The sequence below is a fragment of the Vanessa atalanta genome, chromosome 23 (assembly GCF_905147765.1).
Source record: "Vanessa atalanta chromosome 23, ilVanAtal1.2, whole genome shotgun sequence".
NCBI classification, from domain to species: Eukaryota; Metazoa; Arthropoda; class Insecta; order Lepidoptera; family Nymphalidae; genus Vanessa; species Vanessa atalanta.
The window spans coordinates 3,458,294-3,530,382 of NC_061893.1; the positions used below are offsets into that span (position 1 = coordinate 3,458,294).

Genomic DNA, 72,089 nt, shown 5'->3' on the forward strand with positions numbered 1-72,089 from the left:
CACGATTTTTAATAACAAAATATTGTTAGACAATACAATACGCGACTTATAGAAGAATGAACACGCAGAAATCATCAAATACGGAAAAGGCGTTATTCTGGCGACCTTCCCATCTCATTCTCTTTCTCTCTATCTCTTTCTTTTTATTGTTTTAATTCATCCGGGATTTTTAATAACAATTTTATTTATTTATATTTAATTAATAACGTTAATGCTGTTTATTTATTTAATTGTGTCATTTTCGTTCATACATTTGTTTAAACGATTTACTTTTAAGCTTTTGCAAAAAGTGCTTCATAAAATGAGTGCATTAGTAATAGGACATTTTCGTTAGTAAAAAATAAATTATGAAATTTAATAAAAGTTAAAAATATATGTAGAAATATACTTAAGTCTTTTGATTTGGAGTCATAAAAGCTATTATTTTAATATTAAAAGTCGTCATTTTTAGTCTGTATATCACGTGATCTAAAACACGAGCCGCGATGGTGTGACGTCAGATAGGCAAAAACTGTCATTTCAATATCATTTGACATTTTGATAAGCAACTTTTCTGGAGTTTTAATGCGAGTATTTGTACATTACACACTGACGATAGTAATTGCAATTCATTATTTTCCCAAAAAACACCAAATATTAATAGCTGTTAACGTTGAATGTGTTTCAATCGTGCATACACGACTGTTGTTTTTATCAAATTGACATCACCAAAATGACTGACAGCGTTTTTGCGGGAATGAAAAGATTAAAAAATTATTTTTTAACAAGAAAACTTGTTTATCTTGCCGAAATATATGTATTTGTGGATTTTTATTATGAAATTCTTCACAAATAGTAGAATACCCAAACCCATTGATAGAATATTACATCAATATTCAGTAATTCAACACTAAGATAATTGACTGATTACCGGTGGCTAGGTGATCAACCTATTAAATGGACATATGATCTATAGTTTATTTACATACTAGTATATCTCTTTATGTTACTGCTAGTTAAGATTTCAATTTTGAATCGATCGAATACTCTCTTGATTTCAAAGCACAAATACAAGACGACGTTTAATTCATTGATATAGTTTTAACAAACCTACTTTTTTGACTTCGAGAATTAGAAAAATTAAAATAAGCAGATATACGGGGAAACGAGCCATGATGATAAAAAAAACGTGGAGTTAATGCTTGTTGACTTCCAGGCAGGATACATAACATACATATATAATTGTATTTAACTAACATGACTGTATTTTTAGATATTGAAAAAGAGTATCTACTGAGTTTCTTCCTGGTTCTTCTCGGTAGAATCTACATTCCGAACCAGTGGTAGCTTTACTTTAAATAGTTTGTTAAATGACGATTCAAAGGTGCTTGTAAAAGCCTACTTAAAAGTAAAGTACATTTTGATTTGATTTGATTTAATTTGATTTGTCAGAATAAGTACTCATTATCACCTACGGTATACGGAGATATTCTATTTATTGGTAATTTAATATTACTTTATATCAACGTTCTACCAGTATAGGGAACTATTCGTAACGTTACTAACAGTATTTAAAACGGGATATTTACCATGTTTTTTATTTTTATTTGTTGGAGCTCGATATTTCGACATTATCTACGAATGTGAATTCTCGTGAACAAGACATTCGTAGATAATGTCGAAATATCGAGCTCCAACAAATAAAAATAAAAACCATGGTAAATATCCCGTTTTAAATACTGTTAGTAATAAAAATAACCATGTTCATTTAAAATCTTATATTCGTAACATGTTATGTACAGTGAGTCTGTAACCTGGCTCGTTCATACTTCAAACCGAAACACAACGTGATGAATTAAAGGTACCTACTTAGAAAGGCTTGCACTAAACCCTACCACCGAGTAAAGAAAAGATAAAGAGCTTTTGTAAACCTTCAAATAAAGATTCTGTGTCACTTTCACTTCTCTTTGTCAGCAAAGTTTTAAATAGAAAATAATTATCTATTTTCTTGAAAGAAACGAATCTAAAAAACGATTTGGGTAGAAATAATGCTTTGTAAAAAATAACATTTCAAACGTATAATATTTTTTAATTAACGTTACGTTTGACGCAAATGTCAAGTTAAATTATTTTAAATAAATCTATCTAATATTTCATAGTACTTAATAACACCGTCGTTACGATCGAGTAAACAAAAAAAAATCGTATGTCGTGTCTATAAATATCGTACGTCGTATCGTAACAAGTAAATATCTTTTAACGGTCTTACTATGATAGCTTTTTTATGTATTAATCTGTCTCTCTCTAACATATGTTACGAACATAATAAATTAAGCCGTAACGTATAAATGGACCGGGAAATTGCTTGAATTATGAATCGCTTTCACATATCTATATCTATATATTATATAAAAGTTGAAGCTGATTGAGTTATTTAGCCTAAGCTGTTATAATACTATACGTATACATACAAACACTTATAGACACACTTTTTTTTTAATATTAATAGGCGAATGGCTAAATAAGTCACCTGATGACGTAGTCAACACCCGCAGACATTGGCGCTGTATGAAATATTAAACATTGTACTTGTAGTTAGATAAGGTCACTGAACCTTACACCTGGAACACAACAATAGTATTTATTGCTGTTTAGCGGTCGATCTGATCAGTGGCTGGTATATACCCGGGCTTACACAAAGGCCTAGCACCAAAGAAAACGCTTTACATTGTATGAACATAGAATAATGCAGTTAGTAAGACTATTTAATCTATTTGGGATGAAGGGGTTTGTACACACACATATGTTCACTATATGACTGTTTGTAATATTGAAATATCCGCTTTTTGCTAAATGCATATGTATACACGGTACAAATACCAAAAGAACATTTTTTACAATTTCTTGTCCGTCTGTCTGTCTGTTCCGGCTAATCTCTAGAACGGCTAATCTCTAGAATTTTATTACATGCATAGATAGATAAATTAATCAACCTGACAATGTTGAGAAATATTCTAGATCGCGATTAAGTTAAGATATTTAAAAGACAATTGTAATTTAATATTATATAGAATATAATTTAGACATATATACATATAATTATATTTTTTAATTAAACTATCTATATCATCATATATCTATAAAGAGCTCAACGAGTTTATGTTTAAAGTTTTACAGTAATTGGTTTGCAATTACCTTTTCAAAATTGAACTTAACCTTAAATTTATCGAGTGCTTATGAAATCGAAATTTAAATGGATAAGGTTCTATTATAAACTGGTATACATGCGAGTTACAACTTTTTCCATTTGAAAATACGACCATGGCAATATTAAAGAAAACAAATCGAATTATGACTAATAGCCTTACCATTAATACGTGATCGTAGAGACCAGCAGAAAATGATTCTAACTTTCCATATCATTACATACAATACTCAATCGAGTTTTATAGACTCAATGATTATACGTTATTATATTTCAAGCTGTGTTTTTTATTTTTATAAAAAAAAATATTTAAAAAAAGAATATTTTTTATCTATCATTATGTATTCATATCTTCAAACGCACACATGTATATTGTATTTTCAATGCTATACATGTGTGTAAAATTTACCAATCGGTTAGGTAAAGTAAACGCCTGTTAATGTCCCACGTGGGCCTGGGCCTTTTCTCCTTCTTTAATGTCGACTGGTGTCTACTGGATACATATTTTTTTTCTGTCGACACATGCTCGTTAAACAATTCAAGCACATGAAAATTCAGTCGTGCTTATATATTGCATTAAACACATAACATGTATTAAATAAATGGACCAGTGGATATAAAATGTGAATTTTAATAAAATATTGCGGGTTCAAATGGAAACCACCACTACGTTTTCATCTGCTTAATTTTTGTATATACGAGTCCCATGCTTGGTGGTGAAGAAATCGGCAATTCATCTGTCAGATAAAAAAACTGTATCACATAACTGTATGTGAATCCACCAACCCTCATTGGAGATGTGTGTTGGAACCAGTTGGACATTTAAAGGTTGTTAATTTAACTTCAAATAAAAACGTATAATATAACGTGATAGCACATATACTTGACTTAACATATTTAGAACTATATGTGAACAAATATTTACATAATATGTAGTTACTAATAATTTACATATGCATTCGTTTGTTTGTTAAAACGAAACAATTGAATTTGTTAATTTATTTAAACTATTGTTTGTGATTATTGTTTATGTTAATTAATTAAAACATTTGTTTACAGCATAAATATAATTTTAGAGTTTTTTATAAATAAAGGAATTTTTATTTAGAAAATTTAAATGTATGTGTCTGTTTTTTAATGTTTATTACTTGTAGGGAAGGAGGGGACATGTGTCTTTGCTTGTTTGTGTCAAGTTTTAGTTACCCTATGTACTTTTTAGTAAGTTAAGATGTGAAAGCGTAACAAAAAGCTTATTTACGAAAGCTTTCATAATATTATTTAGAATACTCCGCTCTGGTGGGTTGAAGTGCAGATTTATGTAACATTCTTGAATAAACGAAATAATTTACGTTAATAAATCAATTATTAGAATTTGATCACTTTCTAAGATAAGCGTTCGACTCAAACTCTTCCCTTTTAAAAGTCTCCAGCTTTATAATATCATAATAAAATATATATATTATTGTTTCTCATTCAATACATACATACAAATACAAGATGTTGTTTAACAAATTATAAATATTTTTAATACAAGATGACTAATATAAACACTCGATTATGTTTTATAGAATGAAACTGCCGCCGTTTCGGAATGTACCGAGAAGAACCGGCAAGAAACTCATTAGATAACGAACTGTATTATGTTTGCGTGCTATGCGTCAGTATTTTAAAATAGTATATAGCAACTAACTCATTTGCCCGTATTTCTTCCTGCTATAAATAATAAAAAAAAAGTATAATTGCCAATTACACCTCATTGTTTTTAAGCATTACTGTGCGTAGTTTGAGTTGTACATAAGTATTTCTAATGCGTTTTATAGTTGTCAGTTTATTTGATACTCGCGATCCACCGCGGCTTCGAAGGAGTGCAATTTGTAAAAATAAATATGATGATAAACATGAAAATTATAAATGGATATAATAAATATAGTGATATTTTTGCTTAAAGGAAGTTGTTGAAAAAAATATTCAGCCAAATATTTCAGAGATTAAAATATATTTTTAAGATTTATAATTTAGATCTTTTTCAAATCGTATCGATATCAGATTACGTAGATTCGTAACTTATTAAAAAAAAAAAAAAACCATGTGACAGGTTAAAAAAGCTATTCAGCCTAGTTTCATTGACCGGTTATTCTGCGGTCGGTGATATTTTTTTCGAATAGTTCAGCAGACATTAATGAATACGAAAGTGGAATGTTTTAATAATGAATGAAGAATATAATTCAAATTTTCTTACTATATATTTTAGTAATTCTTTTTTTAAATATTTCATTGTGTACACAGTGTAAATATAAATTGCGTATTTAAAAAAAAAAGAAACAATCTTATCATCGACTTTGTTCTAGTCTGTAAATTTTGATCATTTTTGTTATACCACTGCATCCGTTGATCTGTACTGTAATCTTAGTGAATTAATTAGTAAGTAATACATGTTTGATATTATTTCAATAGCCTGTTGATTATACACGCCAGAGTAAACTTGAACTTTCTCGTAACTGAGTGCTTTGCCCTATAGATATTAATAGCAAGTTATACAATCAATACCGCCGCTTTATGTGAAAGTGTTTTCTAATATAATTTATTATCTCAAACTAGACTGAGTTAATTTATTATAATTACACTGAATATGTATTAAGTTGAAAAATATTTGCTAAATATTGCCTTTTTTTTTGGAATGTTTTCTTGTGTTCTAGTTTCTAATTCTATTTTTTTTTTTTAAAGTTTCGTATTATTTATTTTTTTTATTTTTTATTAAAATTCACTTTTACGATGATATGACTTTCGTATTAAATCGTAAATTTATATCTGTGCTTTTAGAAAATTTATTTCGGTAATCGCAATTAATATATCAAAAATTTATCAATTTTTGTTTTTATTATACCTTAGCTAAGTTATTATAAAATAAATTAAAAAAATAAGGTTTCGATAAATTTAATGACTGTGCTTCTTATTCCATTTTTAAAGACCCTTTTATTTGTTATAACATAATAATAAAAAAATGGAAATTTTCGACGTATTTATTTACTTTAAATTAAAAACTATCGAACACGTAGGAATGTTATTTGGAAAACTTTTAACCGAAAATAAATAATTCTCAACTTAAATAATTCTCAACTTTCTATTATTTACAAATGACATAATATTATCGTTAATGTCTAAGAAAACGTTTTTAAAAATCGTCAAATATGTACAAAGTAATCTCATTTGCATAAACATTAGGGACCGAACTGAATCCGATATCTTCTTAACCTAGATGAAAGATTCGTATAGAGTCAGTCAGATAACCAAGGAGAGGGAGGGGTATGATAAAACTCTAATGCAGCGGTCGGACCACGCCAAACCCAGCTTGACATCACTCGATGTCAGAAAATTAAACCGGCTCGCGTTAGAAAATTAATATCGACAAAAAATGAAGTTCACGCTGATCGTACTCCTAGCCCTCGGCGCTTTTGCCAGCGGCGACGACAGTGACAACACAATGGAAACGGCCATCAACTTCATCAAGGACTGCAGAGGAGACTACATTCTTTGTGTTAAGGTCCATAATTTTATTATTAAAGTGAAAGTGTTCAGTGAGAACGGAACGTGCTAGTGTCCGGTCAAGTTTCACGCGGGTGTAGACGGGGGATAATTTCATATAATTTCTCTCGGCAGGTGGATTTAAATTACCGTCGGGATGGAAATGTTATCGTTCAACCACTTAACTTTTTAAACCCTTTGGTTTATCATTCCTTGATATTATTGATTATTCACTAGTAGACTCGTTAAATAATGTTGAACATTTTGTTTTACAGGAGAAGTTGTTGAAGATCGTGGAAAATTTAAGAACAGCTAGGAGCATTGCAATTGCTGAAGGTGTTGTTCTAAAAGGCGAGCCGGATGTCAGAACTGGAAAGAAGTTGGATACTCTTCCTGTCGACCCAACAGCCAGAGATGCTGAAGTTAATTACAGATTAATGGATGGAGTTGTCAGTCTATTTGAAACTCATGCTCTTGAGGTTAAAATGAACCAAGCTGATAAGGAAGAGATGCAACGTTCTTTAGATGAAGGTAAAACATTATTCTGAAATAATTACTTTTTTAACAATTTTAATTACTATTAAATAAAATATGATTCGAATAAAGAATTAAAATAGTATACCAGACAAATATATTGGCCCTGACACGTCAATTAAAAATAATGTTTTTTTTTTCTAAATCTTGTATATAATTTTATTGTTTAATTTGAAGGGCGTGGTAAGAAAAAAGGTGGAAGCGGTATTGGAGGAATAATTGGACTGCTCGGAGCCAAGGTCCTTCTCGGGAAACTGTTCATCGTCAAGCTCATCGCCCTCAAGGCATTAGCAACAGCCAAGATCGCTTTAGTTCTCGCAGTCGTTCTATTCGTTGCCTGGTGCTTGAAACAGGATCACACCAAAACTACATACGAAGTGGTGCCCCACCCTCACCACCACGAAACTCACCACCCAGTTCATGTAGAACATGTTTCCCATGATATCGGCCACGGTCACGGCTATTCAGGTTACGGATCCGGTTCCGACTGGAACAAGAACATTGACGATGCCCAAAACTTGGCCTACAGCGCTTACTCACCTCATAAATAATTTAGACATAAATAGTTGGTTTCATATACCAACATTATAAGCATTGTACAAAGACTTATATATTATTTATTTATTTAACTTATTGTTATTAACTTATTGCTCAATAAAATATTGTTTTAAAAAACTTTTTTTTTTTCTTTTCAACAAAATCCATGTACGAAGATGACAATGCATTATTTAGCAAATTTTTCCAATTTCACAATGATACAGCATTCCGTTTAGAGTACCGAATACAGAGACTATTTAATACGACAAGTTCAACATAGATACTTAACCGACTAATTCGTTAAATGTTGACTAAAAAAACCAGTTTAGAAATTTGGTACGAACGGAAATCGAAACTGCTTATAATGTTTAAGAAAATGACATACTACGTTATTCCCGATAGTAAGACTGTAAACACGATTTTACTTTCAAGCGAGAGCAGATACAGTTTACAACATCCGCCATATTATTAAATCGAGTCTTGGAAACAAATCAATCATTTAAAATAAAATCGGTAACAGTCGAACATGGCATGCTACTCAGTAATTTATTTGTAGGAACAAGCGTGTTCTTTTTGCATCGAATTAAAAAAAGATGATTTATTGTCTTTCTAGCAAAGAAATTATGTACGAATTGATTTCGTGCATGTATTGATTGCTTTATAAAATTTACGAATTGTCCTTAAACAGTGTAATGATTAATCCGAAGTCAACTTAATTTCAAATATTTTTTATTTTATCTGTACTAATGTGTTTTATTTGTACTATATGAAGGCGTTTCCTTTAATTCTGGTGTTCTGTAATACAGGCACTCTCATGCTTAACCAGGACACACACACACACGCGCACGCAAACATTCTAGACTATGATATTAATGTGCAATGTGTAAATAAATATCACTTTTTAATTATGTAAGATCTGCTTTTGTGTAGAGAATGAATATAATAATATTTTATTATTCGTTTCAAATGTTATTAGAGAAAGGAACGACAACTAGATGACAACGAAAACAGTTGGGCACGAACCACCTATTTAGAAGAAGGATCTAAACCCATAACGGTCCAATGGTTGTGGGCACATGAAAATTCATTGGAGTTTTCACGGGTTAGCACCTGCAATTTTCTTTAAGAATTTTGTGACCTAACGTTATGACAAGTTCTACGATGTTATTGATCGATGTAAATTTTATATTTTATCAAAATTTTAATGACCTCGAATATATAATTATAATACTTATATCCACTCTCTCTGTTATTTATGTATGTTCCAAATTTTTATATTAGACAATTAATACGCGGACTAGAAATATACGCCAGCCGTCCTCTAATACTACTCATAGTAAAATATTTATAAACTTTTTTATTTACAAACTCCGACCGTAAAAAAACTGGCTTGTCAAGTCTGTACGTACATAAAACATTTTCGCTTTCTTTTTGATAATTTCGAGTTAGTTAAAATAGTCGAAACTCATATATTAAATTTATGAAATGTTTTTATTATACTATGAACAGAGTTTATATTAAAAATATATATATTGAGTTGATACCGTTACATTTGGAATTAGAATTTATTAAAGTACAGGTTGAAAATTAAATCAAATTCGTTTCTTCAATTTAGAAGCATTACACTTACTTATTATTATTTATTTTTTTAATAGTTGAAATAGAAAAGGCGTTTGTCTTCCATCTCACTTGATGAAAAGTGTAGATTAAGACGAAGGTGGTACACGCCCATCCAAAAGAAACCTGTTCCCTCTACTCTATAAGGCTCCAGAGTTCAACTTATCAGGAAAAATGGGTCTATTTTTCCTGACAAGATAAGACAGGTCGTTCCAAATCTTGGCGACTCTCACCAAAAACGAGCTGTCAAACCGTTTAGCTCGAATTTTTGGTATGTCAACATTGTATGGAAAAATAAATACCCGGAACCGAGAAGACCCGAAAGAAACTCAGCGGCTTTATTTTTTTTAAAACATTCGATATGAATTTGGACTAAAACCTTATTTCACATGATAATAATACCAATGAATTGTATTATTCTTTTTGTTTAAATTCTAAAAACACGGTTAAGAAATAAGGAAAAATTAAAAAAAAAAAACTAGTTTCTACACGCTTAAATGCGTACAGGTTTAATGTAGACATTCATTAAAGGCTCGGCTTTCTACTGGTTTCACGTTATTTTATCCCGTTTCATCTCAATCGAGATGAAAATATAATCGTAGGGTATGTGAACCATGACATTGAATGAAATTATCGTTCTCTCATTCGTTCGATTGCGTTTTACGTGCTTTGAGGATACACGCATAAATTATTGTGTATGTGGAATTATGTGTGCATGTTTTATTTTCAAATATTTTTATTATAAATAAATTTTATTTTTGTGTCGATTATTTGGTACATGTGTCAGGATTTCTTCCGATACGTGTAGGTTTCTTTACAGTGTTTCATCAGCACGAAATGAGAAAAACTGAATCATGCGACAGACGACCTCCGTGGTCGAGTAGTGTGTACACCGGTTTTCATGGGTACGCCACTCTGAGGTCCCGGGTTCGATTCCCGGCCGAGTCGATGTAGAAAAAGTTCATTAGTTTTCTATATTGTCTTGGGTCTGGGTGTTTGTGGTACCGTCGTTACTTCTGATTTCCATAACACAAGTGCTTTAGCTACTTACATTGGGATCAGAGTAATGTATGTGATGTCCAATATTTATTATTTATTATTATTTATTATTATTATTATTATTTATGCTTCCTTAACTTAAATCCACAATCATCGGGTAAGATTCATGTGTGCTAGCCTCTTGGATATCTGGTTTATCCTTATCCTGTAGTCCAATGGGATGGCTTTCCGACACGGGCTAAGGGAGACCAAGCACAAGCCCCTCATTTTTATATGTGGTGATGATATTCCCTATAGACTAGTCAGCTATCTGCATATATTATAGTTTACAAATACGTGTGCGTTAACAAAGGTGCACTATCAATTCCCTCATTCTCGTAATCCGTTGGGACGGCAATTTCGACACGACCGTAGACTGTAAATTTCCCACTGCTGAGCTAAGGCCTCCTCTCCTTTTCAGAAGAAGGTTTGGACCATATTCCGCCACACTTTTCCAATTCGGGTTGGTGGATACACCTGTGCCTGAATTTCGTTGAAATTAGACATGCAGGTTTCCTCACGATGTTTTCCTTCATTGCCGAGCACGAAAAGAATTATAAAGACAAATTAAGCATATGAAAGTTCAGTGGTGCTTGCCTGGGCTTGAACCAGCAATCATCGGTTACGATGCACGCGTTCTAACCGGGCCATCTCGGCTCTCTATGATATGATATGTTAATTTCCAGACTCCCAGAGAGACTTCTGCTTCTGAGAATTTCTCAATAAATAACTTAAAAAAGATGCTGATATTCTGACCCAAATTTTTAACCCAGGTCCTCGGGATTTGTAGCCTTATAGCTAGCGACTAGACCAAAGAGGTTTTACATTACATTATACGTATATTCATAAGTATTATAATAGTGATTATACTGAGAATAATAAGTCTTGAGACTATCAAAGTGTAAAATTATTACACGTCGGCTTTCTCTCAGGATATTTAAAATTATCTTCAAAGCAACGTGTTTATTATGAATTAAGATATATGTACCGAGATGAGTTCGAAAGAGTGAATTGAATATATACTGAATTTCTTTCCGGTTTTTCTCGTTAGAATCCACATTCCAACTGATGATAGCTTCACGTGCCACTGAATGACTTTTTACGAATAAAAATAGCTTGAATGAAATTTTATTCATATTATAAATAGAACATTTATTTGTTCGTTTTTATAACTGTAATGAGAATGTTTAATTTATTTTGAATAAAATCCAACGTCAATCATCTTGTCTTTTAAAAATAAATAATCAACAATAACATTAATTACTTTAAATGAATAATATAAATAACAATAATCAACTAATACGACAATTTTTTTATGAGTCAGGAAAAGTATATCCGAAGCACTTTGCGCCAAAAAGTAATCCTGTGTGCCAGGCGAACGCGTGCTCTTTTTTTTTAATGTATTACGACACAAGGTATTGATGCATTCGTTTATTAAAATATTAAGACTTCGACTAGCATAGTAAATATAAAAATTGACAGCAATTAGGTCACCTAAAGTGCATTGTATATTTGATGTGTGGTCAAGTAAGGAACATTCGTTACCACACCAATGAGTAGTAACCTTGACAAAGACAAAGATGTTAGGTCCCTTGTAGTTATATTGGCAACGGTATTGTTGTTTGCCATGAATAAGACCTACCCGTACGGGCTTACACAAAGCACCACCACCAAGTAAGCTTTGTGTTGAGGACTATAAGTAACTCACATTTCATATTTATTTCCCTAAAAGAAAAGTATGCATAAATTCGCATTTATTTTTTTATAACTATTGTCATAAATAATATTCATTTTTTTACATGGGGAATGTATAATGTCCCTTGTATGTATTTACACTGGCCTACTCATCCTTCGAACCCAACAACACTGAGTGCTGCTGTTTCGAATAGACAGACTACACAGACGGGCTCACACAAAGCCCTACCATCAAAAATATTGCACTATTTATTAATGTAATATATATATTGAATACTTGACATTTTGAAGGTTTTCATATAACTATTTAAATTCCTAACCGGTGTTAACTTAAGTTACATTTAATTTATTCTTGTAAAAGGAAGAATTTAATGTTTTTTCAAGTTAACAATTTTTTTTTCCATTTTTAAATCAGCTTATAAATCAGGAAAGTTTAGGTATATTAATATTTTTAATTCATCAAGCTTCCTCACGATGTTTTCTTTCACCGCAGAGATGAATTATAAACGCATAAAAAGTCATTAGTTCTTGAAACCCCGATCATCAGTTAAGAAGCAAGCGTTCTAACCACTGGGCTACCTCGGCTCATCTATATACATATATAAAATCGAAATATCACTCACTGATTAATAGTGAAATCTCAGAAACAATAACACTTACAAACTTGAAATTTGGCAGGTTCCTTATAAAGTGTAGATATCCGCTAAGAATTTCGTGAAACTCCACCTCTATGGGGGTAAAACAGGGCCTGGTTCGCGCAGTTAGAGTCGCAGGTTCAGCTAGTATAAGATATATAATTATTCGCTAATATCTATTTCACTAACATCCCGCTACGTTCAAAACTACTCATATTGCTTGTGAGTTCAGCCATGCATTTATTATGAAACTTTTACAAAATTTCACTTTATTATATTTACAAGTAAAGCAGATTTGGAAACCGAAAGTACTTTCAAAAACTTGCAAAAAATATAACGAATAGATAAAATCATACATCTATAACCTCGTTAACTTTGCGATTAGATAATCAGGCTGCCTATCTCTTCCGGACGCTGGAAGTTCTGGAATATAACTTCGGAACGGGTAATTACAAAGTAATTGAGATTTTCCGTCATAATTTTTTTAGTGACCGTCTGAAGTGTATATGTTTGCAATGTTAACACACTCATGTGTCGGGAAGAACGTTAGTCAGTTGGTCCATACTGAACTCGCGAGCGGTTGTGTACGATCGTTCCAAAGGATTCCTTGATTGGGCTATCAAATCCGACTATAACACATAAAAAAATTCTATATTTTTATCATATTTGAATACATTGGTAAAAACCTTCAGTCCTCAACTCTGCTACTAAATCTTGGAGTTTTCAGTGTAACAATCCCGTGCCTAACACATAAACACGCACGTAATGACTCTTCTATTTAGTCGGATATAACGATGCGATAACAAATACTGCATGTGTTTGCGTAGGCACGCTCTAATATTACACGCGCAGACTATTTATCTGTGGGAGTAAGGGCCGCGGCTGAAATTCAATCAAGACTATATTATAATAATTACATAATTGCTTTTACTACGTCTGGTATTCTCTACATTTAAAGACAGACAAACTTAAAATCGTTCAATATTATTAACGGGACAATTCTAAACTTAATAAGATAGGTAATATTGTCGTGGTAACGTTAAAAGATATTTGATTAGGGCAACGTTATTATAAACTATATTATCTGTAACAAAAAAAGTAATAATTATAATTGAAAAAAATAAAAGAATAAGAACGAAAACGCGTTAGCGTTTATTCAGGCGAATTGTTTTAGATTTATAACTTATTTTTTAAACGAAAAGAAAAAAACGGCAACAAATTAGTAGATAATCTTAATTTTTTATAAATTTCTATAGACGACAATTATTATGATTACAGTACTTTAGTGATATATTTACGTTTTAAGTTATTTTTATGTAGCTATATTATCTACCGTTACATTCTATATTCCGAATCAGTTAAAGTTTGGGTTTCGAATAAAACGAGACGCTAGTTAGAGCAAACAAATTCAAACAAAAGGCTGTTTAATAATCCCGGGTAAGGAGCACTAAACTTTCACGCACTTAATTTGTGCTACTAATCTCGCGCTTGGTAGTGAACCTTCAATTTTTTTTTTCAGATTATTTTACCTTATTTTTCTCATCATAATATCATAATATGCTATGACGCCTATACGAGAACATCTAATATTATATTCATTTACATTTGAATTTAATTCTACGCCTGTTTGAAATTGATATCATCGTCACGTGTTCAACAAAAGCTTAACAATTAACGTAGGCGTCGGAGAAAGGTGAAAGTCTTTCTTTCACATTGACGTAAAATTGCTCGTATATTTATTCAGGCGTTATGTATTTTTTTTTATTACGAATAATATAACTTTTGCATTCATAATAAACATTTTGTAAATATTTGATGCAGTTTTATTACTATAAGCTTTAGTACTAAAAAGAGTAGGCATTTAATATATATTATAATTTTCGTTTATCACTGTGATTTTACAAGGTTCATATATTTTAAAAACAGTTGAATTATTTTTACGTGTTTTAATTATTAAGGACTCAGTCAATTTAATGTAAAGTATATTATTAATAATTTATTTAATGACTCATTATGATACTGAATAGGTTAGCCACCCACTGTTTCAAAAACCAATGCAACCCACTCATCGAAATTTAAATAATTATTTAATGTCGTGATTTAATATGAAGATATTACAAAGGAGATTTGATCAAGGAATATCAGATCATCATAACTATACGAAGAGGGTATGAAAGAGTTGATAGAAGTCATCAGAACAAAAGCTAGAACATGATGATTAATACAGAACAGGTCGAAACTAAATAAAAATATGAATAAAATTAAATATAAAGATCCATAAATTTCCATACAAGGACATTTTCTTTGCAAAAATGAAAGTTAATGGAACACCTCCGATTGCGAATCAAATATTCAAACATAGTTATGAAGTTTGATCAAGAGGAAAATGATGGAGAAATTAAGACGTGAATGTTATAAAGTATTGGAGACAGTTCCCGATGTACAACGGTAGATTTACTCAGGAAATTCCTATGAACCATCCATATCCCTATATCGTAGGTAGACCCAATACAAGGATGCAATTTTAGACTAAAGACCGCGTAGTCACCTGTATAAAATAAATACTTCATACTCGGGCAATAAAAAAAAAAAAAATTCAATGAAAAATGTAGTAATTCCGTACACTCAGCCATTAAGTAATATGATCTCAAAACGACGATAGTTCTTATAGGGATGTATTTTAAAAGCTGCGATACACGGAGAAGCATCACTAAGAGTAAGAGAAACAAAAAAATGAAACACAGTAATTTCCTTAACGTATTAAGTTATTTAGTAATAAGTATAGGCATACAGCTCAGATTAAAAATATATAAGAAACGTGGAGTGCACAGAACCTTACACGTATTTTAGTAAATACGTTCAAAATGCTCTTTAATTATGAATGATTATAACCTATTGACAAATTGATCATTACGAAAACGCTACCGAAAATTTGCATTAATTTTGATTTTGTATTCGCTTTTATCGATTCATTATATATTATTGTATTCCGATATTTATGATTCCGCTTTTATGATCAGACTCGATAAAAATATTAAACGTAACAAAATAAAAAGTTTTATTTTAATCTCGTACATATTCACGTACTGTTTGGCGCATATCCGTGTTTTGAACAGGCACGCCTAATTGAATTATTAATAATACTTTATTAATAATAGTTTTCATATAGCGGTACACTTTAATGCACATCACACAAATTGGTCCAATAAAACGCCTGGCAGAGATAAAACAATTTATGGTACTATATTAGAAATGGGTTACATACGAGTAGTAGCAGTGATTTTACTAGAGTTAAATGTTGTATCCGGTAATAACTGGTATAATATTGTACTTGGTTTTAAATTAATGAAAGTCTGGAATATAGAAGTCAATAATTGTAACCTTTACAAGTGAAGATGCTTTCGCTAAACTGCCTAGGGGGTTGTTAAGTAACATTAATATCTCATCTATACATATAATAAAATTGGAGTGTCTGTTTGTAATATTAAAATAACCCATCTTTACATATGTTTGTATACACGGTACATATACCAAAATAACATTTTTTACAATTATTGTCTCTCTGTCTGTCTGTTTGTTCCGGCTAATCTTTGGAACGGCTGAACCAATTTCGACGGGAAATTCACTGGCAGATAGCGGATGTAATAAGGAGTAACTTATGAGTAACTTTACTTTTATTTTAGAATTATATATAGAATAAAAATAAAATCACGCTACAATATCCAAATAGCTTAAACAACGCGCACGAAGTCACGGGCACAGCTAGTTTATAAATAAAACGGAATGTTTATTTAGAAATTGACTTATTTTGTCGGAACCAACATGTTTTTATTGACAATTATCTGTTTTCAAGTCTTAAAAATATAAGCCTACAATTAATGATGGAAATTTTTTTTGACATAAATTATACGATTAACGTATTTATGCTTGAAGCATTGAATCCGATTGGCATTAACGAAATTCACTAGCAATTTTGACATTAATAAAATATATTACGATTTGGTCCAATGCTCTATAATAGTACTGATTATAATATCACTACATACATATTACTATAAAGATGTGACATACAACTTAAAAGTCTATTAGTAATATAGCATATAATCGGATATACTTATACATATAAACATATGTATGTGTATATTTGTATATAAGAGTTTGAGTGAATATTAATTAATTTTAAAACACCTTCGAAATTAATCTAGTAGAGGTTGTGTCAATCGATTTCAATAAATGAATACTATTCGTTCTTAATTAAATCAAGAAGCATATATATGAACGGATCAATTCATAGACTAAACTAACTTTTAAAATTCGAATGTCAATATAAAAATAAAAGTACCTTTTATTTTTTAATGCAGTTTTATTATGACTATGACTAAAAATTGAATTTAAATACAAGCACACTTTTAAATAATGAACATTCAAATCGTGATACACGATACTCACGAAAACAAAAATATATATAATATTGAGAGATCAATAAAGGTAACATAAAAGTATCATAATAATATATAACATAATAGTATCAATCATGTAATAACAATGAAATAGAATGTATAAAAAAATATATAAATGATACACTAAAATATTATCACATATAAATAAAATTATATACATACATATGTTATAATGAATATATTTTTACTTTGAGCCTCGATCACTTGAATACTACTCAACATATCGGTATGATATACATTGTGCATAGATGTTACATATATAGGCTAGTATAGAATATAGTGAAATATATAGACATATTATATATAACAGATAATAATAATCGTACATATACATAGTATAAATGTAATATTAATAATATAATAAATAAATGTTATTAAAAAATATACGAAAGGAAATTTAAAAAAAAACAGTGAAATAATGGCGCATCACACATTCACACACATACACGCGTAATAAATTAAGATTCTTAAATAAGACCCGTCTACTTATTGTTAACTTTACTGTTGGTACGCAGAATAAGCCAAGCTATTCGCTTCGTTCCTGGAGCGTGACCAGCCACCCTCGTAGCCACCGTGACCAGAGTGACCGTGCTCCTCATGAGGAGCTGCCCAGACATGTTCTTCTTGAGCATGTTTCTTAGCGAGGAGCGCCTTGATGATAGCAATGACCTTGGCGATGAATGCGATCTTGGCGAGGACTGCAATCTTGAAGACTGATGCAGCAATGACTAAGAGGGCTATGACCACAAGGGCGACTGCCTTAGCTTTAGCCAAAATGGCAAGAGGGATGAGGAGCTTGAGTTTCTTCTTCAGCTGCTTCTTCTTCTTACCACGACCTTCATCAACTATTAAAAAAAAATTACACTGTTAATATCATTAACTTAAGTTGAAAAAACTTAAACATGATTCACATATATAATAATTTAATTCTTTATTAATAAATTATTTAACGAAATGCATTAATCAAACGTCACTGAGATTTTTGGTCAGAGATATCTTATTTTAGCTTGCACGTGACATTGGCGAAGTAATCAAACTTAAAAAAAAAAAAAAAATTAAAAATATCAGAGTTAAAATAATTCTTACATCGTCATCGTAGTTGACAATATTTATCTTAAACAAATTTAAGTAAATAAATAAAACAGATTTATTCATATCAGATACAATCTGTGAGGAATATAAAAATTTGTAAATTGGTTCTGAATACGAAATGAGCAGTTGTGTCGGAACGAGAATATAAAATGTTAATTGACTGGAGACTTTAAGATAAAAAAAAAATGGAGAGATTTTTATATTCGAAACCAGTATATTTGGCACACTTAAAAGTCATTTCTCGACGCATTTCACTCTTACGCAATTAATTCAACATATATGTACGACAAAAGACGAATCTTCGTTTAAACTTCGTTTAAAACTATCTGACATTTTGAAATTGAGATAAAATATTAAAAAAAATAACGAATATTTACAATGTATTCGTTCAATTTAATATCAAGCGCTTTACTTATATATAATTGTTTATCTACTTGGGATGTCATTAAAAACAAAAGAGAATCGGCATTATCGAATAAAAAGATTTTGAAAAAATCGATTAAAACAAAAGTTGATTTAATCAATTGCAAATCGTCTTTTTGAACTCTCTCTTTTATTTTTTACATCGATTAATTAATTACGTAATCAGTAAAAGTATTTTGGTATTTAATTCAAATAAATTAAATTTTCTTGTTATTTAATAATATATGTTCATTAAATCTAATTTGAATCAAAATTTTGATAAAAAAAATATCTTATTGGTTAATTTGTTCTTTCTATAATAAAAAGTTTTTTTGGATATATTTTACATACCGTCTCCAATAGCTCTGGATCCTTCTTCTTCTTCATCATCATTACCAGCCAAGCTGAGTTCTAAATCGCTTTTTTGCAGCAAATCTGTAGTACTTTCCCAGAGTCTCTCATTGATCTGTTTGTTCCTGATTTCAGGTTCAGCAGATAGAGCTTCGTAACTCCTGGCTTCCTTTGGACCGTTATTGTATACTGTTACTCCATCGATTATGTTCAATTTACGAACAGTACCAAGTCTCTCGGTTGCTTTGAGTGCGTGTTCCTGTCAAGAAAGAAATCGTTATTTAATAAACGTATCTTTTACCCATTTTTTTTTATGTATAATCGTTCCAAATTTAAAAAATCCATAATGTAGTAGTGTTTTTTTAAAGACTAAATATAACATATTGTTCATTATTTTTACTGTATGTTTTTTTATGTGCGATTTAATAATTCTGACTGATTCCAAAATTAAAATAATACACTGATCATTCCATCATTAAATATTATAAACAAATAATCGTAACCAAAGATTGAAGACTTAAATTTATACTAATACTTTACACTATTCAATATTTTAAGTTTGACACACGTTACTACAAATAAAATCTATTTAATGTTCAAACTTAATTTTATCATCAGAAATATTATAATAATCAACACTGATATAGATACTGTCTCTGGAAACACTTATTAACGAAACACTTAATTACCTTCAAGCACAAAGTTAAGTCACTATGCATGCAATTCACAAAATTTCCAACAACCAATTTAAACACTGAATCTTCTTGGGCTATTGGACTGGACCAAGTCACCGCCACTACACTCAAAAATATCACGAAGAACTTCATGACTTTTTTTTTTTTCGTTCTGGACCACGTACTCAAGCGAAACGAATTCGACTGTGTTGATCGCTTGATTGGTAACAGTTTTTTATCTAAATTGTCCCCACTCTTGAGTTTCCGCGTATTAACATTTTAAAGTAATCGATGCCTTAAACAGCCGCAGATGATATTATGCCATAGTGAGTGACATAGTTATTCTTTCATTAATATTAATTTTTTTAGGATAGCGCACGGAATCGTCATTCTTTAGTCAACGTTATGCAAAAGATGTCAAGTTAGGTGAATTAAAATATTATTTAATATATATAAAATTATTCTGTTATCATTACTTTAGTGAAATAAATTAATAGTGCGATTGAGATTAATAATAATTTATCTTATGTTGCTTTGTTTTAATAATTAATTTTAAGTAATTTATAAAAGTAAATTTAATTATTTTACTTTACATATGAAAATAATAAGAGGATAGTAAATTAAATAATTTTTTATAAAGATTTAAATTATTTTATTTGACATAAATTAAAATAAATTAGACTGAGGTACTTATATGGCAATACAGACATACCGAAATAAATATTTCACACAAACACACACACGCTCAACCTAAATTTTTGTAAAACGAAATTAATTTAATTGACCTGCGTAGGCCATACTTTGGGCGTCGTTGACTTTTCTACTCCAACCTTGGGCTGGTTCGTATGAGTAGCCTGGGTGCTCTTCAGCTCCTCCGTGATGAGGCGAATAGCTGATTGCACCTCCAGATGATCCAGAGTTATTCTTAGACAGAAGTTTTCTGATGAGGCTAAACGCGCTCATAGCAAATGCAATCTTTCCTAAGAATACTGCCTTGATGGCTACAAAAGCGATGATGCCGAGGAACAGAGGAATTAATGCGGCAAGTTTCAGCTTCAAGAGAAGGAGAAGGGGCAGGATCTTCTTGATCTTCTTCTTCTTCTTACCGCGACCTATGGAAAATATTATATAATAATATAAAGAGAACGTAAAGGTTTTAAAAGAAAATGCAGTTTAAATTTGTTGGACAGTTTTCAACAAAAGACCCTTCAGGTAATAGGTAATGTAGTTGCACCGTGCAAATGGGCTGAGGAGAAAGCACGCATTGTTTAACATACGTTAGGTTTTAAAACTATTTATTTAGGAATATTCTCACCACGAACTACAACATCTTACGATTGTTGTTTTCTAACGTTTCACTTATAAAATATTATAAGTCTCTATTTACTTAAGTCGAATATAAACATGGGTATTGAAAAGTACTGATTCTTACCTTCTTCGTCTAAGCCTCTGGATTCATCAGAATCTTGAGAAAGGCGTAATTGCAGTACGTGGTCATCCAAGAAGTCTCCAATGTTGTTGGCAATTCTTTCATCAATTTGCACTTCCCTTGCCTTCGGATCTTCAGACAACTGTTCGTAGCTACGGGCTGATCGTGCTGATCCAGTATTAATCAGCGTCATACCCTCGAATAGGTTTATATCTTTTGTAACGGCAAGTCTTTCCGTGTATTTTAAAGCTTTTTCCTAGAAAATAGATAAGGCGGGTTTTATTAACTATATTTTAAACAGATAATTTTGTTTGAGTGTTAACTAGTAGTCTATGTTTGTAATCAATGTCAATTACTATTACTTTGAAAAAGATTTAATGAAATCACTTGACGAATTACTATCCAAGCTCATATTTACAACTTATGTTAAAAAACGTAAAATGTTTTATTTGTATGAATGAAGCAAGCCCGATAGATCGATTTGTTTTTATTGATTGATGAAAATCAATCAAATCTAACGATAACGATTTGAAAGTATATTTTTTATTGAAATACACAACACTTGGACACTTTATCACTAATCACCTTTAAACATAGCGATGTATCTTTATCGAAGCACTCCGAAACTGCACCGACCAAATTCTCTTCTATGCCACGTTCCACTGGGTTACAATGCACCGATGCCAGTAAGGCAAGAACACCGATTTTCTTCCACATTTTTAAATATATTCTTATCACCAAGGCTGATACTGCGACTACCGACGCTTGGTTCGTTATGGTATCTTCCAAAAAATGTGATGGAATATATCCTTTGACCCCCACTACGGCATTGAGACTAAATGACGTAAAATATGTATGCACCGTTTGACGACATACGCTAACTGGTGGCGTCGTAAGCGTCGTACATAAGGATAAGTAGAAAAATAAATATTGAATGTTAGAAAGCGAAGTTTGTTCGTACCAAAAGTTCTACGCACTCTTATGCTATGCCGGTGTAAATTAAATGAAAGAAAAAGTGCGATTGTTTGAATTTTCGTATACACATACTAAACACCATAAATGGTCTTCATACGAAATTATCTCGTAAACATCAAACAAGAGAGACTTGAATGGCTTGCGTAACACGATCGAAGCACATAACGCACTTGGCATCGCTTACGCTGGACCACTTGACATTAGGAGCATTGTGCTCAATTTTATTACGCTGTTGTAACATTTGTTGTAATACAATACGGTGTATTTTTCTGTAGACAGCTGCTTCGATTTTCAATTTTAAGAAGCAGTTCTTTATTCAAATTAAAATTCAAATACGAATTTTAGAATAAAAAAATAATATACAGATTAAAAAGTGAAATTTTATTGTTCACTCTTGTATTGTATCTTCCTAATTTTATATGCTAGTTATTTTTTAATACGTCTGATTTGAGGTCACGATAGTCTATGAGACAAAACCGGTAAGGATAGTAGCGGTTAACGAAAACTTTCTGTCCATCTGTCGCTTCTTAATAATATTCGGAGTCATAATAAAAACCTTTATAAAACCTTCGATCGATATCATAGTTTTTATTTGAAAACGAATTAACAAAGCGAAAAACACACTCAATACGTCTGTATATTTTTTACTAAGGCGGTCATATTTATTAATAATATTCAACACATATTATTAAGGTTACATTCTAGCAAATCTTAAAGCCAGTTACAATATATTTTAAATCAATTTATGATACAATTATTACAATTAAACGTAAACGATGTGGTCATTTTGTTAGTTTTAGTTGATTTACTTATTTGTATTTAAAGGTTATATATAGGTTGTGTTCCGGTTTAAAGGTTGAGTGAACCTGTGTAACTACAGGCACAAGGGACAGAACATCTTAGTTCTCAATCTTAATGGAACATGTTGTTATGTCTATGAGCGGTGGTCACCATTTACCATCAGCTGGTCTACTTGAGCGTTCGCCTACATCAAATCATAAAAAAATATCTGTTATAAGCAGATCTTTTGATAGGACGTTTATTAGGATTGGTTAAAACATAAATTAATCGTACTATTGTAATTATTATTATAATAAAAAAAATAAAATTCATTAAAAATCATTTTAGCTTCGTCAATAGAACTCTATAAACTATAGACAAAAAAAAAACAATAAAAGCATGATAAACAATACAATTCGCTAGACTAACAGTAGTCCTAAAAGAAAAAAGAAAATAAACAATTACTTTTTTTTTTTTTCATTACACAAGTAATGAAAAGCTTAACATTTACCAATATAAGACTCATAAATAATATAATGGCAGGGATATAATAGGACTTTATTTAGACATACTTTCCTCTGCACTTACGTTATTATTCTAAGTTAAATTATCAGCTAAAATAAATCATTCATTTATTACTTATAGTAATTTATAGACTTTGTATAATTTTTTTTACGCATGATAACTTAGTGGATGAGAATATTATAAAATCCGTGTATAGAATTGCATTGTGATGAGGATTTCATTAATCATAAGGTGATCTGCAATATCTGGGTTCGTTCGTAAAAAAAATACATTTTTTTTATTATTAGCATTAGCAGCCCGTAAATGTCCCACTGCTGGGATAAAGGCCTCCTCTCCCTTTGAGGAGAAGGTTTGGAGCGTATTCCACCACGCTGCTCCAATGCGAGTTGGCGGAGTACACATGTGGCAGAATTTCGTTGAAATTAGACACATGCAGGTTTCCTCACGATGTTTTCCTTCACCGCCGAGCACGAGATGAATTATAAACACAAATGAAGCACATGAAAATTCAGTGGTGCCTGCCTGGGTTTGAACCCGAAATCATCGGTTAAGATGCACGCGTTCTAACCACTGGGCCATCTCGGCTCTTACACAAAAAAAATACACCGTACCTAAAGCTGATTATGTCCGTTCCTTATGGTAACCTTGAACTTATTTCCGTAAATACTATAATTTAAGATAGGAATTAGTTCTGTAGGCAATGTGACGTAGTTCTTTTATAATATTAAAATAAATTTGGTGCGTTCTAACTGTTTATGTTACGCGTCGTTATTATAATCAAATTGCAATTTTGTTCAGCTGCTTATAAAATTATTGTTCTGCGTCTAGACTTTCGGTATTACCAATTAACACAGTACTTATACAAACAAAAATCTTATTATAAATTAAATAAAATACAGTTATTTTTGGATAATAAGTTAAAATTACTAATTTGAAGTTAAATAAAACAATTTGAGTGCTATGATTATGATATTTTTATACAAAATAGATAACAGATATTTTTATGCAACATGGCCCTTATCTATTATTAATAATATATTATAATATTAATAATTAAAAATGGCCAATTTAAAAAATTAATCCTTCTTGCAAATTTTTACCCACATCTCACATATACTACGCAAGTAAAGTTATTCTATTTATTCGTGTTTAGTGTGCGTGTCTCTGTAAAATGCTTAATGAGATTCTTGACATTTTTACTTGTTAGAATCTTCATTTCTAAGCGGTGGCATTTTGTTTTAATTTGAAAGAGCTTTCAATTAGCGCTTTACAAGCGCTTTTGGCTACCTATGACACATTTCTAAACAGTAATACCTTGTATTGTTTTGTGAGCCAGTAAAACCAAAAGTACAAGACATAACTAAGGTGTACGGTGGTAAGGCAACGTAAGGGATTGTTAGCACTTCTTAAAGTGTCAATGTCATGTTGATTTTACTATTATAAACTTACTATCTTAACCTTAAGTATGTAATAGAGTGGAATACAGTAAATAATTAAACATTATTTATAAATGTACATACATATTACATTAGCACCCTGTAAATTCCCCATTGAGGAGAAGGCTTGGAGCAAATTCCACCATGCTTCTCCAATGCGGATTGGTGGAATACACATGTGGCAGAATTTCGTTGAAATTAGACACATGCAAGTTTCCTTACGATGTTTTCCTTCACCGCCGAGCACGAGATGAATTATATACACAAATTAAGCACATGAAAATTCAGTGGTGCCTACCAAGGTTTGAACCCGAAATCCACTGGGCCATCTCGGCTCATATAAATACTATAATCTTGAAATGTCTATAGTGAAATGAGTAAAACTGCAAGACGATTCGATCTCACTTCGTGAGATACGAAGTGATTTCTTACAGACTTGTGAAATGTTGACAACTGACTTCCAGTGATACGCTATTTTGATACGTGATCCTCTAAATTTTGTAATTATCATAGTCAATATACACTTGCGTTCTCCGGTGAGATTCGATTTTCTTGTTATAGAATTGCCATACTGAGTCCGAATGAGATTGAATTAATGTTACATCAAAACCATCATTAGGCTTTCCGCTCAGGCTTCGTTTCATAATAGATATTTAAATTGGCTAAATAACTTGTTATATAAAATTGATGTATAATTTTTTTAAACATAACGTATATCTAATGGACCGTTTTACATCCGAATCTTGTTAATTTTCTGTTAATTTGTAAGCGAAAGTAGTTTTTTTTCGGATGTAGAGAGCTAGTATAATTTTACTTGATTTTTTATAGTCATATTATACAACATATTCAATGATTATTATTATGTATGTATTATTTATCATTATGAATCTTTAATTAAGATAATTAATTTATTTTGTTAAAGATAATTTACCGACAACAATTCATAGTCTTTCGTATATCTTAAAATAAGGTTCCAATCGATAAAAATACAACTGCTGTCTTCTCTTTAGTCGAAGGTTTACCACGCAGACAAGCAGTCAGGTGTGTCTGGAGTGACGGGCGCTCCGAAGCATTTAAATTTATTCCAGTTTCCGGATTAGACATTATACATTGTTAGTTATCTAAATATAGTCAAGTGAGGTCGACGTCTATAGGGTCAGATAGATATTCAATAAAAAACATTACGGTTAGGAGCTAAGTTGTTTTTTAATTTTATATACATACTTTAAATGCCTTAAATTAGTTATTTTCTTCTAATTAAAATATTAAAAAAATAATAATTAGTGGACATTATATAGGAGCACATATACACCTTGATCTGTAATGAACACATTTTATTTTATATACTATATACATATGTACAAATAAACTTTAATAGGCAGACTGGGAAATGAGCCAACTGTTGGTCAAACATCATTTGGTGAACACATCGTCAATTTGCCACCAACCTTGGGAACTAAAATCTTATCTCCCTTATGTCTGTAGTTACTGGCTGACTCACCCTTCAAACTGGAACAAGCAAGTTATTATACATCCAGTATTATATCAGCAGTAAGTAAGTAAAATATACGGCCTGTATAAAAGCACCGGCTTCCATCTTGTGTACAGAGAAATCATGATTTATTAAACAAGTTACAACCCTTTAATAATAAATTTAAGACAGTAATTTCGAGCATAATTGAAAAAAAAAAAACAATTTTGTCCATCGGCACTTGGAACCTTAAATTTAATCAATGGATTTCATACAACTCAACGCCTACTATAATTCTTCACGGCATCACAACCTTTTGCATACGACTTTCACCGTCAGCGCTTTGACCTTTACCAGAATGCAAAAATCACGTATTAACTTATCTCTTCTCTCTTATTATTTAGAAATGTAATCGTATTATTATACACAATAAATGAGTCAGTAAATCTTTTGTTGGGCAATGAATATGGTTCTAATAAAAGAAATCCAGAAAGCGTTAATGATTCCTCCGTTTCAAATTTAAATGAAATTAAAAGGAACGCAAAATGTTCTTATACAATTAGTCAGTTCATGGTTAAAACACCCGCTGATTTTCTTTCGCCTGTTCTTCTTCGGTCAGAGTATTTTATTATGTAATGCTTCTATATTGAATAAAGTACTTTGTTTTGATTTGTTTTACTTAGACAGGCTCGCGTGGGCAGGTATCACACTTCCGCTAAACCCTCAGGAACCCATTAAGTCAGATTTAACGGTTGTCTTGCCTATCTACCAGAGATATATATTTTAAACCGTGATTGCTTTTAATTTAAAATTTAATAAAACCTCGGTACACGCTTTCGCAATTTTAATATATGGCATGACAAACAAAAATTCACTGCCCGAATGTCACAAAGAACCTTAGGAAAATTATTTATGCAATTTTAGACACAAATACCATATAATTTGAATAAAATAGGGCTTAGTTTGTCCTACACGAGTAATCGTAAGTCCGTTCTTCAATATATGTTTTATTTTAGTGTCTTTTATTTGTATTTTTTGTTAATTCCTCTCACATACAAAGTCAAAGGGTAAAGATAAATTATTTCATATTAAAAACGTCTATTAAACATAGATAATGTTGTCATTTAACTTATCTTAAAATACGAGCTTTGAATTTAAATAGCTGTTCACTTTCTTTCTTTATTTATATTTTTTTTATAAGACAAAAACATGTGTTTAAAATATTTTAATTAATAAATCACTACTGATGATATATCTCTAGTGATTTTATGATTGTGCTAAGTAGGTATAATTAATAATAATTAATTCGCATCAATAAAATGACAGTCATAAGTCAAAGTCTAATTAAGAAAATTTAACATCTAAATAAACTATTCGATAATCTGTTTAAATCGATAATTATTATAATAATTATATCTAATCATAAATTAATATATTTTTTTTATTTAATTATATAAGAAAAAAAGCATTTTACTATTTTGAGGAGTCAACAAATCAATAAAATAATTGCAAAACAAACACAACAGGTATCAAAAATTTTAATGTTATTTTTAAACCCAAAAAAACAACATTGGCTGTACGCTTATCTGCCTCGAATAAAATAAATGAATGTTACGAAAAAAAAAAAAAACAAACGTCCTTTGACAGTAAACAATTAAAAAACGCCTTCAACTATATTTAAAGTCAAGTTCATAGACGAATGGCAATGAATTATTATAAAACGATGAAGTAATGTTACAAGTGTATTGTGAACGTAACAGACACACTGACGTCGTCGGAACGAGTGAAAGGTTTGATTCCTCGATCGTGAATTACGGGGTCAGGTTTTCGGTGATGACGCAATCGATTTCAAGATTGAGGGTTTTAATTTTATTAATTTAAGCATTGGCACTATCAAACAAAAATGGCTGTATATTTTTATACCAACGCCATAATAGGAACGCTAAAAAAAGTTGCATTGCAAAAGCGCGACGACGTTTTAATATTTAAATATGTCTTTATCGAAGCATATACGACAAGTGAAGTTATAAGGAATATTTAGTAGGAAACTTAATGTAAGAAAACAAGCGTGTTCGAATTTCAAATGTTAATTAGTAATCCTTATCTAACTTTTTATTCACAAAAATTTCTAATTCATTGAATTAATGTCGCCAAAAAAAATATTTAATTTAATTATTATACAGTAAACAACGATAAAGTATACAAATAATTTGCGATATTAATTTTGTCAATAATTTGTCTTCTAACATCCGCCATTTTAGATTTTTAATGTCAAAGTCTGTAATGTCACTTTAGTAAGTCAGAAGAACAAAAACTCTGCGTAATATAAAACAAATTCGCTTTACGATGTCTGGAAGATATTTTAAACTACGCAATGGATTTTAATGCAGATATCATAAATAAACAAAGTTATTCAAGAGGAAGGTTTATATTATAGAAAAGATTAGAGGAGAATTTCAACTTTCCTAGCAAGAAAAAATAAGGTTTTTTTATGTTTGTTTTTCAATCTAAACGTTGTATATAGACGTTTATTTTACTCATGCGAAGTCGCGAAAATTAGCTAGTACACCATAAGATGCTCAAACATGCAATATATATAACACATATACATATATATTTTTCCTTGGTGTTAGTAGTAATAAAATATTCGACTAATAGGTATCGAAATTTCGTTTCTTCTGACCGCTTTTTTTAAATGATTTAGAACCGAGTCGTAGGCATAAGAAGGAATTCATTTCTATTCTATTGATAAATATTTAGAAAATCATTAAGAAACCGGGTCACTAGGTCCTATGAGTTATACCTTAGCTTTCTATTTAAAGGGATTCTTAAAAAGTGATATCACACGCACATAAAACATTAAACACTTACATGCGAGATATAACATAGAAAAAAAAGATCTAAACTTTTTCTTTCTTATCTGTTTTACACATACGAGTACGTTACTCGTATTTAAGTATTCGAAATTTGAATTCTGTTATTTTAAATCTGTTTTTTTTTTGTTAGTTCAAAATATTTTTTGACTTAAGCTTAAATCATTCAACACCTGTAATCCTAATATAATTACATTTGTTTATTTATTTCTTAGTTAAGCCTTTATTGGATAAAGAGATACAGACATACGATACTAATTACCTGACACACACCCAAAATCGATGCAGAAATTGACTTTTTTTTCATTGACTTGTAAGCTTGACACTTTATCATTTTATTTTTATTTTAACGAGGTATTTGAAAACCATAATATTATCAAGTCTTAAATTATCAACATGATAAGTCAAATCGTGACGTGTTCACAAACATATATAACAGCATCTAATGACCAGTTTCATTGTATTAAACAAGTATTATTAATTTTTATCGTGGTACGAAATCTTACTCAATTCATACTAATGAAAGGATGGCAAGAGCTATTTAGGGTGACGCCTACTACGTAATGTTGTTTCGTAAAAACATTCCATTGAGAGGAAAGTGGTAGATGATTCAGAAGCACTTGGCGAACGAGAATTGACCTTGAAGACAACGGGACTTTATTGTATCGGAACACACGACGCGATATTTGACGAGTCGTTAGATATTCTACGGAACAGTAGTAATTAATATTGTTCGTTCTTTCGTGTTCCGGTTTGCAGGGCGACGAAATTAGTATAACTACAGGCACAAGGGACATGAAATCTTAGTTTCCTAGGGGCAGTGGTAACTAATTACCATCAGATGTCAGGGTCAGCTGCCCGTTACCACCCTACCTATATCAAAAATATTAATATGAATACTTCAACTTACATTTTATATAAAAACAGTGCTTAGCTAGGTAACAAATAGTTCATAATTGAACGTCAAGGGCTACTGTTACTGTGTTTACTAAAATCCCGCAATTGCTAGTGTCATGTTTCACAAATGCAAAATGAACCAGCGTAATGACGTAGAAGCATTAATGAATTTATCCACCAAGTAGGTATCGGATATTCCTGAAGACACATTTCTGAAAATTTGGAATTAGATCTTCAACCAAATGAACTGAAATACCATCTCGGTTATCTTTAGAAAACGCTTCTAGAAATACGTAACGTATAGTAGTTTTTGGGATAATATTATTATAGATGCCATAAATCTCTTATCTATTTCGACTGGCTTACTGAAACTGTTTAAAAAAAATGCGGCTCATAAATAAAACACTTTTAAATCAGGTATTCCGATTAACGACTAATTAATGAATCAGTTTATGTTTGTGAAATTAATGCTCATATTTATTTATTTAAAAAAAATTATGTAAATATATCGTACGAAATATTCGCCTAATGTAAATTTATTCAAAAACGCACTGGGTGCGGCTTAAGGAACTTTCGCGTGCGTCTTTAGCGGTACCTCACTACGGACCACACACAATAGCCCATCGCTAGTCCACACAAGCTATTTTAGTCCGTATAGTAATAAACTAAGTCACATTTTCGCGTGTTCCCTTAAATCTTTTAATATCTTAAGACTCTGGTATTGTTAAGATGCGGATATAGTTTACAGACATTACGATATACGATGCTACAGCTTTCTCAGTTACGTGATATTATTATTCGTCTGTAAGTATAGTTTGCCTTTAAATCAAATATGAAAGAAAGAAAGAAAGAAAAATGTCTTTATTGCGTACAAAGTACATAAAAAGAAAGTTAAACGGACAATAATGAATTAGATTTTGCGTGTAACAAGGTGGTGCTTTAAGCAATCTCTTACAAATCAATCGACAATCGAGTTAGGTAGTTGATACATATGTGTGTTATAGTAGTTGTTGTTATTACGAGTTCAAATAACGGATGATCAAAATCTCCTAGACGTCTGTTATGAGAACCACGCTTTACGATCAAGTGGCTTTATTTCTACTTTGCTTGATATGATTTTAAATATAAATTATACAATTAAATAGCTATCTACATGAGTATCCGTAAATTTTATGTATGACTGGCTGCTCGTCTCGACTTCGCTCGGCAGTATTACAGATGTGTAATAATTTTTTTTTTTTGCAATACTTAAATCTTTTACGCAGCGCATGCAATGGAAGCTGAAACGGAACATTTTCCCCCCGTTTTTGCTACATTTTTCATTGATCGTCACTATGGAGAGGAAGTGATGATTAATAGCCTTAAACTTCCTCGATAAATGGACAATCTAAAACCGAAATATTATTTCAAATCGTACCGTAATCGTAGCTCCTGAGATTAGCGCGTTCAACCAAACAATCAAGCAAACTCTTCGGCTTTTGAATATTAGTATAGATGATGAAAAGTATAATTTCTTTTTGAGTAATAAATATCTTCAACTGTAAAGTGTTACAAGAATTTCTACGTACGATTATTTGCACGTAAATACATTTTTTCACATGACACTAAAGTATTTTCCCTTTTTTATTATTGGTCAATGCATAGACTACAAATGGCTGAGAAAAGTACATTAAGATCTTATTATAGCTATTTTATTATTGCTTACAATTGTTATTATAAAAGATACGCTAGATTATAACAAACATTGCTATATTGAAAACTCAATTATTATTAATAACTAGCTGTGCCCGCGACTTCGTGCGCGTTGTTTGAATTTAAGTTATTTGGATATTGTAGCGTGATTTTATTTTTATTCTATTTATAATTTTAAAATAAAAGTAACTACCTAAGTTACTCTTTATTACATCCGCTATCTGCCAGTGAAAGTCCTGTCGAAATCGGTTCAACCGTTCCAGAGTTTAGCCGGATCAAACAGACAGACAAAAATTGTAAAAAAAAATATTTTGGTATAAGTACCGTGTATACATACATATGAATTTAGTAAAAATGGGTTATATTAATATTACAAACAGACACTCAATTTTATTATATGTATAGATGATATTTTGCAGACAGAATCAATACACATTAATGAATCAACACATATTTGGACCATTTCTGATATCCTATTGTAAACCCGTATCCACAACATTGCAGGCTTTTAACATCAACAAAATGATTTTATCATATGAAATTAAAATTCTCCTTATTTGAAGTTTTATGGAACTATAAAATCTCGAAATTCGTGATTTCATACCAGTTTGTAACTTTGCAGGTAATTCAAATGTGAATTTCTTGACTTATTAAGCCATTACGTAACTAAATTCCTTAAATTAGTTTCGTTGATCTGTCATTGAATATTGTATGCGAAGTGGTAAGTCTCATTATTTAGTTTCATCTTTATACAATGTATTCGTGCGACTGAGTTTAGCTTCGAACGTTAATGGTAAGTAGGCAAGCATTTAAATGTCCAGGCAGTTAGCCTAAGCATATGTGGACGTGTGAAACGTCAAAGTTTTTGTGTTAAATGTATCCGTGTGGTTTACCGTAAAGATAAAACAGCATATTTTGTTAATTTTAGAATTTCTAAAACGTTTCAGACTCTTATTGTGAAAATATTTATGCAATACAATGAATCCAATAATTTGGCTTTTAGATTTGAATATTCTACGTGATACGACTAAAATATTTGACACTTCAATGTATAGGCGATCAGACTATGGAAAGCCTATTTATCAACCGTTTGTATCAAACAATCTAAATCAATTTCTAAGCTCAGAAATCAAATCTTTAGTATAAGGCGTCATTCAATTTTTGTTTGATTCAGGTAGGCGATCGGACCCATAGGCCTGATGGTAAATGGTCAACACCACCCAAAGACTGTAAGAGAGATAAACCAATCCTTACATCGCCAATACGCCACCAACCTTGGCAAGTAAGGTATTATGTGCCTTGTGCCTGCAGTTATACCGGCTCTCTCACCCTTCAAACCGGAACACAATTGAGTATAGTTATATGGCGGAAGAATAGAGTACACCAAGTCTAATTAAGTAGTATTCATTTGATATATTTCTCATGTACAGTTTGATCGATATTGTGTATCGTATATATGTTATGTTTAATTATGGTTCTGTGTGTGTTTTATCGGTGTAAATAAAACACCGCCTACAATGTTCTCTATTTTTAAAGATTCTAAACTAAAGTTTAAAACATTTTGGAAGAAATCCTTAGTAAGCGATAGGTGTATTTGTGGTGCGAATTTTTGTTTTTTCTTCCTGTGCTATTTTTAACTTTCGTAATTTTGTGTACAGTTAGCTTTAAAATTTCACAAAAATAACCTTCCAATTTATGAGACCGTGTCTCATGGAGACCTTCATTTTGCAATGTAGAAAAGCACTAAGTTTCAAGTAAGGCGCTGAGACTTCTGCTAATTGACACATTCGGAGTGTCATTAGACTTACAGACCAAATCGTTATAGTTTATTATTATACTAACTGTCAAACAACCGAAGCAATATTGTTATTATAATTACTGACGACCTCCGTGGTCGAGTAGTGTGTACACCGTTTTTCATGGGTACGCCATTCCGACGTCCCAGGTTCGATTCCCGGCCGAGTCGATGTAGAAAAAGTTCATTAGTTTTCTATATTGTCTTGAGTCTGGGTGTATGTGGTACCGTCGTTACTTCTGATTTTCCATAACACAAGTGCTTTAGCTACTTATATTGGGATCAGAGTAATGTATGTGATGTTGTCCAATATTTATATATTTATTTTCTATTGGTATTATTTAAGAAGTTGCCATTTTTAATTTCAACTTGTTATTGGATTACTAGAATTACCTGTAGTAATGAACATAATTATATAGCTTATTGATATAATTTATAATGTTACCTTTGTTAGTTTTATTGTTCCATAATCAAACCTATTTAGACATCTGGTCAACAATATCAACAAGTCCAGCAATACAACATCCTCAGGGTCATATCAGCACCCGGTTGCGCCCGCAACTCTGAAATCCAAATCTGAATGTCTGGAAATCCCAACCGTCTTAGAAGAGGCCAATCAATATTCAAAACAAAATATGCCAAAAGATTGACAGACCACCTAACTGAAGAGAGATGTACTGCCGGAATAAGGGAAACACGGGCAATGTCCCTATCCCGACAAAAATTACTGCGCATAGCCTTGCGACATATTGCAGATTTAAAAATATATATATATATATATATATATTTTCACTGCTAAGAATATAATTAAATTCTATTTTTAACTCCATCGGTATATTCTTTAGTAATATAATTTAAACGACTGAAAAGTAATGAGAACTTGAATAAAGAGTACCAATATTGAAATTTGACGTTATCGTAATAGCAATTATTACGAAATTTTTATTTCAGTATAAATTTAGTTATATACTTTTTGCCAATATTGCTTTTAATAAAAGCAAAGTTAAAGTAAATCATAGACCAATAAATGTCAAAGTCTAAGGCCTCGTCTCCAGTTGATGAATAGGTTTGAAGAATAATAACACATAGTATTATCGTGTTCCGTTTGAAGTGTGAGAAAGTCGGTGTAATTACAGGCACAAGGGGCATAACTCACATTGGTGGCCTATTGGCTTTGTAAGGAATGGTTGATAATTGTTACTACGCCAATGTAATTTTGAAAATTGATCAAAGTTTGCTGGTTCAAATCGTTGGTTCCAATTTTCATGTCCTTAATTTGTGATTTAAATTATTCATCTCTTGATTGTTGACGAAGATATTTTTAGTCTGCATAGACAAAATTGTGCCACGTGTATATCCACCAACATGCATTGGACGGGTGATGGCAGATCGGTGGCCTCAGCTCCAAGAAGAGAGGAGTGATTTGCCCAACTTTGGGACGTTTACATACTGTTACTTAACATTTACTAATAAGTACGTAAAACTATACGCGTAGTATATAATATTTGAGTTAAATAAAGTCATAAATCATAAAAGAAAGTTTTATCTTGTTACGAAATCGCTAGACACGTTCAGAATCGTCACTAAGGAGTATTCTGTGAATTAAGTTTTACACACGGGGTCTACATCCGTCTCGATATTACAAGTGTACACTCGAGTAACAAAAGCAATTTATTATTATCATTATATTTAGGACTAGCATATTGTCAAGCTAGGCCTTGCCTCTATAATATCATAATAAATATTAAACATTCTTTTTGACACACTACTATTTGGAACAAAGATGTTATGTATAGTTACACTAGCTCACTCACTTTTTAATCGGGAAAACAAAATAATATGCAATAAATAATGAGTATTACCTACTACATAGACGGACTTGCACAAAGCCCTATTGCCAAGTATAAATAATAGAGTAAACAAAAATAATTGTTTCGATATCTATGGACGTATTTTGATTGGTTGTTTATCACGCTATGGATTACTTAATGGTATAAGCATTGCATTAAATTTATATATTTGAAATTGTTACGATAAGAGAAAAACGTTTAAAATCCTAATGTCTAAGGTATTTTTTCTGGTTTTTTATTATTTTAGCAGTAGTAACGTTATTTTTTTTTATTAACGATATGAGTACAAAATATAAACAACTAATTTATTTAAAAATATAAAATAGTTTTAATTTAATTTTGAAATATTTAAAATAAAACTTTTTACCCTGTACTGAATTCCAACCAAAGTATTTCTCATTTCAAAAGCCATTTTTATACGCATTACAAATATGTGCATGAATGTACACATAAACTAAGCTCATAATGATTTACTATACAATGTTATTATATTGTAACTTAAAGACGGACGTGCCAATCCAATCATCTTTCACACGGTGCAAATATTTTAACGACTTTCGTTCACAATATTACCGATATCCAGTTACCGTCAATATTGTGTAAGAAACGAATTTCTTCTCAAAAATGAAAGTTTTCGTACAGCGCTTATATCATCAAAACATACACGCAATTATCAGCCTACCCTTTTAAACTATAAGAGTGAAAGTCACGTGAACTAAGATCGCTGACAGGTCGATATAGACTCATCACACGTAATTTTTTATAAATATGTATGTATGATTATAGATTTATTTGCAAAAACTTAAGAGTGAAAGTCCCATAAACCTAAATAGCGGAGAGGTTATTTGCTTAGTGTACACACGAACTCGTTTGCTATGGTACTATTTTCTGTTGATTAATGTAAATGAGTTAAAGGTCCTTTTTAGTGTTAAATGAAAATGAACCCAGACTTAATAACAATACAGTTCTATTTATGGTTAAATTTTGAAACCTATTCAATATTAAACGCAGAGAAAACGTCTCGCTATTCCATTATATAATATAAAAACCGTGATATGAATTTTTGCATAAAATAAAAAAAAGAAAGCTTATTTTAAATTGTAAATTTGTTAAAATTGAACCGTTATAAAATTATGGTAGTGTTAAATAAAAACGTCAGGTGATTATGAGTTCACGAATGAATATTTAAAGGTTAATTACTGCGCTTATATTTATGAAATTAAATTTGCTGACTTATTACTTTCACCACCATCAAATGATGGGACGGATTTTACTTCTCACACTTGAACTAGACGTATTGTATCTTTAAGTTCTCTGGCCGAGTTTTTTTTCGTAAATATACAATAGAGACAGTTATGCTTTCCGTCAATTAGTAAATGAAGACATTCCCAGGATCACAAGATTCAGATGAAGACAATAGTACTGATTACTATGATGATACACAATGATCTTTGAAATTTCTTTATTAAAGTCAACTAAGAAGATCAAGACTTTCTGACTGATTTATTTCCTCTAAAAGTATCTATATGAATATGATCATGTAATTAATAGTTTTAAATGTTTCAGCACAATTTTATGAACTTGATACTCTCAGTGTTTTCGTTAAATATATAAAAAATAAACACAGGTATAAAATTTGTAAACGACTCTTTATTTTATGTGGTTCAATCGTAAAACAATCACAATGATGTAACTGTTCGAATAATAAATAAAATCGGTAATAAATATGACTAATTATACTCGCAAGCACAACTAACAGTTGCCATAAAATATACAATATAAATATATTATGAATCAACTAAAAACAAATAAAACAATATCTTTGGAACGAACAAAAACTTAAAAAATATTTGGTAAGCATACCAGTTACCTTATGCAATCTATATGAGTACTAATATCATGATACAATACACAACATAATTATATAAAAGAAGATGTACTAAATATACATATACTAAATTAAAAATCAGTCAAGAACTTAAAGAAGAAAATAAAAAATATGAAATAATATACAATAATAAAAATATTGGTAAACATTATTCACGATAAAAACGGTGGTCGTCGACATACAGAAAATAAATAAGTACCTTAAAAGGTAAACTTAGATGTTAAAAATAAATTAGATAATTTATTAAGCCTATACACTCAAATTTTTACGCCTGTTTGATGTGAGCGGCGTAGGCCATACTTTGAGCGTCTTGGGATCTTCCCCAGCCGCCGCCGTTATCCCAGCCGTGCTCTTCGTGAGCTGGCTCAGACCAACCACCACCGCCGCTCTTTGACTTGGATTCTAGAAGCTTCTTCAGAGCTCCGAAGGCTGCAGCGATGAAAGCGAGTTTTCCTAGAAGATAAGCCTTGAATACTGCGAAGGCGATGATGCCGAGGAACAGAGGTACAAGTGCAGCGAGCTTCAATTTGATGAGGGCGAGGATGGGAAGGAGTTTCTTGAGCTTCTTCTTCTTCTTGCCACGGCCTAGGAGACGAAATTGATTAGAGCTTTAATAACGGGAGATTTGCCAATCTATGAACTAGAATTTTTTACAGTAATTTAAAAGTATCATGGAATGCGGATTTAGAAAAAATGCTTAATTAATTTGATTCGAAGGATTGATACCATTAAAATGTTTAAACATTTAAATGAAGAGGCTGTTGGTAAAATTTGCAATTCTAGTCTTATTTTCATTCGCTTTAGTATTTAGAATACAAATTAAATCATCGTGCTCACTGTAATGTGAAAGTAGGTGTTGTTTTTAATTGTCTTTATTTCACGTTAATTTTAATTAAATGGTATTAAAATAGTTATAAGAATTTTAAAAATACTATCACTGAAGAATGATAACAATTTTTCTCACCTTCCTCATCAACGGAGTTATCTTCTGTGAAGGATTTTGGCATTCTCAGTTGCAGGGCATGGCTGTCCAGAAAATCAACAACATTGTCCATGATCCTCTCTTCTACTTGGAGTTCCCTGGATTTGGGGTCATCAGGCAAGGGGTCGTAGCTGCGAGCTGATCGCGGGGAACCGGTTCTAGCGAAGGTGATTCCATCTACAAGGCTAAGGTCCTTGGCTACAGCAAGATTTTCGGTGAATTTCATCGCTTTTTCCTGGAAATTAAGAAGCAATATTTATATTATACGTGATGAATAATCAGATAGTTATTATTTATTTCGTTGGTTAACCCGAAGATCTTCTATCAAATTATTTAATGATTCTTTGATAATAATTAACTAAGATATTTAATGATGATTCTATTTTTTTCAAACGATTTCAAATTACGCTATTTTAAGTTCTCATTCGTAAACGTTTCGATTGTGACAATAATTTACGATTCAAGTTGTTTTTTTATTTTTTGAATTTTTGTCTTAGCAGACAGATAGCGTCCAAAAATCTAATCGATAAATAAATTATGCCCAGAATATCCATCAATTCCGATAAACTGATTAATTCTTAATCGCACACAAAGTAACACATCACATCACAGCACTACACTTCACACACCTTTAAGCACAGCATTGTGTCGGTTTCAACACAATCCCTCAGCGTCGAGATGAACTTCTGCATGCCATCTTCCTTGGACGTCGGCATCGCCGCCGCGACCGCCGCTAAACACACTACGATGAATGCTTTCATCTTTACACTCAATGTTCAATTGTCAAAGTTTCCTGTACCAGCGGCTGTTTTATGTCGGTGCCCCCCCTACGGGTCATATGTCTCGTGTGATGAAACAAACTTTGGCGTTACCACAGCGTAATGGATAACGCTATGTTGATTTTTGGGGCATCGTATGAATACGTATGAAGATAACTAACACTGTAAGTTTGTCTAAATAAATATTTGATTTATCTAATACGCTATTAACACTACATTTAATATATTATTATTGATAATATTCAACATTGTATAAATTAATTGACTGTCATTTATGTTTGATGAAGGAAATTAATTATTAATCGTAATGAATATAATTATTATTTTTCATCGTGAAATAGTCGAGTGGTTCTAATATTAATAGAATAATTACTTTTTCAGTATGTCATTCTACGTTCTTTTAATCGCACAGATTAATATTGAGTGATTTTTTTTTAATTCACTAGTAAATTATATTAAATTATTTGTTGTTAAAGAGACAAAATTATATTTTAAAATTAAGAATAGTAATAAACTTGAGCACATAACTTTGAAAATGTCTGCAGCATTTATACAAACTTTATTTAAAAACTTATAGTGTAGATGTACATAATAATTTCAAATTTAGAATAATAGACACAAATATTAAACCGTTAGATATCCTTCTAGATGTTTCTATAAGTTCTGGATCAATCCAGATCACATCTTATACACAAAATACTGGACTAGTGTTTGAAGTTTTAATTTTACTCATAGATATTTATATATATTTAATGGAATAAACTTCAGTTTCATTTCTTATTTCAATTCAAGAAATAATACGTTGAATTTTCTTTATAAAACAATTGGGAAATCAAAATCACAGGAAATTCAAGTTTATGAACATCCGTCTAATTGGTAACGGCTCGTTCATCCCAAATTGCTTTGTTGTATTGTGTGAACTGTTCTTAAGAAAAGAACTTTTTCTTTTACGTTTAGATGACCATCTGAGGTCACTGCACTCTAATTTTAAACGCAAAGGTCGTAGGTTCATATATTAATCACTAAGAAAGTTAACGCGTGTACTCAATCCAAAATCTGTTACGAGTTATTTTTTTACTTTAACTAGGTTTTCAATGTGCTTTATAAATATAAACTTTGTAAATTAAAAATAGCTTCAAATTAATTTTATACTAAATAAGGCTTAGTGCATCAGCCGCTAATCAATTGTACTATCACTAATTGTCAACAACTTTATTGAGTGAACCAATGAAAAATCAGATTCAAGCTACATGCGATCTTAAATTAGATAAACTATTACAGTAAATAAAAGACTATGTTTCTTCTATAGTATACTTTACATTGCGAACTTCTGTTGCATATATTTTGATTACATAGAGTAACGTAACGCTAGATGTAATACGGGTATACGAAGAGTTCTGATTGTACTATAATTAAAGCTTAAATGGAGCAGATTTTGATACCACATAGTCGCATTTGCATCAGGATTGTACGGTAAGTTAATATAAAAACATGGAGCAACTTAGAACTTATTAATAATAACCTATTAATGAAATAAAGTATGACTAAGACTCACGACATTCAGAGAGACAGCAGCACTACCTTTTTGAATATATTATATGTTTTTTTAATTACTTCGCAAAGCTGCCAACAATTGTTTCATCTTAATAAATCTAAACACAGTGCTCTATATTGATTTACAATTATATCTACTAAGAAAATTTGATGCGTATTATGTATAAGGTACAATTACAAAGAAAAATTAATTCATTAAATTCCTTATGCACTACTTTACTGTACACAAACCTTTCTTTATACTAGGGATGCTATCATTGGATATATCATCATAATATGACAATGCTTATGTATTTAACGAATGTCTTTTTTGTAATATATTCTATTACCAGTTTTATTAATCTATTCATAGGAACTACAAGTACAATGCTTGTTATTGAACGCTTTTATTTAAAATCATGTGTATGTATGTGTGATAAAAACCTTCCAACTTAAACATTTCAACCAAAACAATTGGGATAAAATTATGCAAAAAATTTTAGTGCTGTAGTTCTATCAAATTTGTTGTTTGCCGTGTCTAACAGTAATTTTACGTATGAGAAATATTCTCCTGTTTCTAAAAAAGGTTTACTTTTAAAAGGCCTTTGCGTGAGTACGAAAATATCTATTATACGTATTTACATAAGAATTGTACACGTTAAGGACATTAATAAGTACGTGTTAAAATAGTTACATGACCGCGTTGAATGGCAAGAACGTTAGCATTACCCCGTTGAATCGGAATTCCGATTCTCTGAGCGAATAATGAACCAGCCTTCCTGTCACCTGTGAGGGCAATAAAACGAAGTTTTTCGTTTTTATAATTCTTAATACAAAAGGGAAAAATTAGATAAATTATATTAATTTTTAAATGTTTGCAACTGAATATTACACGTTATAAAAATAGTATGATATTTTCGTATGAGATTTTGCGTGTAATAAAATCTTAACAATAAATTTAGTTAAGTATATATAGTCATCATTTCATTGCATATTTTGATTCAAAAACTTTCTATTATTTTCACATGGTTTTCTAGTTAGACTTTTGAACTAGGGAAATATTACTAGACGTTTTTTTTTGTGTGTCATGCTTTAAAAATGTATACAATTTCATTTTATTCGTAGAGACTGTTTGTTATAAGTAGAATTTTGTGTATAAGTTACAAAATCATTTTGTACTTATCTCTTTATTTTTATATTGAATGACAAAACTACCAAGTTTCTTGTTGATATTTCTCTGTAGAATCTATATACTAAATCTTTTAGTTTCTTTACATTAAAATTCAAAATTTTACCACATAAATTAATCTACCTAATAAAGTTTAAAGAAAATTCAATCAAGTTTAGAATTTGATTCATCACAAACAGACCAGGAAATATTTTAAAATTAAAATCAGCACCGACCTGTCGAGACATAGACTCCCAAATGACTTTTTGAAAATCATAATTTATTACGACACCGTATAATTTTATTACTTTCCAATTCCCATCAATAATTCGGCAGTTTGCTGTAACATGTATACCGTTTATTGACAATTTGTATGCCGGAGAAAAATTTTATGAGACTATTTGAAGGCAAAACTTATTCAGCGAAAGTATTGTACACATGAATCGTATAGAACATGAATTCAAACGACCCAATTATGTAATTTTCAACTTCTTGACCATCTGCAGTCAGCGCAGACGAGACGCAACGATGTCATATATCATGAACGTAACAGTAAGCCTTCATAATCATTTTATTTAGTTATATTTGAATTTAGAAGAGATCGATTTAGCACGTGTCTGTCACAAAAAGTTAAAACTACATAGGTATTAAATACGTGGACTGCCTCGTTGGTCTAGTGGCTAGTTATAAGGTCCCAGATCCTAAGGTTTAAACCTCAGGGTAGATAAGAAATCATTGGGTGTTTCTGTTAAAAAAAATATATATTTAAAGCCTGGAGTCTGGAAGTTAAAAGTGTTGAACTTCAATGTTTGAACTAATTTCGGTCGCACTTGCCATCCTCTCGGAAAATCAGACTGAGGGAATAGAGAGTGCACTCCTGTTAACGCACACACTTGTGTCCTGCGTACTTAGCTAGTCTCCCTTGGAATTGATCCCCGTGGTCGAATCGTCATTATCGAACTACATACATGATTGGTTAAATAGAGCCCTGAAGTGGGACTTAGCACTTTTCTAATTGGTAGAATTAGTAATTATGTCTGTCGGTGACCATTAACCATTAGGTAGCCCATTTGCGAAATCTATTAAGAAAAATATATAATAGACCCTTTGTAAACTTAAGGCTCCAAATGCGATATAAGCAAATTAAAATATTTTCAATGTATTTTCCTGATAATTATTTCACACACATCACATCATCAGCCCATTTCGTCCATTGCTGGACATCGGCCTCTCTAAATGCACGCCACTGTGGTGGCATGGAAAGGGTTATGCTCGGCGTATGTCTATGAGGGATCGCATCAGAAATGAGGTGATCCGTCAGAGAACCAAAGTCATCGATAATTATGTATAAGAAATTATTTTAATATCAATTCAATGAATGCGTTCGTATATCAACTAAATACGAATTAAATTTCTACGCATAAAAAAAAGTAATTGGAAATGAAATTCAAATATAGAATACCTCAGCAATAACAAGAAACGTCACAATGAGACGTGTGAGTACATAACGAACGCTTTATCGTCGCTCGTCTGCGCCGCTCTCAGTGCTTTGCCTAACCGTTACTTACTTTTGTTTTCACTTAACTTTTGTGATCTCTCTTTGTTTAAATGAATAGTTATGTTTAAGCATTATAGTGTATAATTTTATGCCGTGTCTATTTTAAATTTGTTTTTATATTTTCTCTATTTTGTTTTTTAAATAAGCGACGTATGTGTAATGAATAATTAGTTCTTTATGGAATATTTTCATGGTTTTATTATGAAGAGATTAATAATGAGATTAGACTTTCTTTTTTAAGAAGAGAATTGTTAGAAACTTAAATGAAGCAGTTTTGTTCAATAATATATCACCTTTAAGTTTTTTTCTTTTTAGTTTTAAATGTCAAGTATGTAAAGACACTAATAAAGCCATTAATTGTCTTAAACAATTTTCATATCTAAAGCGATTGTTATATAGTTTATTTTTGATTGTACGATTTTGGGATATCATCAACTCCGTATGTAAATATATCATTATACAGCACAATTGCAGTTTCATACATTGACAAGTGACAAACAATTACATTCTATTCGGAGAGAGTTCATTATCCATATTCAAAGATTTTAACACATTGAAACGAAAAACTATCTTATGTTAATTCGCTTAAGGAACAAAATCGTGTAAACATGTACTATTTTCTCGATACTTGGCAGAAGACTTAACATCCACTGGTAGAATATAAAAGCGGTTTTCACAAATTAATGATGTACAGGACGTCTGAGAAAAGTTTCCTTAAGGGGTGTATCGAGTGGAATAACTTTGCAACACTTAGATAACATTTTCCATTGTATGATGAGTTACGCAATACACGACTAATACTATTAACACTTTCTGGGACAGAAATATACTTTATGACGTTTGTAAACAAAACAATTTCTTAGCAATCGTATCTAGACTAATGTCCCTAAAAATATTAAAAGAAAAGATAAACCAAAATAGAAAAACTATATATATCAGCAGGTTCAATTTAGTGATGGAACCTATTCGATATTCGTTTCATAGATTAGAGTCATTTGTAAAAAATACATTGGTAAAGAAGGCATATTATTCGATACAAGATTATATTGATGATAAATAAACGTGGAGTTAATGCTTGTAGACTTCCAGGCAGGTGACATAACATACATATATAACTGTATTTAACTAACATGACTGTATTTTCAGATGTTGAAAAAGAGTAACTACTGAGTTTCTTTCCGGTTCTTCTCGGTAGAATCTACATTCCGAACCGGTGGTAGCTTTACTTTAAATAGTTTGTTAAATGACGATTCAAAAGTGCTTGTAAAAGCCTACTTTAATAAAGTTAATTTATAATTCTGAGTGTGAAAGTCTTATTGTAAACTACGATCTCAGAAAGCCTTACCCGTAAGCCATAAGACTTGGTCAAATCAACTAAAAATATGTTCATAAATACTCTTGTACTGTTGGGAAACCATCGTGAGGAAACCTCCACGACTCTATAGAAATACATATATATCCATGAAGTTTAAATAAAACATGAAAGATTAGCTTTCTTATTGTGCTCCTTAAGGGGATAAAAAGCTCTTTGTCTAGCTGTGGATGAGTTACGTGTTGTTGCGAAAACAAATCAAAGGCATAATATGGACGAAAATTTTCGTTAAGTTAGTTTGTAATTATCTTTGTTTCTCCCTAATAACTTCGGGACCATAGTGAGTTGAAATTATAGTTATAATTTGAAAATAATTTAATAGTCTTGATGATCGGAGTTGGTACAGTGATAAAAAAACATCAATCTCATTGGGTTCAACTCCGGACAAGCACCTTTGCATTTTAATGTGCCTAATTTATGTTAATAATGCATCTCGTGTTCTGTGGATGTCGGTAAACCTGCATGTGTTGGATGAAGATCTGCCCCATGATCACGCACAATCCACCACCAGCATCAGTGCATGGTCAAACCTTGAAGCGTAATTTTTTTCCCTAAAGGATACTAGATTTTATTCCAGCTAGATGTTTTTTTACGTTTACTTGTGTTAGTGTAGTTTTTAAACTTTAATTATTTTGGATTTATTTGTTTCAACGCAGTATTGGGATACCTCCCGTATTATTTACTCTAGACCTTAGCATAGTCCAAGTTTCAAATTTTTTCACGCGAAAATGCAAATTCACATCATCTTATTACTGTGTCACAATACTTCGACATCAATTTCTCATTATTTTATGTTAAATTTTAAACTAGAAATCAATAATTCGTTAAGTTATCTTTAATTCTTGACTTTGAATATTTCTTTGGTGTCTAAGCATAGTTACTTACACCTTTGTCTATCTAACGACAAAACAAAGCCAACCCAGATCAAGCAAGACGATGTCTATCGTGAAATATTGCTTGTTATAAGATTAAAAACAAAATAAAACATATATCACACAACATCGACTCGACTGGACTTCCTTGGGCAGGGTATTCGATTATATAATAAATTTCCGCTAAGCATTTTACATTTTCCTTGTAAGAGTCTACTTGAATAAAGAATAATTTTATTTGAAGATTAATATATCCACTACTTTCTCCCCTCCATCAACCATATTAAAAGTAATTATTAGTTCCACATAACCCTTTTCCCCCAAGGTTATCGATTTATTTCCACAGCATATATTGTCATTATATTCTCTAAGCAAACAATTTCAAACTTTTGTTTTTGCGAGTTCATCAGTCCTATAAGGAAGCTAAAAGAGAAAAGCTATTTAAAATATGTATAAAATTTGTTACATAATACGAAGAGTTTATTTTTAATTAGATTATTATGTACTTTAAAATTTTATTAAATTACAAAAAAAAAAATTTTTTGAGCTAAGTTATTATAATATTACGAAAGATCAGAATTTTTAATAAAAATGCATAAAATTTTAATTACTAATTAGATGTTACGTTTTAAAAATATATGAGCAAGTGTAATTTTTGTAGCATATCCTAAATCGTTGTAAAATTTCTCCAATTTCAAACGACCTTTTTCTCAAATATTTATGTACTGTGCTACTTAACATAAAAGCGATATCGTCAAGTGAAGTAACTTAATACCAAAGTAGGTTTCGACTATTAGGTCATCGAACATGACAAAATCTTGTAGGAGTAAAATGCACGATGCGCACACGCACCTAATTCCGGTTACTGTGTGAACGTGACACCCAAACAAAGAAAGTTGCGTGACTTAGCTAGTAAGCATGCTACAGGTTTTGACTACCTTCTAACCTGGTTTTCGCTGTCTGCTTATTTTATTTATCAATATTTATTATTCAAATTTTTTAAAGATTTTTTTTTAAGAAGTGAAACTTATTTCGCGCGGCGAGAGTACAATTTAAAGGTCAAATTTTAGCGAAACGTTTTAAATAGAAACGTTGCTGGCTTAAATATGAGTTTTAATTCAATTTATTTCTCATAAGTAATATAAAAGATACTGTAATTATTTTAATAAAATTCGCATTTAAATTATATATCAACATATTAATAGTTCTAAGGTCTGAACACGAATCCGAACTGTGTATTAAACACACATTTGCGCGCTATAGTAGGTAATAATGTCGAGCTGACTGATTTTGGCTCAAGAGAGACTTGATAATTACGCAGGTCATATTATTGTGAACACGTGTGTCTCATAATCCAGCATCCGGCATCTTACAATAGGACGGAAACGTCTGGCACGATCGGAAAGATTTTAGGCAAGAACTGCTTTCTGAGGCAAGGGAGTGTACACACTTAGAAATTCCTGACTCCTGGCTGTTACTGGGAATTTTAAGACTGAAAAGCCCAATATTTTTTTATACCCCGATCTGGGTTTTGAACCTTTGGTTCTGTGAACTTATATTTAGCCATAGTATCTCCTGCGTTAAGATAGTCCTTGAGATTTGTCAACTTATATGAAAGTATTTTAGGATTAAAGTCCGAATTATATGGAGAAGAATTTTTTATTGATCCCAAACCGACCAGTATCTCTTTAGAGTTATTGATCTGTTTTTTTTCAATACCGAGGTTGGACCTTTTCATATTGATAAATGATTGTAGGATGAATGAAACCAAGTTTTAAACACGCTGTAAAGACACTGCGTGACGCTAAGGTTCTGGATATATTGGAAATTAGATAGCTTGTCAAAAAACTGCTTCGAGTTAATTAAAAAATTACTAACTTAGATAGGCATATCGTGCTCGCTATATATACTAGACAAAGACCTCTCATTTCAATTGAATATAGCCTTACACTTGGCAATTATTTCTGACGATAAGAACTCATTTGGTTTTAGATGGTATATTAAGACATTTGCTAACACCATAAATCGATAGATCTCATTTTGTTTTCCAAACATATTACAAGTCCATCATAACTTACTGCTGTTAAATTAAATTTTAGCAAAACGAACAAACAAACTCACTATTCCAGTAGTATACGATAATAACGAATATATTATAATTTTATATTCCACAAGTTAAACAAGAACAATAACGGTAATTATAAGGCTTTTCAACTAGCGCATCGCTTTGCATTGCACTTCACTCGCAAGTCTGAACACATCATATTTATATTAAAGGTTAATTCATTGATTTAATCAAATTTAATTATTACTTTGAATACGAGTGAGTATAGTGGTAAATTCAAGATGTATTTTGGGCATTGCTGTTACATATGAAATTATTAGAATATGAATTAGAAATTAACACTTTGATGTATTTTGCGGTATAACCGACAAACTTATATTCATATGATTTATTCAGTACTAGTGGTTTTAGAGGTGTTAGACATCAATAAGTATTCTTGGAGTTCAAACTTGATTCATACCAAATTTCAACAAATTCGTTTCGGTAGTTTGGCCGACAAAGACAGACAGGCAAACAGTCAGATTAATAGGGTTCTTTTCGAAATCCCGATAGTAAAAATATACTTTTTAAAAATCGAATGGGGTAATTTTTTGTCTCGATCATTTTAAAAAAAATCTGTCTAATATTGTTGCACGAACCTATAGTTATGTAGATGTGTAACGTATCATACTCGCTGTGATGGATAGACGACTCAAAAACAATATCAACACTTTGGAATATAATTTAAATACTCAGTGAAAATAATAGTTACAAGTTTTACTAACATTTCAATAATAATAATTATTATTATTAGTTCGACATTTTAATTATCCTTCGGCTGAGAGATATTTATATATGTTTTTGTACGACTGCCTCGTTGGTAGTGACTTCATTTAAGGCTACAGAGCCCGAGGCTCTGGGTTCAAACCCCAGGTCAGGCTAATAAAAAGTTATTGTGTTTTTATATATACACTCCAGTATACACTCGAGCCTTGAAAAGTACGTAAAGGTCCTGCGCCTGAACCCATGACTGATTTCATTGTTGCCTTTAATTCATATTATGACCATATCTATACGGCAACGCACCTGTAACCCCCCTGATGTTGCAGATGTCCATGGGCGGTGGTAATCACTTTCCATCAGTTGAGCCTCCTGCAGGTTTGCCCCCAATAACATAAACAAAAAAAAAATCACGCACGAATCCGACAAGTCGAGACCAATTCGGTCTATGAGATAGGGAGTTGATTACGTCATACTTAAGCCAGGACTTTAAGTACATATTAATCTTAATCACTTATATATTATATACAAGTAAATGACTATATAAAATATACATAATTAAGATTTAAAATAACTCGATAGTATAGAATAGTCTTAATTAAAATGCGAAGTGCAGTTACTTATAACAATAGTATATACTAAAAATCGTCTCTGAAACGCGCTCCTTTTTAATAAAAGTGTAAAGTGTATTGTTTTAGTAGTATGTTTCATTTAGGCAATACAATAAAACGATTTTTTTGCGTTTAACATTCGTTCACCAGATTGAAAGAATTACTTACAATTCATGAATTTTAAACTCTTATAAAAGTTTTGCCGTTGTACTATCAACGTTTAATAGATGGCGCTGTAGTTTTAACGTATTATTGCTTACAAATAAGGGGATAACAACGAATGCAAGTTTAAGGAGTTATAGAAAATTTTAAATTTAGTAATGTTTACTATAAAAACACACGTAGTCTTTTAAATAGAAGTAGTACTTAGTTGAGCTATGTGATACGACACATACTATGTGTTCCTTTGTATAAGCGCACATTGAACTTCACTTATCTTATAACTTTTATGAAAAGTTTTTTTTTTATCATTTATTTTAAAGAGGGGTTTTTCTGTAAGAAAATGCCACCCTCATAGTGCTTACAAAACATTAAATTTAACAAATTGATTGATTACATCGATTCTTAAAAACACCATCCACTAATTTGTACAAAACATGCGCTGGTTCTGATGTAGGGTCAGCGAGGACACTATTACATGCCCCCACCTCCCCTTATGAAAAGTTGCAAAGTTTTTGTTTGTTGTTGTTGAAAAATTGCGATCATTTTTGGTTTATAAAATATTCCAAATCAAAATATTAATCAAGTGTATATTTTAATTAAAAGACTAAACATAATTATTCATTTAAAAAAGTTTTTTGTACTATAAGTAAATAAAATAAGAGATCTGTAAATAAATAAATTTATATACTTATTATAATAAAAACACCGAGTACAGTGAGATATTTAAAATAAAGAAGCGCTAATTATGTAACTATCTCACTTGTGAAATTTTAAAGCCGACTCGTTACTGGGTGGTACGACTTAGTGCAAGCCCGTCTGAGTAGATACCACCCACTTCCCACATATTCTACCGCCAAACAGCAATACTTAGTATTATTGTGTTCCGGTGTAGTAAGTGAGCCAGCGTAACTGGCACAATTGACATAGTAAGTAAGTAATGGTAAGTATTTTTACAACGCTACTATCAATGCGGTGGTGACCATTTGCAACCAATGACCCGTCCGCCTACCGATAACTTATAGACTTACGATTATAAACTATTAGAGACAATATAGATTTTCACTTTCTGACATTTGACGATCTTATTCTGCGGTGAGTTTCGAATTAGTTCTGGTATAATAGCTCTACAGGACCGCATTCAAGTTGTATATCGCCTATGAAAGTGAAAGTTTACGCTTTTATGTACTCGCTATCTTGAGATTAGAAGCAATGTTCGAAATACAAATTCTATAACAACATAACACTGTCGTTATGTCGCTTGTCGCTAATCGTCAAAATAGAAACTATCACAATTATATAAAGAAAATACTTTGAACCAGAAACGAACTGTCAGAATACTAATTAAAATGTATAATTATTGTGTTAATATTATATTATTATAAATACATGATACTTTTAACAAAAATTAAGATGGTTCAGTGGTTAGAACGCGTCGTTCGTATATATTAATAGATTCAAATATAAATCTCTTCTATGAATAAATTTTATAAACAAAACATTAGCGTTTTTTGAAATGAAGGATTTCCAATAGGATAGTATTAAATAAGCTAAATGATAAGGTATTACAAAACATTTGACGAATTAGTAACCGACTTGTCCTTTATAAACCAATGATAAAGAAATATTTCTAGATCTTTCTTAGTAATTTAATTCAATTGTTAATCGTTTCAAGATATGTACATGTGAACGAAAGTAAATTATTTATTCAATAATTATTTTTCGTTCATTCTTGATTTGCTTTTAAAGAAAAGATGCGGATACAATACAATGATATTTATGAAGTAGGATGGACAGGCATCGATACTTCAAATACAAGTGTGACTCGTTAAGGGGCCTGTGTGTGATGTACGACGTAAATTTACGATAATACACTTAAATGAAAATGTTATATTGTTAATAAATCATTTATTAAAGAAATATCCCTAATTATTTTAATAAAAACAAAAGATAATATCTGCCTAAGAATGTATTTAAATAATTAATTTTATTTTAAAAAAATAATCCAGTGCAATTACGTCACGTATTTTTATCGAGGAATTATTAACAGTTTCCACGAAAGCTACGGTTCCCGTTATCAAGGTGGACGCAGCGATGTTATTTGAATGCGTTTTTCGAAATATTTTAATAATTCCTCGACAAATAACTGTAATTACATGGACAGTGATGATTCACTTGTTTGATAATCAGTTTTTTTTAAGTAAATTAAACAAACGGTTACATTGTATGTTCTTTATTTGTACGAATCATTTGACAAACGATATAGTTTTAAATATTGTAATAAAGTGAAATAATGATAGATAAAATGATGAAAATGATAACAATACTACAATATATGTAAACTTAAATAGAATACATAATGAATAAATAACATAAATAATGAATAAACATACTGAAAATATTGGAATAAATGAATCAAATATAATAAATACGTAAAGATAGAATGAGGCCTAATTTACAGCGGTTAGGCGGTAAAATAACTAAATACAAAATAATTATATACATTATTTACAATATTATACAATAGACTAATAAAAATAGATAAGATGACGCAAGTGATGCAAAACAATGGAAATGACGATAAGTATTAGGACTAAGAAGACAAGACTAGGACTAGATCACATAAAACATAAATTACATCTTAGCAATAGTTACGTATATAAAATAAAATTTGTATAAAACAAAGTACACAAATACGGATACCGTATAGGGTGTGAAACATATACTAACGTAGTATAACGAGAGACGAGAGGGATCATACAAATTCAGAACAAAGTTTATGGGAAAACAAAACAACAGTAACACACATTACCATCCCTTACAAAGGGATTTCGTTCAATAAATACTCAATAAATATCCTTAACACTAACAATAAATAGCGCAACGCTTTTTTAAATCTTGTATCGTCGTTCGTATATATTATGAAGGATAAGGAGTCTAAAATTGATCCTTGCAAGACCCCTCACATCTTAATCTGTTTTAACGTGTCCAGAGTAAGCCAAGTTTTGGGCTTCGTCAATTGATCTTCCCCAGCCATGACCACTGCTGGCATAATGCTCTTCATGATGCGGGTGTGCAACCACTTCGTAACTGGTCTCATGGTGCTTGCTGGCGAGGAGTTTCTTGAGGGCAATAATACCGGCAACGAGAAGAGAAACCTTGGCTAAGAGGACGGCCTTGGCAGCAGCGAAGGCGATGATACCGAGGAACAGAGGAATCAAAGCCATAATCTTTAGCTTAGCAATAGCCAAAAGGGGAAGGAGCTGCTTGATCTTCTTCTTCTTGCCACGAGCTGTAAATATAAAAGAAATTGTTAAGAATAGAATATATAAATTAAAAATTAAAATAATTAATATTAGCATTGAATTCCTCAAAAGTATAAAACAAGATCTTATTGTTGTTTAACAACAACAAATATGTAGGTATTATGGTCAATTATGTGAGTCATGTCTACCATAATATTCTTAGCTTTCTCGTGAAATCTAAACGAAAGTGACTCCAATTCCATATAAATTCCTCAAATACCAGTTTTTGCTTCTCATGTATTTGTATAACCTACTAAATTATTGTCCTACTTGATATAAATTAGTTGGTTTTCTATTACAATTATAAAACCAGTTTAATATCGATCATTCATTCATCGCATTTGAATTCAAATTTTGAGCCAAGTACTAGATACTTGTATATTCAAATGAGATCTTATCCGTTCCTTCGCTATTCTTTATCAGATTGATTCACTGAACATTTTATTTGAACAAAGTATAACATCGTAATTGTCCAATCGGACTGGCAGATCAACTTTCTTTAAAGAAGACAGCCTGGGAGTGGCTTGTTATGGGTCGATTTCTCGATGACTCGCCAAGAAACTGGTTTTCTCATGAAAGCTTGAACCAAGGACTTTGAACGGAAGCGTCTAATGACCGTAGGAGGAATGTACCACTTTCATGGCCTAGTCATGTGGAATCGTAAAAGTATGGTGATCACGTTGTCGGGAACGTGCTAGGTGTTGCAAATGCGAAAACGTTTGTGCCAATATTGTGAATGAAATATTGAACGAATCACTTATGGAAGATATTAAATAAAATTTTATAGATTTGGTACCGATTTTTTTCGAATTTCGGTAAACATGATTGCTCTATTTAGGTTTGCGGTATTTATAAATATTTTTATACTTTATAAATTTTCAAACAAACACAAACGCTTGATGTTAATTTAGTTCAATGATAACGAATGTGTTATCTAAGCTATTTGATTCGTATTAAATAAATATTTCATCTGATGTATTGTAAATCTCGATAGCTTTATCGAGCAAATCACGTCTAATGTTATGTATACATATTTTACCGTTAAGCGGAATGGAACCAGTTTACAAGTTCATGAATGGATTCTTAATGTTAGTAACATGTGTGTATCTTTCGAATTCATCACCTGTATTTGATATGACACTTCCTTTATAGGTTACGTCTGTCAAAATGCTATCTCTTTGAAGCTTATCATTTTAAATTAAACCGAACAGTTCGTTTCGATAAATTAACTCAAAATTAAATATTTAGATGAGCACTTTTTTGAGATTTTTCATTTGAGTTTTCGTTCTATAATTCGACGTCGGTTTATTCTTTTAAACGGATGATTATTCAGTGTGAAAATATAATTTCACTAGCACGAAAATTACCATGAATTAGCATTAATTTGATTTGATTATAATATATTACTTGAGGAAGGAAAAATGTGATTTTTACATCAAGTTACCTAAGTTTACCTAAGTGATTGTAAATATAATATAAATTAAGTTAAAAGTTACCGTGAAGTTATATATTAATCTATGTGACACTTTTTATATTGATTTTTATTTTCTAGATTTCTTTTTTACTGTATTTATATATAGTTAAGATAAACACAAATGTAAATACAATTACTGACTGAACTAAAGAACAAATAATATGTTTATAGTATACATATAGAATTTCATATATAAGAAATGTACATAATTGTTTGGTAAAATGACGAGCTCTTATTATTTCGTAACGTAAATTTTTAACATTACTTTCCAATTACAATAAATTAAAACGTATTCAAACATTTATAACTTTGAAAACGCTATGAGATAAAATAAAATTTATAATTGTAAAGTGAAAGGAGAATCAAATGAATTAAATATATATTTTGCCATTACTAATGTATATTGCGTTAAACATATTTACTGAGCAATTACGATTCTGTGATCATTTTCGCATCAAATATTTGTAATGTCAACTTTTATCATATCTATCTTCCTTGGCTTAATATTTATTGTATATTTTTGTTGTATCAATATAATAACTATTTTTATATTCGGTTGAAAAATTATTCATCAATAACTTTAATGAAAATAAATTAATCCATCTCAAATCAAGATAAAACTGTATCGATTTTTTATAGTGCAAGTGAATCTGTGAAAGTAAAAGTGTTATCTTGGATGTGATATCAAATTATATCGACAATGAACCTTAGTGAGTCACGGCCTAATAATATCAACAGCGAATCTTGTGTTGATTGAAAATACTTCTGGTATGATATTCTAAATACAAATTGACATTTTTCAAAAGACTATATCTAATAATAAATAAAGATACGTTTTATTGAAATGTCTGGTTGAAATAACTAATTTACAAAGAACTTATACTAAAAGATGCAGCATGTTTCGGAGATGGTTTTAGTATGTGATATGATTATGTAACTAATCGATTCGCAATTTTAATTAAATTCCGGTCATTAAAATGACAAGCGTGCCTTTAATTTTCCGCTAATTAATAAATATGTAACAATATATATTAAACTCATAATTTAAATTAGTTCGAAATTGAATTTATTTAATTATTCTCTCTTTGTGTTTTCGATTTAAATGTAATCGTTATAAACAGTTGAAAATCATGACAATAATATACGACATTTTTATTAAATGTAATAAATATTTAATCACATTTTTTTTTATATTCATTTAGAAATATTCAAAACCGTTTCTTACTTGACCAAAAAACGGTCTTAGTTTTGCTCTATTTATTTAAGATTGGAAGACGAATACCGTGTTAATAAATCGTTTATTTTTCTCCGCAACACGACCTACATCCGTTTTGTTTTATTCTTTGTTCGTGCGGTAATTCTTTCTTTTATTCGTTTTTAAATCTTTCATTTCATAATCTTTTTTACTTTTATTGCGTCATTCATATCGACTTTATGTAATTCTCTGATCGTGTTTAAAAAACGAAAGTAACTGAAGTTTGATGCATTTAAATTTTTAGCGTGTTTAACACGTGTGATGTGACCGTGAATTGGAAGAAATGTTGCGTCATATTCAAATTTGGATGTTTCTCAATATACATGGATTACCTATATTATTTTTTAAAAATATAATTACTATTATTAAAATTTTTACGATCTCTTTTTAAAATGAATAACTATGCAAATATTTTTTCAAAACATACCTTCTTCAAGAGAACGCTTCATGCCCTCAACAGCTGATGAGGGTAAGCGGAATTGGATCACATGGTTCTCCAGGAAGTCAGCCGCGGAGTCCACGAGCCGCGACTCCACTTGCGCCTCTCTGATCTTGGGCTCGTCAGCTAAGGGCTCGTAAGCCCTCGCGGACCTTGGCGACCCATTGCCTAAGAGGGTGACACCTTCAGCGAGATCCATCTCACGTGCCGACGACAGGTTCTCCACATATTTCAAAGCCTTCTCCTGCAAGCAAAAGCATACTTAGTAAGATCACTAACACATTACACAACACTTCCCACATAATGTTCGACAACACACCTTGAGACACAAGGACACATCTCCTTCAACGCACTCCTTGACGACGCCAATGACGCTGCCAACTAAGCCGGGGTCGTTGGCATCTTTGTCCAGGGCTGGCATAGCCCGGGCCGCCGCCACGAGAAATAGGACAAATGTGATACGCCTCATGTTTATTCACCCCTTCGGAAAGCTAACACCAAGTGCTGCTACGCCGTATAGACCGACTGTTTTAAGCATCTCACCCCACTACTGGTAACCGGACGCATCAAAAGTGAACTTGATGGCGGTATTAAACTAGAGCGTACGAAATTGTTACACGCTTGTACGGTGGTGACGTGAACGGATTTTTGAATCGATCGATATATATTTTTTTAATCAATCGTGATACTTGCGTGAGATTACGGTTACAACTTTGAACGCATAATCGCACATATGAAGTTAGTACGAGTAGTCTTGATAATAGGAAAATGTTATATTTAATGATATATATATTTAATATAAATAAAAAAAAAAATCTCAAAAAAACATAAATTTAAAATCTTTTTTAGATTATAATAATAATTGATATTAATATTGAGGTTAAATTAATTTTCACTCTCATTTTTCTCGAATTGTAATTATCTGTGCATCCGTATCTCGTTAATTTTAATAGAGAGTTAATTTTCTTTTTTCTCACGAAAATGAACAATGGTTTTTACACACACATACATCTTAATTAACGCATCCACGCTTTCCAAACATTTTAAAACAAACAGTAATCTTGTAAAAACATACTTATACAGGTAAACAATTATACTATATTTACTAAAATTATACTATAATTATTTAACCTATTTTATAGTTTATAAGTATAGTACAAAGTTACAGTCTTTAAATGACACAGTGCTGACCCGTAGATCTATCCTTAAAAACCTTCCAGCACCATAAGCCCGAAACGGGCTAAATCAAATATATGAAGGTACTGAAGGTTTTGAACGAACGATGATCCTTAAAATCCAAGTGCCATATTCATTGAGCCACCACGGCTCGGCATTTTAATCTGAATCGTTTTAATTAAATCGAAATTTGACATAAACATCCATATCAAAAAAATAGAACAACAATTTAAATAAAGAATCATAAAAAAAATTTGTGTTTGTAACACAATAGTTCGCCCAATTGTAGTTATATTCATTCGAATTCAGTCAGTACTTACAGCCAGTGTGTTTTATAGGCACCTAGACTTATTTTACTTTAAACATCGTAATTAAAAGTCATTGAAAATGAGTGTAAAGTGATTAATGAAAACAATTAGTGAAGATTTAATTTGATAAGCTTTGATAGTCTTGGCGTAAACTCTACGCGCTCATTATCCGGTGTGAATCGTATTTTAAACGTCTGTTTACATAAAATATGTAGTTGGGAGCAATTCTACTAACAAATTGTTCAATTATCGCAATCGAATCGAAAGTTAATCGTTGCCGGTAGTCATTTTTTTTTATTCCAGTCCACTCCACTAACACAACCTAGTTAGGGTTCTAATCAGGATTTCTTCGGGACCGTATCGCAATTGTTTTTATGAGGAATATAATCAAGAACGTTGCGTAAGTAGAAACGTCCCCCAGTTTGCTAATTTTTGGTGAAAGGAGAAAATTGTAAACACAGCCAGTCATTAAGATAAATATATATTTAATTAAAATGATTGAAATTTCGACTAAGAAAGCGTTATATTTAAAACACTTTTTTTACTTAAGCTCTAATATAGGTTTTATATATTTATTAAATATTCTTGATCATAGTAATGTATAATTTTACTATAATCATTGTCTCAAGTTAATAATACACAATGAAGTGTTATGTTAGTATTGCGCGTTCTTATTTTTTTTTAAATTAACAGCCTGTAAATATCCCACTGCTGGACTAAGGCTTCTCCCTTTGAGAAGAAGGTTTGAGGCTCATTCCACCACGCTGCTCCAATGCGGTTCGATGGAATACACATGTGGCAAAACTTCGTTGAAATTAGACACATGCAGGTTTCCTCATGATGTTTTCCTTCACCACCGAGCACGAGATGAATTATAAACACAAATTAAACACATGAAAATTCAGTGGTGCTTGCCTAGGTTTGAAACCGCAATCATCGGTTAAGATGCACGCGTTCTAACCACTGGGCTATCTCGGTTGCGCGTTATGGTATGACTTAATTTATACTTTATTTAAATATTGTTTTTTATTAAACATTACCGTAAATATTCTGCCTAAGATCCTCATATAATTTTCAAAACATAATTAATAAATTAGCTTGTCGTTCCAACTTCGTACGTGTAAAACTATACATACTTCCCGATTGCAACGCCACTTACTGGTTTCAGTTTAAACCATCCAGAAATCCACTCGACACACATTAAAACATTTATCAAAATCGGACCATCCAACAAGAAAGAGCTCATTGACATACGTACAAAAGAATTATATGTACTCGTATATAATATAATAGATTTTTTAAATCTATTTGTTGATAGGAAAACAAAATCATTTTCGTATATATATATATAGAAATCAAACAGCTTGTGGGGTCTAATTGATATTCTCATAGTATCAAGACTTTCAAGATACACTACATTGTTTGAAATGTGGCATAATTGGTTAGACACGACGGAAAACTTAACAAGTTTCAATCTACTTGGATTTCTAACGAGAAGCACATTTGTATATGTAATTGTAATATACATATGTTTTAAAGACACTGTTATATAACTTGATATATAAACTTATATGTATATCATGTAATTAACCGATTTTTTTACGGATATAATATATATTATTTATATAAAAATGGAATTTATAATTATTTTAAAATATATTGCTATGTTTAGTTTATTTGAATTTAAAATTAAATAACGTAAAAAATATTAAAAAACGGTAATTTGATCTATATCCAAACTATAGCTTTATCTGTGGATTCGTTGGTGGATAAATTTGTTGCTGAGTCTAACCTGTGTACAAGATATATAAAAAAGCAAATTAGGCAAAAATAATGTAGCAATTTCCTTAGCTTTTAAGGTCCACGTATTCCACCCACTGAGCCATCGAGACTCCTGGCTTACTATGTATTAAAAAATTTCTAAACGGATGACGCCGAGATGTTTATAGAACATGTCTATTTTATAATCTGCGAAAGTTTTCGACGTACAATTTCACTTGTTTTTATAGATTTGAAATCTTAATTAATATAATTAATTTAATAAAATATATATATATATATATATATCAATTTATTTTTGAGATTAAAATTATTCATTCGAACTGTCAACGAATAAGATTTACGTCAAGTATCAATTATTAAGTAGTTACTTGACATGGTGTTAGGGTGAGTAAGCCAGTGTGATTGCAGGCTCAAGGGGTATAACATCTTATTTCCTACTATTGGGTGCTTATGTTTATGGATCGTGGTGACCACTTACCTCCAGGTTGGTTTAAGACATCCTACCATATGAAACAAAAAAAAAAACAGGATTAACCAAGACAAAATATACGTAGTAATAGATTTATCAACGATTAATTAACTCGTTGCTTAAGATCACAAATACCTGCGTTAAAATCCTGGCTCGACGCAATATTAGTCAGTTTCTAGTTATAATAAACTAGCGAACAAACCCTCGCGACCCGGCCCGACTTCGCACGGGTGCAATCAACTTACTGCCACTAAATATACTACAGAATGTCTTACAACGTTCAGTTTTTCAGTCGTTAGACAATACAAACCTCTATGTCCCTGCGTATTAAATCTGTAATGTCTTCGAAAATTTAAATTACAAGCTGTAAAGGGCCATATTGCATTTCAAATATTATAATAAATGCAAAATGTATTTAAAGTACTTAATTGGATAAGGATTAATGTTGTTTTGCTTAAAATCGCTTCAAAAATAAGCCATTATTTCTCGTAAAAAGTAAAGGATTAAATATGTTTGTTGCGGGCTATCCCTAAGAGATAGACATACACCATCGTAGACTTTTTTGAAGACGTTTTTAAGATGTACAATACTGTAGTACATTATTTTGTTCTATCTCGTAGGGTTCAGCCAGCGTTTGCAATGTAAGCGCATAAAATGAGTTTATTTACGACATCACTTTAGAAACCTCTAAAATCATTCTATATTGTGCATGCATTATACATATGAACCTTCCTCTTGAATCAATCTATCTATTAAAAAAACCCGCATCAAAATCCGTTGTGTTATTTTAAAGATACATAGGAACAGACAGGGGTAAGCGACTTTGTTTCATACTGTGTAATGATAACATACAATAAAATAAATTCTCCGAATCAGTCTGGAGTTAAGAAAGCAATGCTAAAAACACGTAAAACCGTTGGATCAATCGACCTTGATACCACCCATCTAGTCGTCTTACCGTAATGTGGTCACAAATATTCAAACTTTCGTATTTATATTCATACTTGTTTCCTCCGGCAACTACGCCTGCGTTTGGTCGCGTAGGTCTATGTACCCTTTATCCTTTTCCATACCTTACTTGATAGGTTTTGTGCAGGTATGCATCTACCGCCAAACAGCAGAACTTAGGATTGTTGTGTTCCAGTTGGAAGGGTGAGTTAGACATAACATCTTGGTTATATATATTTAATACAGTACCGATGTCAAAGCGAAGTGATGACCATTTACTATCAGGTGCCCATTTGTAAGTCCGCCTACCAACATTACCAAAAAAAGAATATCCTGACAACTTGTATGTAAGATTTCATGATAATCGGATGATATAGTAAGACGTGAAAGCGTAACAAATAAACAAACTCACTTTCGCAGTTGTATTATTTGCTAGGACTAGCTTTCGCCCGCGACAATGCTCGCATGTGCCAAGTTAGCGTATCAACTTCGTATATTCAAATTTCATACAAAATCATATAGCCGTATGAGTAACAGAGATCCAAACATACAAACATTACATTTTACATTATCAGCCCATAAATTTCTCACTGCTGGGCTAAGGCCTCCTCTTTTGATGAGAACGTTTGGAGCATATTCTACCACGCTGCTCCAATACGGGTTGGTGGATACACATGTGGCAGAATTTCGTTGAAATTAGACACATGCACAAGATGAATTATAAACACAAATTAAGCACATGAAAATTCAGTGGTGTTTGAACCCGCAATCGTCGGTTAAGATGCACGCGTTCTAACCACTGGGCCTTCTCGGCTCAAAATATATTATACAAACATTAACATTTATAAAATTAGTAGAATTACAGTATGACCGAGATATTAAACGCCAATTTCATAATTTCTCAGCAAACATATTAATAGAAAGGATATTGACTTATTTCAACCCTCTAAAGTCTAAAGATTCCAAGATAAGTCAAAGGTCGACTGTTAGATACGTTTCATCACATAAACAAAAATATTCCTTCCTTCAGGTCTGTCTGTAATTCTAAGTTATACTCAAAAACTATCAAACGGATTTTCATACGTTTTTATCAGTGGACGGTGTTAGTATTTAAGAAGATGGTTTTATTCATTAAAGGTTTTATGTGATAAATAATAATGATTGTTAATGAAAGATACCAAAAATCACACCGAACTCTACTGTCGTGGGCCGGCTATACCACATAAGCCCTTATGTAGTTAGAGTTATACTTAAGCACAGCTTTATAATAGCCGTGCTAACTGTATTTTAAAAGCTAGGTTACAGTATAGTAGATAGTTGAAACGGCTGTTTAGTATACTATAAACTTTATATATAAATAATCATGAAAAACATTATAAAACGTTCGTAATAATATCATCGTAAATTAAAATATTCACCCAGTATTTTTAGTCAGTAACAAGTTCTAGGATGTTTTCTGGTAAAAGTGTTATAATTTGTTTTTGAGTTTGTCCATGATAATATATGTAGAAGACTTAAAGGAAAATGTCGTGATAAAACATGCATAATATGGTATCACATATATATCCAATTCAAAGATATACCATGCCAATAATTAAACGTCTGCAAAGATAATAATCTCCCTTATAAGGGATTATATAAGAAGAAAAACTTACTTTGAATATTTTTCCATTACTTGCCATAAAAACACTAAGTATTGTAATTTAAGATCTTTTCTTTTTTATTATTTAAATAGACTGACAGGCAAATGGGCCACCTGATGGTCGTCTCCGTCCATAAATATTGACGCTGTAAGAATTGTTAACCGTTCCTTACATCGCCAATGCGCCACCGATCTCTTTTTTGCATATTGCACCGACTTACTCATCCTTAAAACTGGAACACAGCAATACTTAGTATTACTGTTCAATGGTAGAACATCTGATGATTGGGTACCACCCAAATATATCAATTTCACCCAATTATGACGATATATCATTTGTCAATTTCGAAACTAGAAGCTATAATTTTGTGAAAGCTACATAAAAATCGGATTAGTAGTTTTTATGTAAATGTGGAATTTATAATACGATGATTAATTTAATATATAAAATCAACATGAAAGTATATGTCGTATTTATTTTTAGCCTTATTTCGTTATAAATTCATAAACAATTACGTTTATAACTTTCCATTTATTGAAAACCGGTTTGAAAACGCAATATAAAAATATTTTACTCAAATCTTACATACTTTTGTCTTATTATATAAACATTAAGTACTTATTTTAAAGGAAATGCTTAAAAGTGCTTATTGGATTGAGTGTTCTACAATCTACATAAAGTTGTGTTTCGTCCAACATGAAAACCGAAGTCATCACGAAAATGTGATTTAAAATGACTAAAACCACTGCGTACAATGTTGGCAATTTCAAACATTAACACAACACATATTCACAAATTGAAATCTCATATTTATAAACATTAATTGGTCAGGCTTATTACACAATACAGGCATATTACATTATCAATGAAAAGGAAGACTCGCTGAATCGCCAAAATCGTAATTTTGGAAATTGATGTTTACCAACTTAACTTTAAACCTCATTTCCCAAAGTTACCATTCTGGCGCTTAAGTCTTTCTATCATTCATAAATTTTACTGTCTATGAGTTATAACTACCGAATTTCTGAGTCTTATATTAAATTTAATTTTGTAACATCACTTCCTAACATATATTTAAGTTATAATTTCAATATGATTTAAGACTATCAACATTTTCGTCCTCAAAAAAAAAATATCTTTTTTTTAAATAAACATGAATCATACCTGGATTTTATCATTTAATTTAGTTTGATTCATTTTCGTAACACTCACTATTTTCTTTTTGTGATTAATTGTATGAACTTTACTTGATGTTAATTTTTATGCAAGATTGTTATTAACGCCTGTAATGACGTCACACCTTGATTAGGGCACCCCGTTGAAATTGTTATTGTACGTACCTAGTGCTATGTACCAATGTAACTTTCCCAATAAATAAATGTATTTGTATATTCGGACCATATCTAAATAATTTTGTTCGCCTTTGTGATTCAGACATTATGCAAAATCAGGTGCGACTCGTTGAGTATTGGTGATGACCTCTATCGTTCAGAAATACTTTCCCGAGCACTCTCACTGTACGCATTTTTGCGCATGCGTGAATCGATTCCCAATATCGAAACGGTTATGCAAAAATAACATTTCAAATATTGACGTGAGTATATTTTTAATAATAACCAACCTATATAATACCGCAGTTATATAATTTTACATATATAAATAATAATATTGATCCAAAGTTGAGGACAGCGATATCCTTAAGACAATATTATGAGCAAAAACGTATTTCAAATGATGCCAGCTAGGTAATCTAGCCAATTACGATACATTTTACAAGGTATATTCTTGTCCTACATAACTCTACTACGTAAAGTGTTTGTCGTCATAATGCTTAGTATCTCTTAATTATGCTATTACTATTTCTGAAATATATTTTAAATTTTGTAGGAACGTAGACTATGCTTCATTCAGCCTAGGCACGATTCCACGTCTGCTTTAGAATATAAACATAAGATTAGTGCGTAACATACAAACCGTATTTTATTTTTTGTTCTATCTTCGCTATCAACATCACAATTAAAGTCCTTTACAATAATGTTCATCCCTGACGGGATACATACATAGTTTATTACAAGAAACTAGTTATCGTCCGCAGTTTCGCTCGAGTTTTAGGGGTTAGTCGTCAGGTATTAGACATAAAAGAGCTTAAGTCCTTCTTTGGAGTTCAAATTAGCTTCAAACAAAATTTTTATTAAATTTGTTTTAGCGGTTTGGCCGTGAAAGGGCAACAGACAGACTTACGATTTTGGAGTATTAGTACAGATGTATGTAACGAAAACATTCGTTGTTCATTATGCAATTACGCGTCAGACGAAGTAAGTTTAAAGTCAATATCGTCATTCGTACCCAAGGTACGCGAGACGAAAGTAACACTTACATACATGCGACATATTACAACATATATACAAACAGATCTTAAAATACACAAACTATAACACGATTGAATTTTCATGCGCTTAATTTGTGTTTATAAATAATTCATCTCGTGCTCAGCGGTGAAGGAAAACATCGTGAGGAAACCTGCATGTGTCTAATTTCAACGAAATTCTGCCACATGTGTATTCTACCAACCCGCATTGGAGCAGCGTGGTTGAATATACTCCATATCTTCTCCTCAAAGGGTGAGGAGGCGTTAGCCCAGCAGTGGGAAACTTACAGGCTGTTAATGTAAATGTAAATTTATCATCGTATTATTATTTTAGACTGGCAACTAAGCAAATAGGCCACTTTATGTTCGGTCATCAATTGTTCTTTAAACATGACGGAAATTTAAAACACTCCGTACAATATAACGCTGCAAGCCATTAGGTCTAAAATGTTATATCCTTTGAGCCTATAAAACGGCTTACTCATACTTCAAACCGGAACACAGTGCTCTAAGGAATGTTTATGTTAAATAACCGATGAGTTGGTGGTACCTACTCAGACTACATGCTAGTAGACCTTAAGATCCTTTAAGCTCTGTGACCTGAGTTATGCACAAACTATTTAGATGCTAGATGCATTTAAATAGAGAATTACTGTGTAACTGGGAAAATAATGTGAATAAATTTTTCAAATATTATATTACATATAAGTAAAAGTAATTAAATCGTTTTGTTATAAAACTACTAATTTTTGCGGCTTTGTCCATATTTTAGGTACATTTTTTCGGGATAGAAAGTAACCTATATGCTATACGGCTAGAAACTATCTCTGTGCCAAATTCCATTTTGATCCTTACTGACGCTCTGTTGATCCATTTATCATATTAGTGAGGTTATTTCCAGATAGGATAAAATAATCACATAAATACTTAATTTCCTCTGTTCCTTAAATAAATTATTAGATACGCTTAAATGCATATCTTGGATATATTTAGCCTACGTATAATTTCTTGATACAGCATACCGAAAACGTTTAAAAAATAACAAATGTCTTTTACGCGCCAAAACTGTTACCACAGACTAAAAATAACAATGAACGGCATAAATTCTTTTCGAATAATGAGGTTACATCACGAAAGTAAGTCCATGGTCAACTTTTTTATAAAAAAAAAGAAAGTTACGTACGGCATTATACGTGTAATGACATAGAACAGATTATAAAAGATTGGGCTATTGACTTTTTAGAGATAATACATCTTTTTTTTTATTATATCCACAATAATAGGTAGTATTTTTTTAATACTAATGTCGTTTATAAAGTAAAAGTAAACAGCAGTAGACTTTTGGGAAGATTCTGAGCTTATCGCAATAATGACGCTGCCCCAATGGAACAGGCTTTGGTGGATTACATTGATACACATTTGAAAGGTCTCTCTCATCATTGTATTTTCTCCGTTTTATTTTGCTAATTGTTAATTATCATCATAATTTGTCATTTCTCAGATTTCGGCTGCGGCTTTGCCTGTGTTAGGGGACGATCGTAGGTTTTAGGCATAAAAAGTAGCCTTGTCCTTCCTTGGGGTCCAAGCTTTATACAAATCATTTTCATTTTATGCGGTTTACTGATATAGTACTGAAAGCTTGATAGACAGACATACTTTCAGACATACTTCAGCATTTATAATATTAGTATAAATTATTCCTACTTCGAGTTGGGGCAGTATGCATTTGGCATGGAATGTATCTTGCAGAATTATTTGCAAGCTTTGTCTGACATTTCTTTTTGGTAATAATAAAGTAATATATTCATACATATTCCTCAAAGACTTCTTAAATTCAATTTATAAAAACAATGTTTGGTTTTTTTTTTATTTATATATATATCGGAGCGTGGTTACTTTGGTTGTTGATTTGTATAATTAATGAATAGAGTAGGTAGTTGGCAATAATGTTTGATGGCTGATTTACTTTTAAGAGCGGGTCACCCCGAATGGAGTTGTAAGTGTCATGGCAACGCGAGTCGTTATGTTTGGACAGGCGATTCGAATGCGATGCTTGCTTGCAAACCAATTTGCTCTTAATCGAGATGAACTATTGTAATCCTTTGATATTATTGTGGTGTACGATTATTGAATCAATCAATACAGTGATCAGACGATATGAAATACGTTTTATTTTGTGAATATCTCCATTGCACGCCCACATAGTCTTACAAATGTCGGATCAATCCCCGAATCCAACTGTTCGGCATCCTGCTTCTCCGACATATATAATTATATTTTTAAATACTAAATATTCCGCTTATATATCAATCCTGACTAAAGGGTTAATATTTCTAATTTAACCCTCATTTAGCTATTGACAGATTGAAAAAAATATTTAAAGATAAAATTGTATGCAGCCAATAAAATTTGGAGTAATATAACAGATCTGTAAATTTTTCGTCTCTTTTGTTTTTATATCCAATCACATCACAGAACTTTCTCATTCTGACGTATTTTATCTATTTTAATTTCAAAGAAGCCCTTTTGTCGGCTTATAATCATTAGAAACATTTCTCGTGAAGGAATCCCTTTGTGTAGTTGTCGACTTTCTAACGTAAGGGTCAAGGACCTTATATTGCTCTCAAAAATCGTGTAATTGTGATAGAGATATATCTCTGGTTACGAGATAGTAATTTATATGTAATCTCTATTGAATGGAGTTTCAAATAGCGGGCTGGTATTTAGAATTTTGCCAGCAAAAACCCAATATCGGGATTCAGGAACTCGGAATTTGTAGAGTTATCCAGACCAGACTAGCAAGAGCTTGGGATTGCTAATCATTCCTCGTATTGAATTTGAAATATATAGCATGAAATCTGAAATCCTTGTAGTTGTTGTTGTTGTATTTAATATGACCTTGTTTGAAACCGCAATACAGCAAAACGATGTATTGCTACTTGCTCGTCGAATAGCCAAGGGGTGATGGTATAGATCAATTCACTCATGAAGACAGGTCACTGCAAGTTGAGTGACTAGATCTATACTATTAACTTAACCTGCTAGAGGTTGAGTTATAGTCCTGACAAAATTGTCTTTTCACAGTAGTCAATCTTTGAATGGAATAAAAAAATAAAATTTTGAAAATAGAATAAGAAAGAATCAAGCGCCATCTTTTGAATTAGTGATATTTACATTAACAGTCCGTAAATTTCCCACTGCAGGGCTAAGGCCTCCTCTCAATTTGAGGAGAAGGTATGGAGCATATTCCACCACGCTGCTCCAATGCGGCTTGGTGGAATACACATGTGGCAGAATATCGTTGATATTTGCCATATGCAGGTTTCCTCACGATGTTTTCCTTCACCGCCGAGCTTGAGATGAATTATAAACACAAATTAAACACATGAAAACTCATTGGTGCTTCCCCGGGTTTGAACCCGCAATCATCGGTTAAGATGCACGCGTTCTAACAACTGGGCCATCTCGGCTCTAGTGATATTACATCGTGATTTAATAAATAAATGATGAATGAATGAATAATATCTAAAAAATTAAGTACAATATTTCATATATTGCAGAACTGACGATTCAACTTATCAAATTGGCATGTCTCTGGTGCCTGAAATTAAATTGGCTCAATCAAAACTTAGAGCCAAGATGGTCCAATGGCTATAACAGCTAAATCTCAATTTAAGATGAAAATTGAACTGAATAAAAAGAAACAAGTCTTAATTTATGGTATAATTTATCTCGTGTTGTTCAAGGCAAATATCGTGAAAAATATAGTTGGAACATCTGTCACATGTCTCCCAATATCCAATCAATCCGCATTTGCATAGATTTGAGAGGACCTCTTTGACCTCTTAGCTCAGTAATGTGACAGTAACAGTTTGTTACTTTTCACTTTCCTTACTTCAAGCAATACAAAGCAATAGAAGTATCATTTTTTGGACGCAAAACAACATCTCAGCTAATCGTAAACACTGTGGTAAGATTACCACATACAGTGATTATTTTTCGAATGTGTGAAACCGCAGAAGTTTTCATTTCTTATATTTCAACTAAATGAAATCCTATGGTCGGATTAATAATCAAACAAACCACTAACTATACTGTTATGTTCTTACACGCCTCGTTAGTTTAGTGGCTAGTTTAAAACTTCGCCGAAACCGAGGTCCTGAGTTCGAACCTTGAGTCAAGCCATATAAAACCTATTGGGTTTTTTCATCGAAATATTCGTCCAGTACTTAAATATTTTCCAGTTTTGTAGGTATTACTATCCAATCGGATTATTAGAGTGAACCTGTCCACTTAGTTTAGCTCAGAAAGATACTTAGATTGTTTCTCAAGACATCATGATGATCATCACAATATTTTTACAATCCGGACAATTTTGAAGAATTAGTATAATTTGGAACCATTGAAGGGAGTTAATACTTTCATTTAAACTATAATTTATAACCATAACATGACGCTTCGGAAATATTGATGACTGTAATTACTATTTGACCATAAAAAGCGTCAAAGCTTTCTCTCTTGGTTCAAAGACCCTAATATCAGCCAACCAGACTTCAAATGTATTAAAATACCACATGACTTGTTTACAATAAATTGACGGCCTCGTTGGTCTGGTGGCCGGATATAAAGCCGCAGATCCCGAATTCTTGGATTCAAACCCAAGGTCGACCTAGTAGAAAATTATTGGGCTTTCTTTTGAATAACTGTCAGTAATAGCTTGGAGACTGGACATTGGAATGGTGTACGACTATGCCTCGGAAAGCACGTAAAGCTATTTGCTCTGCACCACGGTCCCATCGGATTATGAGAATAAGTGAATAGAGAGTGTACCTGTGTTTGTGCACACACAAGTGCACTATTATATATCTTGCATAAGCGGCTGGCTTCCTTTGAGATTGCTCATGTCCGAAACCGGTCAGAACGACATGATAGAACATTTGTCTGTCTCGATGGTTTTGTAGCTTATATAACGGCTGTACATGGGTAACAACATGATATTATATGCCTTGTAAAATACAGAAAATCGTAGACCATGCATTTGACCTCATCGATCAAATCAAATCGTGATTTTAGAAGATAATGGTGATAAAGGAGTGTATATGTTTTAGTGCAGACGACAGTCATTCCTTCCGAAAGATATTACCAACTGGTATCTAATGATACATATTATATAAAAATTCTTTATCAGAATTCACCACCTGTACCAATATGACACAATAATAACAGTTCCCACTTCAGGCCTCAAGACTCTTTAATCATACATACATATATATTTATTACAAATTATTAATAATATTTACAAATTACTCGTAATAGTACCAAAACGACTTAACACAAATAACAAATGATAAAAATAGTATTTATTTCATGAAATTGCTGTATCATTTTACTATAACGCTTATTTTGATACTTTCAATTTTTAACACTTACACGTTAAAGTGTATTCCGTTATTTAAAGTCGTAAAAGGCACTTATAAATGTTTACGCTGATTTATTTAAAGTTTTATTACCTTAAAATCAGTTGACTTGATTGATTTGTCTTTTACAGTTAATAGATTAGAGTTATTAATAAAAGATAGATACATCCCATTGCTACAATACAGCACAGTACGATAAGCGTGCCCTCCCGTGGCAGTAGTCTGATACACCGTCTAATTTGAAAGCACATTAGGATTAAGAATCCTATAATAATAATTACCTCTGTACAACTTAAAATTTGAAGCTATCATTACGTGTAGAAACATGTCAATTTATGTTCTAACTAAATGAAAACCCGGCTTTAAGATAAATAAAACTAAAAAAATATAAATAATTAAATATTCTAACTACCGTACCACTGCACGAAAATATTATTTGGAACACACCCATAAACGTCAAACATGGCCGCCCTTTGAACTGTCATTGTCATTGAATTTCATGGATTTAATATCGAAATATCTCGATTATACGAATTTTGCGGATATATATTGTCGACTCAAAAATCAATATTTTTTAACGATCTGTAATTGTGGATAGGTTTCGATCGGGTAAAATATTTATACAGAAGATAGGGAGACGAAAAACACGCTTGTCATGTCAATAGTACAGATGTCAAGCGCGTAAAACTTTTCATATTTTCCGGGTAAGCATATTGTAGTGTACACAGATCTGTAGTTATGTAATAATTAGTATTAGATTTATATTTTATATGCATATATTTTATCTGTGTATTTAGGTATATGTCATCTCCAGTGACACACATCGCGAAAGCGCGGGAAAATCGATTTATAAAAATTGGCGCGTATTGTAGACGGTTTGTGTGCCCAGCGAGCTGATAGTTAAATATAATATCTATATAATGTAATTTGTAAATCGACTTTATATGTAAACATTACACATATGACTCCACTCCACCTGATGGTAAGTGGTAGTGGAGTCAAAGCGCGAAGGTCAGTACAGTCAGGAAGAATGAAATACAATGTAAGATGCCTCTTCTCGCCTCGTTTAAAGGAACCCAGGTTATAGAGGGAACACGTTTACTGGTAGAAAAATGTTTCTGGTACTGGTACAAGGTAACTGTTAGAAAATTTAAATCACAGTTAGGTTACAGCGAGAGCCAGCACGTGTAGACTTATGAAGGAAAGGAGAATAATAATATATATGATCATCTCCGAAACGCGTTGCATATTCTGTTATAAGTTTTATGTATATTGGTTTAGTATATCTCATATATAGTCATATACGAACTAAGCATAAAAAGCATGATTTAAAGGTAAAACTTTAAGAGATCCTTATACATAATCGTAATTGAATATTCATGAGTTAACATCGAACAACGAAAATAAAACTCAAACATTCATTTCTCAACAGTTTAATTCATATCATCATTAATAAGTCAAATAATTAGCTTGAAAGTAATACAAAGATTATTAAAAACGTATCAAATTTATTTACATTGTTTTGCGTTCGAGAATAAAGTATATAAATATAATTTATATATATATATATATATATATTAATAATGAGATCTATAGAATAATAAATATAATGCATAAATATACATACATGTTTGGTTCGATAATACTTTTCTTTTAATATTGATAAACTAAATAAATGCGATATTTATTTACATATGTACATTATTATATATATATAATTATAATTCTATATTAAACATTTTCAAAATGATTTATGTAATATTTAATATATATATGAATACGAATAAATATATAATATATTTATATTAATATGCCCATGATATGTACATTATTTTAACTAGTAATAATATTTATGGAATACTATTATTTTATGTTTATTTTAAAGCAAATTCCAAAGACTCGCTCTACATACATATTACTTACATAAAATATTTACATATAAATATGTCTACGAATAAATACAAGTACTAGTATACTGAGGTAAAAATATTCGAAAAAAAAAATAAAATCCCACGTTCTCTATTGCAAAATCGTGATCCGTTGCAAGCCTTGGTCGTAAATAAAATCAATCTTTTAATAAATAAATAAATAATAAATTATATTTTCCAAATAATACGTATTGTACTTAGTATAATATTATTTTCATTAGATGTTTTCATTATAATTGGAAAATGTTAAAGCACCATTTATAATCTGTTACATTTTAAATGATACCTACTAAAAAGTCCTATTTTACCTTCGTCAATAAATCCATCTCTTTCCCTCACTATATAATGAATAAGGAAAGATAACCTA

General features: G+C 31.3%; 6 protein-coding genes across 6 annotated transcripts in view; 1 reads left to right on the forward strand and 5 right to left on the reverse strand.

Annotated features, from left to right (window-relative positions):
- The first annotated feature begins 6,528 nt into the window (after positions 1 to 6,528).
- On the forward strand, positions 6,529 to 7,889 carry LOC125073131. Its single transcript, XM_047683835.1, has 3 exons — positions 6,529 to 6,725; positions 6,982 to 7,237; positions 7,418 to 7,889. Exons 1-3 carry the CDS (start codon positions 6,597 to 6,599, stop codon positions 7,789 to 7,791), a joined length of 759 nt encoding a protein of 252 aa, XP_047539791.1. The 5' UTR covers positions 6,529 to 6,596; the 3' UTR covers positions 7,792 to 7,889.
- A 9,831-nt stretch (positions 7,890 to 17,720) lies between these two features.
- LOC125073133 lies at positions 17,721 to 19,894 on the reverse strand. The gene is made up of 3 exons (XM_047683837.1): positions 19,757 to 19,894; positions 19,068 to 19,326; positions 17,721 to 18,067 (listed from the first exon to the last, which is right to left on the reverse strand). Exons 1-3 carry the CDS (start codon positions 19,892 to 19,894, stop codon positions 17,721 to 17,723), a joined length of 744 nt encoding a protein of 247 aa, XP_047539793.1.
- Positions 19,895 to 20,512: 618 nt separating this feature from the next.
- LOC125073134 lies at positions 20,513 to 21,887 on the reverse strand. The gene is made up of 3 exons (XM_047683838.1): positions 21,756 to 21,887; positions 21,174 to 21,426; positions 20,513 to 20,853 (listed from the first exon to the last, which is right to left on the reverse strand). Exons 1-3 carry the CDS (start codon positions 21,885 to 21,887, stop codon positions 20,513 to 20,515), a joined length of 726 nt encoding a protein of 241 aa, XP_047539794.1.
- A 15,730-nt stretch (positions 21,888 to 37,617) lies between these two features.
- On the reverse strand, positions 37,618 to 39,095 carry LOC125073192. Its single transcript, XM_047683916.1, has 3 exons — positions 38,964 to 39,095; positions 38,317 to 38,569; positions 37,618 to 37,937 (listed from the first exon to the last, which is right to left on the reverse strand). The coding sequence occupies exons 1-3, from the start codon at positions 39,093 to 39,095 to the stop codon at positions 37,618 to 37,620; spliced, it is 705 nt and encodes a 234-aa protein (XP_047539872.1).
- A 12,415-nt stretch (positions 39,096 to 51,510) lies between these two features.
- On the reverse strand, positions 51,511 to 56,152 carry LOC125073152. Its single transcript, XM_047683864.1, has 3 exons — positions 56,003 to 56,152; positions 55,672 to 55,927; positions 51,511 to 52,502 (listed from the first exon to the last, which is right to left on the reverse strand). Exons 1-3 carry the CDS (start codon positions 56,150 to 56,152, stop codon positions 52,180 to 52,182), a joined length of 729 nt encoding a protein of 242 aa, XP_047539820.1. The 3' UTR covers positions 51,511 to 52,179.
- A 15,756-nt stretch (positions 56,153 to 71,908) lies between these two features.
- The window catches only part of LOC125073144, a 4,762-nt gene continuing 4,581 nt past the window's right edge, over positions 71,909 to 72,089 (reverse strand). Inside the window, exon 3 of the mRNA XM_047683852.1 lies at positions 71,909 to 72,089. This exon is cut by the window's right edge and continues 209 nt beyond it. The gene's annotated coding sequence lies outside the window, so the exon portion shown is untranslated.

Excerpts from the sequence above, each read along its gene's own strand:
- LOC125073192 (XM_047683916.1), bottom strand. The coding sequence starts at position 39,095 with ATGAAAGCATTCATCGTAGTGTGTTTAGCGGCGGTCGCGGCGGCGATG. Across the intron at positions 38,570-38,963 it reads ACACAATGCTGTGCTTAAAG|GAAAAAGCGATGAAATTCAC; the intron begins GTGTGTGAAGTG and ends CTTAATTTCCAG. Across the intron at positions 37,938-38,316 it reads TAACTCCGTTGATGAGGAAG|GCCGTGGCAAGAAGAAGAAG; the intron begins GTGAGAAAAATT and ends TTCGTCTCCTAG.
- LOC125073131 (XM_047683835.1), top strand. The coding sequence starts at position 6,597 with ATGAAGTTCACGCTGATCGTACTCCTAGCCCTCGGCGCTTTTGCCAGC. Across the intron at positions 6,726-6,981 it reads ACTACATTCTTTGTGTTAAG|GAGAAGTTGTTGAAGATCGT; the intron begins GTCCATAATTTT and ends TTTGTTTTACAG. Across the intron at positions 7,238-7,417 it reads GCAACGTTCTTTAGATGAAG|GGCGTGGTAAGAAAAAAGGT; the intron begins GTAAAACATTAT and ends TTTAATTTGAAG.
- LOC125073152 (XM_047683864.1), bottom strand. The coding sequence starts at position 56,152 with ATGAGGCGTATCACATTTGTCCTATTTCTCGTGGCGGCGGCCCGGGCT. Across the intron at positions 55,928-56,002 it reads ATGTGTCCTTGTGTCTCAAG|GAGAAGGCTTTGAAATATGT; the intron begins GTGTGTTGTCGA and ends TTTTGCTTGCAG. Across the intron at positions 52,503-55,671 it reads GAAGCGTTCTCTTGAAGAAG|CTCGTGGCAAGAAGAAGAAG; the intron begins GTATGTTTTGAA and ends TTATATTTACAG.
- LOC125073133 (XM_047683837.1), bottom strand. The coding sequence starts at position 19,894 with ATGAAGTTCTTCGTGATATTTTTGAGTGTAGTGGCGGTGACTTGGTCC. Across the intron at positions 19,327-19,756 it reads ACTTAACTTTGTGCTTGAAG|GAACACGCACTCAAAGCAAC; the intron begins GTAATTAAGTGT and ends CTTTCTTGACAG. Across the intron at positions 18,068-19,067 it reads ATCCAGAGCTATTGGAGACG|TTGATGAAGGTCGTGGTAAG; the intron begins GTATGTAAAATA and ends TTTTTTTAATAG.
- LOC125073134 (XM_047683838.1), bottom strand. The coding sequence starts at position 21,887 with ATGTGGAAGAAAATCGGTGTTCTTGCCTTACTGGCATCGGTGCATTGT. Across the intron at positions 21,427-21,755 it reads ATACATCGCTATGTTTAAAG|GAAAAAGCTTTAAAATACAC; the intron begins GTGATTAGTGAT and ends TCTATTTTCTAG. Across the intron at positions 20,854-21,173 it reads CAGAGGCTTAGACGAAGAAG|GTCGCGGTAAGAAGAAGAAG; the intron begins GTAAGAATCAGT and ends TATTTTCCATAG.